This window comes from Mercurialis annua, linkage group LG5 (genome assembly GCF_937616625.2).
Source record: "Mercurialis annua linkage group LG5, ddMerAnnu1.2, whole genome shotgun sequence".
Classification (NCBI taxonomy): Eukaryota; Viridiplantae; Streptophyta; class Magnoliopsida; order Malpighiales; family Euphorbiaceae; genus Mercurialis; species Mercurialis annua.
Window position 1 is genome coordinate 53,949,280 of NC_065574.1, and position 71,488 is coordinate 54,020,767.

The 71,488-nt window shown below is 34.4% G+C and overlaps 5 protein-coding genes and 1 long non-coding RNA gene across 7 annotated transcripts; 3 read left to right on the forward strand and 3 right to left on the reverse strand.

Moving 5' to 3' along the window:
* Positions 1–10,004: 10,004 nt before the first annotated feature.
* LOC126680018 (SH3 domain-containing protein 3) lies at positions 10,005–15,111 on the forward strand. Its single transcript, XM_050375048.2, has 10 exons — positions 10,005–10,230; positions 10,384–10,506; positions 11,234–11,303; positions 11,428–11,573; positions 12,228–12,329; positions 12,473–12,670; positions 12,765–12,827; positions 12,915–13,022; positions 13,895–13,969; positions 14,677–15,111. The coding sequence occupies exons 1-10, from the start codon at positions 10,171–10,173 to the stop codon at positions 14,785–14,787; spliced, it is 1,056 nt and encodes a 351-aa protein (XP_050231005.1). The 5' UTR covers positions 10,005–10,170; the 3' UTR covers positions 14,788–15,111.
* Positions 15,112–15,163: 52 nt separating this feature from the next.
* LOC126680011 (ABC transporter B family member 9) lies at positions 15,164–22,496 on the reverse strand. Its single transcript, XM_050375039.2, has 12 exons — positions 22,146–22,496; positions 21,167–21,221; positions 20,901–21,076; positions 19,938–20,159; positions 19,502–19,740; positions 18,883–19,408; positions 18,536–18,809; positions 17,449–18,103; positions 17,137–17,365; positions 16,786–17,052; positions 16,065–16,328; positions 15,164–15,982 (listed from the first exon to the last, which is right to left on the reverse strand). The coding sequence occupies exons 1-12, from the start codon at positions 22,344–22,346 to the stop codon at positions 15,338–15,340; spliced, it is 3,753 nt and encodes a 1,250-aa protein (XP_050230996.1). The 5' UTR covers positions 22,347–22,496; the 3' UTR covers positions 15,164–15,337.
* Positions 17,292–18,339, forward strand: LOC126680020 (uncharacterized). The gene is made up of 2 exons (XR_007641026.2): positions 17,292–17,381; positions 17,462–18,339. It is a non-coding gene; the product is annotated as an uncharacterized LOC126680020 (long non-coding RNA).
* A 2,637-nt stretch (positions 22,497–25,133) lies between the features above and the next one.
* On the forward strand, positions 25,134–30,241 carry LOC126680012 (DNA-directed RNA polymerases IV and V subunit 2-like). Of its 2 annotated transcripts, none has more exons than XM_050375040.1 (8): positions 25,134–25,254; positions 25,379–25,796; positions 25,885–26,097; positions 26,191–27,071; positions 27,453–27,744; positions 27,921–28,871; positions 28,947–29,218; positions 29,412–30,241. In XM_050375040.1, exons 2-8 carry the CDS (start codon positions 25,383–25,385, stop codon positions 29,911–29,913), a joined length of 3,525 nt encoding a protein of 1,174 aa, XP_050230997.1. In that variant the 5' UTR covers positions 25,134–25,254; positions 25,379–25,382; the 3' UTR covers positions 29,914–30,241. The 2 variants fall into 2 exon arrangements, with proteins under 2 accessions (XP_050230997.1, XP_050230998.1); XM_050375041.1 differs by having other exon boundaries at positions 25,134–25,250.
* Positions 30,242–30,262: 21 nt separating this feature from the next.
* On the reverse strand, positions 30,263–40,962 carry LOC130014675 (ABC transporter B family member 9-like). Its single transcript, XM_050375038.2, has 12 exons — positions 40,507–40,962; positions 39,795–39,849; positions 39,514–39,689; positions 39,044–39,265; positions 38,323–38,561; positions 37,590–38,115; positions 36,770–37,043; positions 34,127–34,790; positions 33,112–33,340; positions 32,294–32,560; positions 31,525–31,788; positions 30,263–31,123 (listed from the first exon to the last, which is right to left on the reverse strand). The coding sequence occupies exons 1-12, from the start codon at positions 40,771–40,773 to the stop codon at positions 30,479–30,481; spliced, it is 3,828 nt and encodes a 1,275-aa protein (XP_050230995.2). The 5' UTR covers positions 40,774–40,962; the 3' UTR covers positions 30,263–30,478.
* Positions 40,963–44,373: 3,411 nt separating this feature from the next.
* On the reverse strand, positions 44,374–54,849 carry LOC126680016 (oxoglutarate-dependent flavonoid 7-O-demethylase 1-like). Its single transcript, XM_050375046.2, has 4 exons — positions 54,552–54,849; positions 53,603–53,850; positions 53,121–53,445; positions 44,374–44,756 (listed from the first exon to the last, which is right to left on the reverse strand). Exons 1-4 carry the CDS (start codon positions 54,798–54,800, stop codon positions 44,508–44,510), a joined length of 1,071 nt encoding a protein of 356 aa, XP_050231003.1. The 5' UTR covers positions 54,801–54,849; the 3' UTR covers positions 44,374–44,507.
* Positions 54,850–71,488: the final 16,639 nt, after the last annotated feature.

A 71,488-nucleotide genomic window follows, 5' to 3' on the forward strand; every position in this document is an offset into this window, starting at 1 on the left:
CTCAATAGCTTACAACCCAAATAACTAATTATTACCGGCAAATATCTCAAATAATTACATAGCAAAATAAAGCAAAAATATAACTTTATTTTCAAAGGCATCCTAAGCCAAAAATATCAAACTATCAATTAAATAATAGTTAATAAAAATTATTAATTTAATTTTCAAATAGCTCGAATATTATTATTTTTTTTAGGTCTTAAAAATAATATAATTAAAAATTGGCCAATACTTAATAAAGAATTTTATGACACAAGGTCTTAAAAATAATATAATTAAATTGACAAATTTTCAAATTAAATAAAATCTCCAATTCTTATTTAATATAGTCAATTTAATTATATTATTTTTAAGACCTAAAAAAAATAATAATATTCGAGCTATTTGAAAATTAAATTAATAATTTTTATTAACTATTATTTAATTGATAGTTTGATATTTTTGGCTTAGGATGCCTTTGAAAATAAAGTTATATTTTTGCTTTATTTTGCTATGTAATTATTTGAGATATTTGCCGGTAATAATTAGTTATTTGGGTTGTAAGCTATTGAGTTCTATTTTAATGTCGATTAATATTTTATTAAATATTAAATTATAAACTGTGGTTTATAACTCTGGTTTTATGGTTGGGTCGGGTTTGACTTGGGTCGCCCGACATGTGGGATTAGCTTGGTAGTTTTAAGAAACCCGGCTACCTCACTATTTCAGGAAAGGATTTTATTTATTAATTAAATATTATTTAATTAATATTTTCGAGTGATTTTTAAATATGAACTCAATAGGCTTGATTTATTTACGGCATTATAATTTAAGTGAGATTGTGCTTCTCTGTGTTTCTATCTGGATTATTATTTGTGCTAGTCCTACGTGGTGTCTAGTATTCTTAGAGTTAGGGGTTGGAGCGATTTTAACGTATGATTTATTTTTAGACTCTTCGACTACTCGCGCTCCGGAGTCGAACCAGGGTTAGCTGTTTGCCAAGATCACGTGGATAAGCAAGCAGTGAGTTTGTAGTGCTATTTACCGCTTTATTAAGTACCGCAATTTATTTTAGTATTATAAATGCTTTTGAACTGTTTTAAGCGATTATGGATCTGGATTGAAACGAGCTACTCGATAGGCTTGTATCGAGACTGTGTGCACCGGTATATACTCTGGGATCGGCAGACTATGGTCTTGCTTACGCTGGTAATTTGACGAGGATTTGTTCCCGTCCACTCTGGGTTTATTTTTCAGTATGCTATGTCATACTTACGCTGGGATCTTTTCAATACTGTTTTCCATAATCATATTATATTAGTATAAAAATGTTTTGATTTAAGGGTTTTAAACTTAATAAATGTAAATAGTATTGCGAACTCATCTCAGTATATCTGACCCCGTTGTTTTCCCAAATTTTCCAGGTTTATGATTTGAAAGTTGGTCCACTCCGATCCTTTTATTCTTCGGAGGGTTATTTTATTTTGTATAGATTGTCAAACTGATTTTTATTCTTAGACCGCAGTAGTAAAACTAGAAGTTCATATTACATTAAATGTTTGTCAGATTTGTCTGACTGGCTTTATTTTATGTTTTGACATACTTATTTGTTTACCTCTGGTTATTTATTAATCAATGTAAGTAATTACATTTAAGTTGTTATATTACTTTGTATGTTTGATTTTATCCGCAAGGCTTGCTACGGGTTTTGGTACAACCATACCCATACCCTAGCGCCGGTCGCGATCCATGAAATTGGGTCGTGACAAACTAACAGATTGAGCCTTATGTTTTTACGTATGACAATTGCCAGCAACATTAAAACTTCCCTACCTAAACCGGTAAATGCTAAGGATTATTTACAAGTAATAGAAGATCGGTTTAAGACTGCAGACAAATCCCTTGCGGGAAAACTTATGGCAGATCTTACAACCATGAAGTTTGATGGCACACTCTCAATGCATGATCATGTCATTGAGATGACGAACCTTGCGGCAAAGCTAAAGAATTTAGGAATGATGGTGGACGATTCTTTTCTCGTTCAGTTTATCCTAAATTCTTTGCCTTCTCAGTATGGACCTTTCCAAATTCATTACAACGCCATTAAGGATAAATGGACGGTGAATGAGTTGGCTAATAAATTGGTTCAAGAAGAGGGCAGGCTAAACCAACAAAGTATTAAGGTTGCACATCTTGTCCAAGGAGCTGGATCTAAAGTTGGGAAAAGGCATAACTCAAGCCATAAAAGAGCACCTCCCAAAATGAATGATTCTAATCAATCAAAAGAGAAGAAGGCAAAGAAAGAGGCCAGGTGCAATTTTTGCAATAAACCTGGATACTTTCAGAAAGATTGCCAAAAACGAAAGGAATGGTTAGAAAAGAAAGGTAACCCTATGGGTTTCGTAAGCTTTTTTGAATCAAACTTTTCTTATGTTACTTCTCATGCTTGGTGGATTGATTCTGGTGCTAATGTTCATGTTTCAAATTCTATGCAGGGATTTCTTACGACCCAAACCATAAGCCCAAGTGAAAACTTTTTATTTATGGGAAACCGAGACAAAGCGCCAGTTGAAGCTATTGGCACTTATCGTCTTATTTTGGATAGTGGATTTCAGTTAGATTTATTTCAAACTCTTTATGTTCCATCTATTTCTCGTAATTTAGTTTCAGTAAGTAAACTTGATAGTGCTGGTTTTAAAGTTAATCATGGAGATGGTTGTTTTAATTTATTTCTAAATTCTAGCCGTATTGGTTCTGGAATTTTAATTGATGGACTTTATAGATTTAATCTTACTAGTCAAATTTCTGAAACCCATCTCACCCTGCATACTAATGGTGAAACAAAACATAAGTCGTCTAAAAACGACTCTTTTTTCTTGTGGCATAAAAGGCTGGGACACATTTCCAGTGAAAGAATAAAGCGATTGGTAAAAGATGAAATTCTTCCAAGTCTTGATTTTACCAATCATAAAGCATGTGTAGATTGCATTAAAGGAAAGCAAACTAAACATACAAAGAAATGAGCCACAATAAGTACACAGCTTCTTGAAATCATACATACAGATATTTGTGGACCTTCGACGTTCCAACGTTTGGAGGTGAGAAGTATTTCATTACTTTTATCGACGATTTCTCACGTTATTGTTATCTCTATTTATTGCATGAAAAATCTCAGTCTGTGGACGCTGTACAAGTGTACATAACTGAAGTTGAAAGGCAATTAGATAGAAAAGTGAAAATCATAAGATCAGATAGAGGTGGTGAATTTTATGGAAGGTATGATGAAACAGGACAACATCCTGGACCTTTTGCAAAACTTCTCCAAAAACTTGGAATTGTTGCCCAATACACAACGCCTGGTTCTCCATGGCAGAATGGTGTAGCTGAAAGGCAAAATCGTACTTATATGGGAATGGTTAGATCCATGATGAGTCATGCCAATTTACCAATATCCTTGTGGATGGATGCTTTAAGAACCGCTGTTTACATTTTAAACCGGGTTCCTAGCAAAGCAGTTCCAAAGACCCCTTTTGAACTGTGGAAAGGCTGGAAACCTAGTTTAAAACATCTCCAAATTTGGGGATGCCCAGCTGAGGCTCGAATTTACAACCCACATGAAAAGAAATTGGACTTCAGAACGATCAGTGGTTACTTTATTTATTACCCTGAGAAGTCCAAAGGATATAGGTTTTATTGTCCTAACCATAGTACAAGAATTGTTGAAACCGGAAATGCTAGATTCTATGAAAATGGCAAAATCAGTGGGAGTGATAAAGTACAAGATGTGATCATTCAGGAAATAAGGGTACCTATCCCTTTACCCTCAATTCCGAAAGGTGTTGGAAATCTCCGAGTTGTCGAACAAATTGACAATGGGGAATACCCAAACAATGATCCACAACTCCATAATGAGATTATTGCCAATAATGATCATATGGCTGAAGCACCAGAGGAACCAGCATTAAGAAGATCTACTCGTGAGAGAAGATCATCTATTTCCGATGATTATTTGCTTTACCAAGTAGAATCTGATATTGGGATTATTAAAGATCCGATTTCATACAAACAAGCCCTTAAAGATGTTAATTCTAATAAATGGATTGATGTCATGAAAGATGAATTAAAATCTATGGCTGAAAATGAAGTCTGGGACGTTGTTCAATTGCCTACAGGACATAAGCCAGTCGGGTGTAAATGGGTCTTCAAGACCAAATGCGATTGCAATGGCAATATTGAACGACATAAAGCTAGACTTGTAGCCAAAGGTTTTAATCAGAAAGAAGGCATTGATTATACTGAGACTTTTTCCCCAGTGTCCAGGAAAGACTCTCTTAGAATTATCTTGGCATTAGTAGCTCATTATGATCTAGAGTTACATCAAATGGATGTAAAAACTGCCTTTCTTAATGGAGACTTGCAAGAAGAAGTCTACATGCGTCAACCTGAAGACTTCATTATCGAAGGTCAGGAAGACATGGTCTGCAAACTTAAGAAATCACTTTATGGACTGAAACAAGCTTCGAGGCAATAGTATCTAAAGTTTGACGAAACCATTACTGTTTTTGGTTTTAAGGAAAACATTGTTGATCCATGTATATACCTCAAGATCAGTGGGAGTAAGTTCATATTTTTGGTACTGTATGTTGATGACATCTTATTGGCCAGTAGTGATCTTGGTCTTTTACATGAGACTAAGCATTACTTGTTTGAGAACTTTGAAATGAAAGATATGGGCGAGGCATCCTATGTGATTGGAATAGAGATATTCCGTGATAGATCACTTGGAATTTTGGGGCTGTCTCAGAAAGTCTATATTGATAAAGTTCTTGAAAGATTTGGCATGATGACATGTTCTTCTAGTGTTGTTCCATTGCATAAAGGAGACAAACTTGATCTTGATCAATGTCCGCAGAATGAATTGGAACGTAAAGACATGGAAAATTATCCTTATGCTTCACTTGTTGGGAGTTTGATGTATGCACAAGTTTGCACGAGACCTGACATTAGCCATGCATTTGGCATGTTAGGCAGATTTCAAAGTAACCCAGGACTCGCTCATTGGAAAGCTGCAAAGAAAGTGTTGAGATATTTAAAAGGAACAAGAAATTACATGCTCACATATAGAAAATCAACACATCTACAGATGGTTGGATTTTCTGATTCAGATTTTGGTGGATGTTTAGATTCTAGACACTGCACTCTTGGCTATGTGTACCTCTTATCTGGAGGTGCAATATCATGGAAAAGCCAGAAATCTGAGTTGCTCTATACATCTACTATAGAAGCTGAATATGTGGCATGTTTTGAGGCTGCAAATCAAGGAGCATGGTTGCGAAATTTTGTCTCTCAGTTCGGGGCTTTGAGCTTCATCTCTAAGCCTTTGATTATTTACTGTGACAATAATGCTGCAATCCAATTCTCCAAGCATGATCGGATATCTAAGGGAGCCAAACACATGGATCTTAAATATCTATCACTGAAACAAGATGTTAGAAGAGGAAAGTTTGTCATTGATCACTTAGGCACGAATGATATGGTTGCAGACATATTTACGAAACGACTACCTCCAAAGCCTTTTCAGAAACACACTGAAAGTATGGGCCTTGAAGATAGCTCCTAGTTATTACTTTTCTGACCATTTATTATGCCTGTATTTGACATTTATTATTGAGCTCTTAATAGAATTCTACATCTTTTCCATTCTGTTTTCTATTGTGTACACATATTATTTTTTGGACTAACGATAATAGAATTCGTCTTTTTAAGACATTATGGGACCATTATGAAAACTCCTGATAATGGCCTAATTATGATAGTTGTTAATGGCGTGGTACATGGAAGGAAGCATGTTGCAAAATGATGTAACCGCCATGACTCACATTAACTACTAGATTAATCAAGGCACTTATGACAACCGACTAAAGACAGGTTTATCTTTTTATGCGCGCCTTATGATTTCTAATGAAAATATTAATGAATATTCCTAAAGATCAAGTGGGAGACTGTAAGAAAATACCTTAAGGGTCCTTACTTGACCCTCAATCCTATTTCCTTTCCCGTAATGTGGTCTAATTAGGAATCTTATTTTCTATAGGAAGTAAGATATACCTAATTGATTTGGTTATTAAATAGGAGATCTTTTCCAATTATGACTCTACCTTGATGGACGGTTGAGATTAAGTTTTAGGGGAAACCCTAATTGGAATTTCGGTCCTCTCTTCTCCTATATATAGTGCTTTTGGACCATCACAAAATCACACCAACAAACACATAACTAAAAGATTTATAGGCAAGAGGAGAGAAACCGAAACTCTTCATTATAGTGTTTATTCTATTATTCCGCATTCGTAATCGCTATGGAAGGAGGTATTTTTCTATCTCTCCTTTATATTAGTCTATTTGTGATTATCATGTTTGTTCAAAAATCTTAGGGTTCATGTAAATTAACTTACAATATCATCTGACCAAAAAAGACGGCGTTAGGAGTATTTTCGTATTCAGAAAGTTTAACGAGTGCCGCCATAAAAATTATAGAATTTAGTGATCGTTTTTAAAGATCAAGTAGTTTAGCAATCGGAGATCTAAAAAAAAACCTCTTCCTTCTCTCTATACTACAACCCAACTTTCATAGCTTTGAGGAGGTGGTTTTTGGCCTTTTGGTCGGAAAACCACCTCCTCCACCATCTTTATATGTTATTTTCAGTTTTAATTAGCTTTTATTTTCAATAATTACTCCATAGATGGAGTTTCTTGTGTTTTTGTTGGTTCTATTTTGAAAGCATTTTGAAAAATCTTGTTTTTTCAAGATTGTTTGTTTTGCATGTTAAAGATCTATCATCTAAACAAGATTTTTTCAAGCCTTTTTAGCTTGCATGTCAAAATTTCTTGTTTAGATGATGATTCATTATTTATAAAACTTTAAATATTGAAGTTTTTCTTTAATATTATATATATATATTTTTATTATTTTATATTAGTTGGTGATTTTCTAACTTTTTGATTCAACTTGAAGGATATGTGTTAAAAGTTTGGAGTTTTAAAGAATTCAAGCGGTTTATCGGCATAATCGATCGAGATTCAAATTAAGACCCCCGTACCAACGAGACCTTGGTCATCGTTGTGCACCATGATGACATCTTAGCGGGAATTTGACTTAGTTTTTTCTTTTTCGATTATTATCTTTTACTTGTATTTTTTATTGTTTCTTATTTAGTTGTTGAATTAGAGTTTTTGAAAGACCATATAGTTACTTATTGTTATATGGCTTTTACTCTTATACTTTGATTTTTTCTTCAATGAATCTATCTACGGTTAAAAAAAAAGAATATAGTAGTTTACAATTTGAAATAATAATTTTTTTATATAAAATATTTAAAAAGAAATAGGACATCAACCATTTCCCATTTCGGTGCACTTATGTTTCCCAATTCCCCCCCATGCCCACTTTTAATGAGGCAGAACTGGAGACCCATATATGTTATCATTACAATGAATTTCTATTTATATTACTTAAATTTTAGGCCACAATATTCCACGTTAATATTAATTAAAATCAACAAGTAGATAATCAAAATATAACTACACCTTCTAAATAGACAACATTTATGAAACATTTGACAAAAAAGTGAATTCTCAGAAATAGGACATCACAGTTTGAATTGATAATTTTTAAAGTTTATAGATTTTCAATTAATAAAATGTAACATTTATGAATTTAATAACACATTTAAAATAGTTAAATATTAACATATAATTTATTATTCATAGAAATGATGAATTGCAATTTTGTCATTTAGGAAATGGATTTTAGATGAAAGATTTTGGAATGTGGGAGATTTTGAAATCATGAAACTCTCATACTATTTTTTTTGTATCGATTCGATAAAATTTAATCTATGAATTTTATTCCCCAAACTCCCTCATCCAAACTGTACCATATAAATTCGATTATGAACATTCAATTTTGTTTACTCATTTCATCTAATAAGTTTATAAATGTAGTTTAGTGCAATATATGCATGTTTTATATACAAGATATGAAGAGATCAAAATATAAAATTAATAATGAAATTTGCATTATGGTGCTATTCTTGTTTATTTAAATAATTTTATTTTTTAACTTTGGACTGAAACATTATTTTTATTAAAAAGCCTAATGCCTTAAAAACATCTGATCTTTTAGCCTCTTTTCAATTCTACCTTAACATTAAAAACTGATCAATTTTACACTATTTCACAATTTCTCGTTCCAATTGTAAGTTTAACCATTAAATTGATGTTTTTTTATTTAAAAAAAATTCATTTTTTTTCAAAAAAGATCAATTTAATACAAAAACATATCAATTTAATGCAAAACGGATAAATTTGAAGAATTATTTTGAACTTTTTTCAAATAAAAAAGATCACTTTGATGTTTAAAGGTACAATTGAAACGAGAAAATGCGAAAAAGGATAAAATTGACCAGTTTTCAACGTTAGGGTAGGGTTGAAAAGGGGATAAAAGATAAGGTTTTTTAATACATCAGGCCTTATTAAAAACATTAAAATAACATGCAATTTGTATTTAAAAATATGAAACTAGTAACATATATTTTACATATAGTAATAATTTTTTATAGAAGTTGTTTGGATCTTGGGCTTCCCTAAATTAATGGGCGCAATTGATCAAAACATAATGGTGGCTTCATTTGGGCCACAAAGTTCAACAAACCAAAAAATATAAATAATTAAGTAAATAAAATAAGAGTAAATTACTCTGAAATCCCGTATATATTATAATTTACACTTTCGTCCGTCATATTTAAAAATTAAAAGATATGATCTTTCATTTTTGTTCTGTAACAATTTAGTCCCCCAATTTATTTTTGGCATTAATTAACTAAACTGAAGAATTAAACTATTGATAAAAATAAAAATAAAAAAATATATCATTTGAATTTTTTAGGAATAGGAGCAAAAATATGAATTATTATATATATGGAGGCCTCATATTAATTTGCACTTAATAGAATAAATTATTATCAGATCCCCATATATGTCGTAATATTTCAATTAAGTCCTTTAACTTAATTATTAACAATAAAAATATATAGAAGAACTAAATTATTGACGGAACAAAGTAGAAGATCAAATTGTTTTGATTTTTTCATAAATAGAATGGAAATATGAATTATGACATATGTGGCCTCACGGTAATTTTTTCATAAAACACCCCATCTTTAATTTTAAGTCTTAATGATTCGAAAATATTCACTTATTCGGCATCTTTTATTTATATAAAGAATTTCAATATTGTCAATTTTAATTTTTTTTTAGTTAATGTTTCAATTATAATTACTCGTTTCAAATTACACTGAAAAAAATTAAATATATACGAATGAGTTATAGCTCAAATAGTATACCATTGGACAACAAACTTTTAGATCGTGGATACGATTTCTTCCACAAGCACTCCTCCTTTTTAATTATAGATAAATAAATAAATTAAAGAGTTAATTACATATAAAATCACCATCTTTACACGATTTTTAAAAAATAACTCAACTTTTAAAACGTGTCAATTCAGGGCATTCATTTATTTTTAAAAACAACATGAGCATATTTTTAGGTAAAATTTCGCTGATTTGGACACCCGGGGCCTACTACGTGTCCTCCCACGTCAGCAAAAATACCACTAAAAATTGTCAATATTGCTTTTGAAAAGAAACTAAAGGTGGTGTCATGAACTGACACGCTTTAAAAGTTGGGTTATTTTTAAAAATTCGTGTAAAGATGGTGAATTTATATGTAATTAACCTTAAATTAAATATATCATTAATATTACTTCATATATAGTAAATTATGCCAATTTGTATTTTTATTATTAAACATATCCGAATGGTATATTTTTTTTATATTTAAATAAAAAGCTATAATTAAAATTAAAAGTTAGAGAATTAGTAAAAATTTGAGTTATAAATAAAAAATAAAAAATAAAATATATTTCAATGTTAAGGAAAATTGTAATGACAAAATCCATAGTTTGATGATAATTTAACAAGACTAAGCAAAAGACAGCAACTTTAGCTAAAATGAGACCCTCTTTACCCGTTTCAGATCTAACTCATTTCCAATCCAAATCAAATTTAAACTAAAACCCACTTTAATCACACTCTCTTCTCCCAAAGGGTACACTTCATTTGATTTCTAAAAATGGATGCATTAAGAAAACAAGCCTTCAAGCTAAGAGAACAAGTTGCCAAGCAACAGCAAGTAAAAATTCTCACTATCTTATGTAATTCTGTTTGGTTCTTGAGAAAATGGGAGAGAAAATTTATGGGCATGATTTAGTTGTAGCTGTGTTGGAATTTAGTGTTACTTGAATTGTGTTAAATTTTTATAAATTTGGGAATTTTGTTGTTTCAGGCTGTTATAAAGCAGTTCAGTGGAACTGGTTATGAAAGCTCAGATGTTGTAGTGATTGATGAGGTTGAGATGCAAAGACATCAGCAACTGGAGAAATTGTATAGGTCAACTCGTGCTGGCAAGGTATGGATTGTTCTTTTGACTCTTGAGATTAAGGATTTATGACAAAGTTTTTGCCTTTTTTTTATGTAAGAGATTCACTTTAATAATGTTTGGTGGTGATGTTTTTGGGTTGTTGAGATTAATTAGTTCTTTAGGTTGCACGGACACGGATACGGCAAAACGGTGTTATTTTAAAGTTTCCTATGTAAAAAATGAATTTTCGTGTCCAAAATGTCAAATGTCCGAATGTTTCCAAAATGGGACACGTTTGATTGAATGAAGTGTCCGTGCTACCTAACTTCTTTCGTATTTCATTATCACTTGTGCTGCATTGCATTCTTGTTGTTGTGTATTTATATTAAGAAACAAGGGCAACAAGAGAATCAAATGTTGTGTTTGCATTTACAAGAATGAGTACATATTTCTAGAATGTATTTTCCAATTGGCCTTAGTTAACTACCCTTATTAGGTTCTTCTCTTGGCTATATAGAATTATAGACAATGTAGCACCCGACACGAATATGGGGAAACGGGGACCTTCGAAATGGATATGGCGAAACAGTGTTAATTTAAGGTTTTCTATGCTTAAAATGAAGTTTCGTGTTAGAAACATTAAGTTTCCGACATGTTTCCGAAACAGAGACATTGAATGAAGTGTTCGTGATGCTTTAATAGTTTCTTGTATTTCCTTTTCTTGCAAAGTTGTTCTTAATCATTTTTTTAATGGCTACGATACTCTTATTTTCAGGATTTTCAAAAAGATATTGTCAAAGCAGCAGAAACATTTACAGCTATTGGGTACAAACATATTGAAACAGGTTGAAATCAGTTAATATGCTATTGCTATCTGAATATTTCTGATTACATATTATTGTTGAATATTCAAATGACAGTGCCTTGAGCTGTATATCTATTCTCATCTTATATAAATTTTTGTGATAGGAACCAAATTGGCTGAGGATTGCTGCAGATATGGGACTGAGAATGCCAATGATAACATATTGTCCAAGGGTGCAGCCATATATGGTGAGGCTTGTAAACATGCGGAGAAAGAGCAAGAAGAGTTGATTCGATTAGTATCTACACAGGTTAACATAGCAATTAACACCCTCATAATTGGAATAAAATTTGTGTTCTTTAGTTTACAACTTCTTATTCACATTAACTATTGTTTTTCTCATTGTCTGTCTGCAAATTAATTATTCAAGGCAACCAGCTGATTTTCAGTCTCAAATCGATTTACCGAAGCATGTTAGCTATTTCCATTTGTCATCTTGATCTGGTGCCCTTTTAAGTCTACCTCATATATTATTTTCTTTTCTATTTGAAACCTCTCACTTCTGTATACTGTTATCTCTATCCGACTTTCTCTACGAGTAGGTCTTTATGGAATATGGTCAATTTTTCCTTAAGTAATTTTGGAAGACTTGAAATTATTTAACAGAATACTGAGTACTAGCTTAAAAGCATGAGAAAGAAACGAGGGAACTAAATTGTTACCCTTGGACTTCAAAGCATTAAATTGACCATTCAGCCTGTCACTGAATCTAGATGACAATTTTGAGAGTCCTTTTGATTTTTAATTTTACTTTTTCTTCAACTATTGTTATCTGTTTATATGCCATGTATAAATTGCTTTAATATTTAATGTTATCAAAATTGAAAAAAAAAACTGCCTGTCATAATATCAGTTGCTGAATTCTGATAGACGAGTGACGTGGTTTTGCAATTTTTTTGTCCAGGTCTTAGATCCCCTCCGATCAATGATTATGGGTACACCTCTGGAAGATGCTCGCCATCTTGCTCAACGTTATAGTCGGATGAGACAGGAAGCAGAGACACAGGTAATTGGAAATCCAGGGTCCAGTTTATCAGCATTGAGCTATTTAATTTTGTGGTTCTACTTTCACCATTACTTCATGTCAGTTTGGTCTTAATGTTTGCCTAAAAAAATTAATAACTTGTATGAACTATTAAAAGCAAACAGGCAGCAGAGGTTTCCAGGAGACGAGCACGAGTTAGAGAAGCTCCAATTCCTGAAAATGTTGCAAAGCTGCAAGCTGCAGAAGCAAAGATACAAGAATTAAAAGCAAACATGGCCGTTCTTGGAAAAGAAGCTGCAGCTGCTTTGGCTGCTGTTGAAGCACAGCAGCAAAGGTTGAGTTTCCAGAGGCTTGTTGCTATGGTATGCTTGCTGCTAATTTTGTCGATTTTATTTTCTTGTTTGAAGCTTTCAAACTATTTTGAAGAATGATCCTCATTAAGCTTACAATTCGAAGGTCGAAGGAGAAAAGAATTACCATTTGAGAGTTGCTGCTATTCTCAGTGAGGTTGAAGCTGAGGTTAGTTTAAAACTGTTGTTTTCACTTTGAAAACTTTCATCCATCTGAGGAATGTGTTAACTTATGCCCTGGTCTGAAATTTGTCAGATGGTCTCAGAGAAACAGAAGAAAGAGTCTGCTCCTCTTGTGATTCCATCTCCTATAATTCCATCAGAAAATGGCTCTGCCTCGGAGAAGATATACTTCTTGGCTGAAGTAAGTTCCCTAATTGCTGTATCTAAGATTCAACTTTGAGGGGTAATTTGAACTTTTCCCACTGCATGTAAACTCTTTTACGACCCCTGTTTCAAAACTAGATATGGTCCATATGGATTAAATAGGGTTCTAGATGGCACCTTTGCTAAATAACATTAGCTGTTCATCTAATAAAAAAGTTCACGAGAATAAAAACGAATGGCAATTTTTGTGTTGTTAGTGATTTTAAGTTTTAACCATTAATCCCTCTTCAAGCTACTTCCATGATACATTTGCTTACTGGATAGGTTGAATCTTCTCTAAATTCGTCTTTTTAAATTGGACAAATGGATATAAGCTATTCTCATTCCCTTATATTTTTAGTTAGGTCCTAAAGTATTGTTTTATGCATTCACGGGTAGCAAAAGAGATTCTGGATTTTTTTTAGTGCATTCCTAAAGACCCGCTCTTTTAAGTGCAGAGACTTTTAACATTTTTGACCATACATGGAAGATGTAGCATTTGTTTCTCATAGTTTTGGTCAAAACCACAAAAACAGCCTTTTTTTTGTGTGGAAGGGTGGTATAATCATTTGTAAAGAATGGAAAGGAAGCTAACTCAAATGGTATTTCTCTTGGTAACCTGGAAAAATACAACAATAGTTAGACTTCTTTGTCTGAAAGACCACACGTCCTTATCCTATGGAGTTTCCTTTAGTTAGCAACATAAAGTTAGCAAACATTTTCGAGATGAACACAAAAAGGACTAGCAATTAGTTTATAGTGGGAGTTTGTACCGACTGATGAGTCCACTTGTTAATTTTGTTCTTGATATTGGATTAAGATTCTGAACTTAATTTATAGCTGATGTATACCATTCTTTACATCCTGCAGGCAACACATGCTTTTGTTGCAGAAACCGAGAAGGAGCTGAGCTTGGCTGTAGGAGACTATGTTGTTGTACGGAAGGTATCTTTCCTTTATTTGAAAAGTATTACAATCTATTTAGACGGCATCTCTGAATGAACAAGTAAATTTAGGTGACACATTTAATAAGTGCTATATGCTCGTGTTTACTTTGGAGAAACTCTCAATAAGATAGTGCTATATACGACTTTCCAAGAGCTAAACCTCCCTTCTCTGGCTTACAATTAATTCGTGAAACATCCCCACCATGCTTTCTTCAATCGGTATGCTTTTTATCAGGCATGTTTATTTTATCATACAACACTAGCATCTGGAATCAATGCGAGTATTGCTAGATGTAACCGGGCACCATGAGATCCATTCAATTTGTCATGAAATTGTTCGGAGTAGATGTGTAGGAAATGTTCATATTAATCTTTAATCTCTTGAATTTTGCTATCTTTTTTCCCCTTCAAACCTTAAATCCAATAGTATGTTTTGTCCCCACTTTTCTTTTGCATTGCATCACCTATGTTCTGCTCTCTTGTATATTTTGTCGCAAACTGTGCGGTTTATTCTAAGGAATGTAATGGCTTCAGATTGTCTCTGATCTCAAGACATGACTGTTCACGCAAGAACCGTTGTAGTGAAATTCAAATCATAGTTATAGGCTTATAGCCTTATAGGGGCATATATTTTCTGTAAATGTTTTTTTTTACAGACATAGTAGTTGCTTGTTTAGTGTTCCTAAAATTCATGTGTTATTCCAGGTAAACCCAACTGGATGGTCAGAAGGAGAATGTAAAGGAAAAGCAGGGTGGTTCCCCTCTGCATTTGTAGAGAAGCGCCAGAGGATTCCTACAAATGATGTTACTGCATAAAATATACCAGTCTTACTGGAACTACTTAGCTACTATGCTTCACCGAGAAAAAAAGGGCTTCAGCTGCGGAAAAACATTGATACTTGAAATCGACATGCTGTTATAGCTGCATATCACTGTGGGGTTAAACAAGAAGAAAAGGAATGTGGCTCGGCTTGTTATCAATTTTTAAAAAGCGAACATCTATTTTGTGGAATCGCAGGAGAAAGCAAGTTTTTATGTGCAATATATTATTTTTATTGTTCAGACTAAAGAATCAGAAAGAATGTGCTCATAAAGTAAAATCCTTGTTGTTTTAAAATCAAAAGAAAAATTTACCATCAATTCCTTCAAAAGAAAATTGAGAATGAATAATCTTTTCTTTGCTTTTAGATATTGTCTCTGAGTGAATTATTAACTTATTCTATTAGTTCATGTTAAGATTTCTGAAACAACAATTTCTATGTCTGCAAAAATCTCTGCAACACGTTAGGTGTTCATACAGTACTGCTCTTAATTCAAAACTCTTCTCCCAGTTCAACTTAAGAATTCAGAAACTATTTGCTTCTCCTTAGGTTGCACTTTTATGAAGTGCAACTAAGGAAGCATAAGCTCCACTTTTAATCCTTATCAGTGTCTCGTGTGTTCCTTCCTCAGCAATAACACCGTTCTTCACTACCGCAATGATGTCAGCGTCCTTAATGGTAGTGAGGCGATGAGCAACAATTATAGTTGTTCTGTTCACCATAACTTTATCTAATGCTTCCTGTACTACACGCTCCGACTCTGCATCCAATGCGCTTGTTGCCTCATCGAGCAAGAGAATTTTCGGATTCTTTAATATCGCTCTAGCGATGGCTATTCGCTGCTTTTGCCCACCAGATAGTTGCACTCCTCGTTCACCCACGGAGGTTTCGTAGCCCTGTGGTAATGAACTAATGAAGTTATGCGCATTTGCTGCTTTTGTCGCTGCAATTATCTCTTCCTCTGTAACTGTCCCCTGCTTTCCGTAAGCGATATTGTCACGTATCGTTTCATTGAAGAGGATTGGTTCTTGGCCTACTAATCCCATTTGTTGTCTCAACCAGCTTAGTCTAAAACTCTTGACATCTACGCTGTCTAAATATACATGGCCAGAATCAGGATCATAAAATCTTTCTATCAGACTAATAACTGTTGATTTCCCGCTTCCGCTCTCCCCGACCAAAGCTGCTGTCTGCAGGTAATAATTCAAGTTCAGTTCGTAACTTGTTAGATAATAACATCATTGGTTGAACTTTTAAAATTACAATTCTAACCTTTCCGGAGGGAATAGTAATGGTTAAGTCTCGGAAAATTTGGACATTTGGTCTCATTGGGTATTTGAAACTGACATGTTTTAGCTCAATGTCACCCTTTACATCTGCCAGTGTAGTGCCTTGATCACTGCTTGAGTCAATTTGGGGTTTTCTGTCAAGAATGGAAAATATTGAAGCTGCTGAATCCTTGGCTTTGCTCTTGTCTGGAGCCAGGCCACTGGACTGTGAAACCCCAATTGCTGCAATTGTTAATGCAAAGAAGACCTGCATAAAACTTTAGGGTTAGAACAGAAATTGTTTAATTTCGCACTGATAGTCTCTCAAGTTCCCTCTCACTAAAAGTTCTTGATGTTAGTTTGGTTCAATTTTCGTCAAGTTTAGATGACGCGGTGATGAAATGGACGACTAAATGAATAATAGCATTATTTTTTGATCCACATTATATATTAAGATCATGTGGCACCGCATCAGCTGACAATGATGTCGCTGATTTCACAGCCAACGTGACACTAATGTTGCCCCACATGGTCTTACATTATTTGGATTAAACAAAGAGTTTTGTTATTTACGTAGGCGTGCGGCTCATCTCTACGTCATCTAAAATCGATGGAAATTGAGCCACATTAATGATAGGGATTTTCGGTGCAATAAAATTAGATTGTTATGAATCAATTAATTCGATTTCAGTGAGATGGATTAAGGAAGTGATTTCATATCTTACTTTGAAAACTTCTGGAAATGTTGCTTTCCCATGTCTCACCAGAATTGATCCAATGTAAAAACAGAATGCATTTGTGCAGTAGAGAATTAAGAATGAGAAGCCAAAACCACCACCGCTAACAAGTCCAAGCCGAACACCTTGTTTAACAGGACCGTCACATTTCTGTTGATACAAATCCATCACTTTCTTCTCTGCACAAAATGATGCAACAGTTCTGATGCTTCCGACTGCATCATTCGCCACCTGACTCGCTTCTTCATACATTACCTGAAATATTTTATGATACCATGAGCAAACTTGAAACCAATTTTCTTTCTGATTGCGAAATAGTACCCTTTGAGAAGTACTAACCTTTGAATCTGCACTGAACCCTTTTGAAAACTTTGCCTGAAAAAAACCTTGGAACAGAAGTAATGGCGATATTGCGACAATTATAAGTGCTAGAATCCAGTTGGCTGTGAATGCTATAATTAGCGCTGCTATGATCGTTGCTGCATTTTGGACAACTAAGGCCAAAGAATCACCAACGATACTCCTGACAGTTGAAGCATCCGTAGACAATCTTGCTCCGACTGCACCACTGGAAAAATCGAAAGGTATTTAATTTTTTTCTTTCTTGGCTGTGGAAAAAAGGGTTTTTTAGCAGTTAGTTACGATTTTTACCTCGAATTAGCAGGATCATCAAACCAGCTGATATCTTGGTGTACAACCTTTGCAAATGTCATAGAACGGATTCTTTCGATCAGTCTACCTCCTGCAATTCCAAATAAGTAGTTCTGAAGTGGAAGAACTAGGAAATTAACCAAACCGATGACTACATATATCAGTGCCCAGAACTCGGAATCTTTTTTCAGCTTAGCTGGCGGCTCGTAGAATATTTTGATGGCTGTTGATAATAGGAGGCCAAATATTGGGAAAACAGCTCCATGTATAGCTGCAGCAATAGTTCCAAGTAACAGAATTGGCAATTCAGGCTTGTTCATATATGCAAGTCTTCTCATTGGAACATCTTTATGCTTCTCCTTTCCTCTACTGCTACGATCATCTTCTTCCGTCTCGATAATATTGATACCGACAGGCATTCCTAAGCCCATGTCATGAACTGTGAAAGACTGGCGGTGCTGTGACGGTGCTCGTTCCATGGAGGATGTGTTTTCCACGGAATGTTTGCTTCCTGACTTGGAAAAATGCCTATCAACTTCTGAATGACCATTGTCACCGATGTGATGAGAATGCTCGGGTTTATTATTTCCTTGTTGGAGGCGAATTAACTGGGAGTATCCTCCTTCTGGATTTTGTATCAGTTCCTCATGAGTTCCTGAAAGGCCCTCATGTATTAGGTTGAAAATATATGGTTCGGTATGCGAGCTGTAAGTTTACTAGTGCTAACGGTGTAATCAAGTCCAGTAAAGTCGAAACACTATCAAACTCGAGCTCGACTCACCCTATTCAAAATTCAGAATTCAACTTGAGCCTGGTTAAGATTTTTTTTAAAAGGTCGAGCTCGAACTCGATAGAATAATAAAAAATCGAGCTCCACTCGTCTCGACTCAATTTGATATTTTTAAAATTAATTTTAGTATAAAAGTAAAGGTATAATGTAGATGTTTATAATTATAAGTAAATTAATCAAAGTTTGATCAGACTCTCGAACACGACTGGAGCACTTTGAGTTGATTTTGAGTATTTTTCGTCTCAATCCCGAGTAGGTCACAAGTTAACTTGACTAAGTTACACTTCTAACAATTACCTTCCTCCAAAATTTTGCCTGATTGCAATACGGCGATAATGTCTGCATTCCTGATAGTAGTTAAACGGTGTGCAACAATAACAGTTGTCCTGTTGCTCATAACATTATCTAATGCATTTTGAACGATTCGTTCAGACTCAGCATCCAGTGCACTTGTTGCTTCATCAAGGAGAAGAATTTTCGGGTTCTTTAATATAGCCCTTGCAATGGCAATTCTTTGCTTTTGTCCGCCTGATAACTGCGTACCATGCTCGCCTACCATTGTGTCGAGCCCCTGGAAATACGAACGCGGTTATCAGAACAAAGAATATACAGAAATTGAACATTCTTTGATTAGGTGAGGGTACCTCGGGCATTTTGTCAATGAATTTCGCAGCGTTAGCGAGTTCAATTGCTGTTCTGATTTCCTGATCAGTTGGATTATGTTTTCCATATGCAATGTTCTGCTTTATGCTTGTAGCAAATAATACAGGTTCTTGACTAACCAGTCCGATTTGCTGTCTTATCCAACTCAGCTTTATCTTCTTCAAATTAACACCATTTATAAGCACCTCACCTGAGTCAGGATCGTAAAATCTTTCAATAAGGCTGACGATTGTCGATTTTCCGCTCCCGCTCTGCCCGACTAAAGCAGCAGTTTTTCCGCTCGGAATCCGCAGAGAAAATCCTGAAAAGATCTGTACATCAGGCCTGGCAGGGTATCTGAAGTGCACATCTTTGAGTTCAATTTCACCAGTTATATTTTCCAATTCAACCCCGCTCATGTCGTATGCATCAATTTTTGGTACTCGATTGATCGTCTCAAACATCTTATACGCTGCAGCTTGTGCGGCTGCAAATGCATTAAGCGATGGAGATGTCTGACCTAACGAACTGTCCAAGCCAACACGAAGAAATATATCCTATTAGAACATAACATGAAAAAGCTACGGAACTGATTATGATACGAGGAGTACGACTACTTACAGTCCGCCAGTCATAATAGACATTATAACGGTGATAACCTGCCCACCGTTATAACCTTTGTTTATAATCAATTTAGATCCGAACCATATGGCAAGTCCGTAAGTGGAGAAAATGATAAGCAACATCAATCCCATTCCTAAACCCGACGCCAATCCTTGCTGCACTGTAGATTGGTATGCTATCTTTAACTTGTCATCATACTTCAGAATTGCGTGCTTCTCGCCCGTGAACGACGCAACCTGGCAGAGATACAACATTAAGATTTCAGTAAACAAGCATATGTCGAAGATGGGTGGACGGATCGTGTTTGTATCGTATCGACACAACATGACATGTTTTAAGTTGTGTCATAAACGGATTAGATTGCTTCGAGTGTCATTCCGAACACAATATGTTTTAAGTTGTGTCATAAACGGATTAGATTGCTTCGACTTACTGTTCTGATGGCTCCAATGGTTTGTTCTACTACAATGCCTGCTTTTGAATAAGCAACTTGACCACGGCTCGACAGTTTAGACATGACCAGAGCCATGAAACCACCAACGATTGCTAGAGGAGGAAGACAACTTAGTAGGACTGCTGCAAGTAAAGGTCCTCTTATAAAAGCAATTGCAAATCCACCCAAAAATGTTGATACTAATTGTATGAACTTTCCTGCCTGTCAAATTACATTCAAGTCCAAGTCAATTATTTGTTTATTCATTTAATTTAATTCAACCGTACACTGAACCGATCTTTTTGAATAAAAAATGATCGGGTTGGTTCATTCATTATCATTTTCTTTTGGTTCGTTTCAGTTTTCTGTTTTCGAAATTGTAAAAATCAAATTATAAATATGTAATACAATTTTCTATAAAAAAAATTAGATTTTTATTTTTTAAATAGTTAATGTATAAATATAGTTCTAAATTTGATTCCTAATTCTATTTTTTTTAAGATTATGTAAAGTTTTAGAAAAAAGAGAATTGTTTTTGTATCTGTAAAATTAAAAACCGAATAAGATCAAATCGTAATTTTCTTGAAAAATACCGATCGTTTTTTGAAAAACCGACATCCGAACCGGACACCCCTATTTAAATATGAACAGAAAACGAAACAAAAATTTCATTCGATTTGAAATTATAAAAAACTTTTTGATTTTTTCAGTTTGGTTCGGTTTTATAAGTAAAAAAAGCTCCAGTTTGGTACAAACTAAACCGAGAACAGAAAAATAAATAAACCGAATCAAAAACTAAACTGAATCCAGAAAAGCAACCGAACCAAATGATTTGGTTTAATTTTTTTTAATCTTTATAAATTTGGTTGGTTCGGTTAAAAAAATTGCAGTTAATTTTTTTCCGAGGCAAGTAAAGTTGAGAATGACTATAGAATTAATAGTTTATAGATGAAAAAATTATACCTTCTCACCCATGGCATCTTGAATGAGAAATGTGTCACCTGACATTCTTCCGATGACCTCTCCGGTTGTCGTTTCGGTGTCAAAGAAGCCGATTTCTTGTCTTAATATTGTTTTTAAATATAAACTTCTGATACGAGCTGATTGTCTTTCTCCGGTCACCATCCAGCATGCCACCTCTGCAACAATTAATACAAAAATGTTATTTTTCAATTTATTATATTTAATTACTCGTCGCCAAATGTGAAAAATAAATAAATTTGTCTTACCTAATAGGGCAGCAATGCCTGAACCAATGGCCAAGTACACCAACTTTAGAGATAGCTGCAGATTAACAAATGCGAACATAAATTTTCTTATCTTCTTACACTACTCCGAAATAATCAATGGAATTTTCGATAAACGAAAACAATGGTCACTAAATGTTAATTTTGCGACGGAATATTGTCGGAGAAGGGTTATATTTTACTGATGGTTTTAGCGGCGAATTCGAGCAATTAAACTAAAAAGAAAACAGCTGATTCTCAAATTTAATTTGGTCTATCAGTCAGCATGAACCGGTATTAAAATCTTGAGGGCACTATTTTTTTGTTTTATTTTAATTTAGTACCTAAACTTTAATTTTATTGACATAGTTTCTATTTCCTTTACAACGGGCACATTTCTCCCTCATTTCAGAATTAGTGCCCTCGAGACATGGATATTCTAGAGGACTTTAATGAATGTGTCAATCCCAACCCAAAAACCTAAATATAGTGTAACAAAAGCAAAATGAAAAATCACATTGTTGATTATACTTTTATTTTTTCTCATTATTTTGACGTAAAACCCAAAATAATTTCTGAGTTTACTTTAAAACACAGAAAGGAATACTCCAACAAAATAAACTTGAAAATGCATGAAATCTAACTTAACCAAAATTCTAAAATAAAAATAGAAATGCAAGATCTATGCATAGATAAATAATAGAGTTAAATGCAAATTAAATCACCAATATCAGCGTGATTTGCAAATAAAATATAAACTTTAAAACTTAACAAAAATCAGTTATCGACTAATTTCATGTTTTGACAAATCGGAACACCAGAACGTTGATGTAGATACTAGAATATACATTATTCCGGCAACCACTTTAGTGTTTTTCAACGGAAACATATTTGTGTTCCAATTTGGCTAAAAATAAAAGTCGGCGACTAATTTTTCCAAATTTTAAAATTTGTGTTGTAATTTCAAAACACGCTAAAATACCTGAGACACTTGATGAACAACACCTGAAGGATCAGAAGTCCCAAATGAATTAATAAGCTGACCAAAAATTAGAGTCATAAGAGGCTGAGCAAGGCCATTAGCCAACGCCGCGACGCTTCCGACGATCATCAGAATCTTATCGAGCTTGTCTGCAAATGCAAACAGCTTATAGATTGCCACTTTCTGATTCCCTTCGTCCATTTTTTTTAATCTTTAAAATGTTTTTACGTTTTCATAAACTTCAACTTAAAAAGACTTTTATTTTTGTTCCTTTTCTTCTGAATTTGAAAAAGTAAAAGAGAAATCAAAGAAACGAAATATAAGGGAATTACAAGGATGGAAATTGCAGAATAAGTGAAATAATGTTTGTTTAAATTTATAAATGCAAGAGAGATTCATTAAATTATATGGTTTTTCTTTGCTGTTTTTGTAAATCTATTTTTAGAGATTTAATATTTTTTCTTTGTAAGTAATTTTTCTAGAATTTCTTACAACTAGCTATACAGGGTGGCCAAGTATGACCCTTGTTATTTGGAGATTCTAATAACAACTGTCGGAACAACTTTTGATGCTTACATTAGTATAGAAAAACTCTGTGATTATTGCTAATTAGGTTTGTTTTCTAGAACTAAATTCACTTTATTTCTGTACGTTTTTTAGTTGTCTATTTAGTAAAATATATTAAAACGGCAGAAGATAGCTTAAAATATTTATAGTGAAGCCAATAAGCAACATATCATATCAATCATATTGTATCCTATCATATCTTACTGTATTATAAAGTTGAGTTATAGGAGAAAATGGACAATATATTGTCAACTGGTTCTTACTTCTTTCATATTAACTCTTACTTTTTAAAATATTTTTCTAATCAACTTTCTGTTTTTTAAAACCATTTTATAATTTATGGATATTCAAATTTTTTATAATTTATGAGAATAAATAAAAACAATTCAAATTTTTTAACTTATAAACAATAATAATAAAAAAACACTTGAAGTTCATTAATAAAAAAATTAAAAATTTTATTTTTAATTAATTGAATTTATAAGACTTTTCATGTTTTATAGTTGTAAATTTGAAGAGATATTTATAAGTGATGAAATTTGGATGATTTTAATATTTATATAATTTATTTTTATAAAATTATAAAGTTAAAGTTAATCAAAATTAATTAAAATTGTTACGAGTATTATGATTATAAAGTTTAAAGAGTTTAAATATATATTAATATTTTGATAAGTTATTGAATATGAAGAAATATACTAGATTCATTTGATAAATTTAAGGCTTAATCACCAAAAAATGCCAAACCTATTCGTTTTGTGTCAATTATAGCCAAACCTTTAAAAATCACCAAATTTAGCCAAATCTTATATGTTATGTTTCTTTTTTAGCCATTTTTGAATCGAACCGGTTTTTTGACACCGTGTCATCCACGTCACCGCCAACTAAGCAATTGGCTGACATGACACCTGAAATATTTAAATAAGGTTTGGCTATAATTGACACAAAAAATATAGGTTTGGTATTTTTTGGGTGAATAAACCTAATTTTAAATTCAAGCCAATTTTTAAATTTAATAATTAGTAAATTGATTATATCATTTATGAAATTTATATATATTTAAAAATAATTAATATTTCCTATTTAATACTAATTAAAATTAATTTTAATTTTTTATTAAACCTAATTAAATCTAATAAATTTATATTAAAATATATTTTAATGAATATGTAATTAAAAAAATGAATCAACGTATTACGTAGGAATTAATATTGAATTAAATTTGGTGAAAGGATTTAATGTTTATAATAATTTTGAACTTGATTTAGTATTTTTAATGTTGTTGAGATCTTGTTATGACTGGGTTTAGGTAATAAATAAAATAGTTATGTATAAATTAAGGTAAGTTTTTTGGCTATGCCGAGTAAAATAACATATGAGTTTATGCTTATAAACATCATGATATATATTGATTACACCGCAATCAGCTTCACTTTATAAAGAAAAAAAAAAGAGAAAATAATTAAACTCGTCCTTTAAATAAACAGTCTATTCAGTAATTATTTTTATGAATTATGTGTGTATAGTTGACTTATGAACACTGTCGTATGTTTGTTGTGTATATTACTCTCAGATTGTTCGTCGGAAGACGAACAATTGGGTCTCAAACGGCGGCGGTGTCAAAGAACCGACGCCTGAAATTTAAAAAAAAAAAAATTAAGATGAATATAACATTTTTTGTTTTTATTAGAATTTAAATTAATTATATATCCCTCAAATATGTAAAAAAATTATTATAATTATTTAAATTTAGTAAAAATAAATTAATTTTAATTAGCGTTAAATAAAAATATTATTTTTTAAATATATATGAATTTTATTATAATATAATTAATCATTTAATTATTTAATTTTAAAATTTGTTTTATTCATCAAAAAATACCAAACCTATGCATTTTGTGTCAGTTATAGCCAAACCTTATTTAAATATTTCAGCTGACATGCCAGCCAATTGCTTAGTTGGCGGTGACGTGGACGCCACGGTGTCAGAAAAACCGGTTCGATTCAAAAATGGCTAAAAAAGAAACAGAACATATAAGGTTTGGCTAAATCTGGTGATTTTTAAAGGTTTGGCTATAATTGACACAAAACGTATAGGTTTGGCATTTTTTGGTGATTAAGCCTAAATTTAATTCAATAATATCATATCAATAAATTACAAAATTTTATTTATATTAGTAATATATTAAACAAGTCAATTTAATACTATAAATTACAGAAATGAAAGAATTTAGAAAATCCATCAATAAATTTTATTTCAAATTTAATTTAATTATATAGTTAATAAATTTAATTTTGAAATATATCTTATGAGTATTAATTATTAATTATATTAAATAAGCAGGTGCAAAGCACCGAGAAGTGGGACACTTGTCTATACAGTTGCAAAGTAAGAAGCTCACATTTTCTTGGTCTGTTCAAGAGTCAGAATTCTAAAAAAAAATTATCTACACAAAACCTTGTTGCTTTCATTATCTAGAGAAAAGTTTGTAATTATAATCACCTGTTAATTCTAGACTCTTAATTCTGCAAGTTACTGTAAGTAAGTTATGTTTCAATATTTTTTTGCATGCAATGCAGTTTTTTAACTGGACTGTGTTTTATTTATAAACTTGTTTAATTTTCATTAACAGATTTTTTTTTTTTTTTTTTTGCATGCAATCAAGGGACATGGATTTTGAAGATGACAGCAACTCTGATTCTATGGAAACAGAAATTAGTTTAAGGAAAATTAACGACGTGGTGGGGTTGAAAGATTTTTGTAAAAAGGCAGCTACTATGTTTTTTAATGAGTATGGTCTAATTAGTCATCAAATTAACTCATACAATAATTTTATACACAACGGCTTACAAAAGACTTTAAATTCATTTGGTGATTTGGTTGTTGAGCCTGGTTATGATCCCTCAAAGAAAACTGATAATGAATGGAGACATGCATCAGTTAAATTTGGAGAACTTAGTTTGGAAAAACCAAGTTTTTGGGGCGGTAATGATGGTTCTGATGAACATAATATGCTTCCTAGACATGCAAGACTTCAAAATATGACTTATTCCTCTCGGATTAAGGTTAATGTTAGTGTTGAGGTGAGTTTAAAAAGATTTCTATGCAAATTTTTGATTAAGTTTGTTTTATATTGTTTGATTGATTATGTATGTTCTGCAAATTAATCAGGTCTATGTACAAAAGATTGTTAGAAGTGATAAGTTTAAGACAGGGAAAGATCAGTATGTTGATAAAGAAGTTCTTAGTACCGACGATCGGACTATCATAATCGGGAGGTTGCCTGTGATGGTTAAATCTGATCTTTGTTGGATGAGAACTGCTGAGAAAGGTGATTGTGATTTTGATCTTGGAGGATATTTTATCATCAAGGGTGCTGAGAAGGTAAGTCTAATGTCTTTTTAGGTTCTGCTTTCGTGTTCCGGTTCCTGATTACGAGGTTAGTTTCACAAGGAAAATTATGAGGTTTTGTTGCAGGTTTTTATAGCACAAGAGCAAATGTGTTTAAAAAGACTTTGGGTTTCAAATAAACAAGGGTGGACAGTTTCATATAGGTCTGAGGTTAAGAGGAATAGATTGATTGTTAGGTTGGCGGGGCTTTCGGAAAATGAAGATAGTAATGTAGAAAAGAATGGTCTGAATGTGTTTTTTATGTCAGCAAACATTCCTCTTTGGATACTGTTTTTTGCTCTTGGTGTATCGTCGGATAAAGAAATTATAGATTTGATTGGTCATAATTCTAATGACTCTAGGATTGTGAATATCTATTTTGCCTCAATTCGGTATGCGGATGAGACATGTGAAAGGTTTCGTAAGGGAAAGGAAGCTCTTGATTATGTTAATAAACAAATACGCGGAACTTTATTTCCACCTGGAGAATCTGAAGACTGCTTCGAGTTGTATTTATTTCCAAGTCTTCGTGGTCTTAGGCAAAAAGCTCGATTTCTTGGCTATATGGTAAAATGTCTTTTACAATCTTATATTGGCCAAAGAAAGTTTGATAACAGGGATAGTTTTAAAAACAAGAGATTTGAGCTAGCTAGTGAATTACTTGAGCGAGAGCTCAGAGTTCATATTGCACATTTAAGAAGGCGCATGACCAAGGCTCTGCAAAAAGACCTCTATGGAGATCGTGATGTGCGTCCAATTGAACATTATCTGGATGCCTCCATAGTCACCAACGGTTTGTCTAGAGCGTTCTCCACTGGAGGATGGTCACATCCATACAAGAAAATGGAAAGGATTTCTGGCGTTGTTGCAAATCTTGGGCGTGCAAATCCATTGCAAACAATGGTTGATCTGCGGAAAACAAGATGTCAGGTTCAATACACAGGAAAGGTTGGAGATGCTAGATTTCCGTAAGTTGTTTATCTCTCTCTTATGTTAACTTTGTAGCTAATACAAAACTGCAGCTGCTTGATTGGTTAGTTACATGCATATATGTGTAATGATTAAGATGTCCATGTTATTATGATCACCTATTTTTAAACATTTTGATTAATATGCATAGGTTTGAATATGTTATAAACTATCAAAGTCGTGTTATACAGTTGTTGGTAAAAGATTCTTATTTCTTGTTTTGACAAAATTTATTTGAATTCTTGGTTTTGCTTACTTTGTCGAGATGTTAGATTATACATGCTATGATAAAAGCATATTTGATTGATTTACACTTAGTTTGGTCAGATTATATGTTTGGCAATTGCCTTCTCTTTTTCTTGATATAAATTTCTTCGCAGGCATCCATCTCATTGGGGTAGAGTGTGCTTCCTTTCTACTCCGGATGGTGAAAACTGTGGACTTGTAAAGAATTTGGCTGCTACTGGAATTGTTAGCACAAACATATCAGAACCTTTAATTGACGAATTAGTTTCTCGTGGATTGGAGAAGGTTCCCGACGATTGCCATTCTAAGCTGGACGACAAATATAAAGTATTTCTTAATGGGGAATGGGTTGGAGTTTGTGAAGAATCCAGCTTGTTTGTTTCTGAGCTTAGACGCCTGCGGCGGAGGAACAAGTTGCATCAACTGGTTCGCTTCTAAATCTATAAATAAATTTTAACTAATTTCTTGTAGTTTGGTCGTTGCCTGATGGATATATTCATAAGCTATGATTGACATTGTACATGTTTTGGTTGTGCAACATATATTGGCCTTCTCTGATGTCTTTCACGGCTGCTTTTGACGTCATCTCTGTTTGCTTGAAGGTGGAAATCAAAAGAGATGAAGAACAAAAAGAAGTACGTATATTTTCTGATGCTGGAAGGATTTTACGACCCCTTTTGGTTGTTCAGAATTTGCATAAGATAGAATCATTTAAAGGGGGGAATTACACCTTTCAATCACTTCTAGAAAATGGAATTATCGAGTTTGTTGGAACTGAAGAGGAAGAGGATTGCAATACTGCATGGGGTATCGAACGTCTTTTGTCGGGATTTGATGAGAATCAATCTCTGAAGTATACTCACTGTGAGCTTGATATGTCCTTATTATTAGGCTTAAGTTGTGGAATCATTCCCTTTGCCAATCATGACCATGCGAGAAGAGTTCTCTATCAGTCCCAGAAACATTCTCAACAAGCTATTGGTTTTACGACAACAAATTCAAATATTCGAGTGGACACTCTATCTCATCAATTGTATTATCCTCAAAGGCCACTTTTTCGGACAATGACTTCTGATTGTCTTGGAAAACCTGGAAACTCACGAGGTCAGAGTGTAATGGTACCAAAACCTGAGTTGTATAATGGTCAAAATGCTATTGTTGCAGTCAATGTCCATCTAGGATACAACCAAGAGGATTCTTTGGTAATGAATCGTGCTTCTTTAGAGCGTGGCATGTTTCGATCTGAACATATAAGAAGTTATAAGGCAGACGTTGATAATAAAGAATTATTAGACAAGATGCCAAAGCTTGATGATAATGTAAATTTTGGAAAGATGCAAAGTAAATTTGGACGCGTTGATAGCCTTGACGATGATGGTTTTCCTTGCATTGGTGCCGATCTTCAAAGTGGTGATATTATTATTGGAAAGTGTGCTGATTCTGGGGCTGATCACAGTATGAAACTGAAGCATACTGAAAGGGGCATGGTACATAAAATTGTTTTGTCATCTAATGATGAAGGGAAGAATTTTGCTGTCGTGTCTCTGAGACAGGTATATGTGTGAAAGAGTTGCAATTTTGGCATATGTACAAGTCACTAATTGACTGCTTCTGATTCGGTGGTGCAGGTTCGTTCTCCATGTCTTGGAGACAAGTTTTCAAGCATGCATGGACAAAAGGGTGTTCTGGGATTTCTGGAGTCCCAAGAGAACTTCCCTTTTACAAGACAGGGAATAGTTCCTGATATCGTTATAAATCCGCATGCTTTTCCTTCACGACAAACTCCTGGACAACTTTTAGAGGCAGCTTTGGGAAAGGGAATTGCTTGCGGCGGATCAATGAAATATGCCACCCCTTTCTGCACTCCGTCTGTTGAAGCTATCACAGACCAGCTTCACAGGTGACTATGTTCGTCGATCATTTACTAATTTGCACTGCTATCACAACTTGTTAATGAATGACTATTAAAATTGTGTTTTATCTGCAATGCATATTTGACCTCTTTTGGTGTTTATTTTGTTTTGTGTTTATTATCATGCTCTTGTTTTCTATAGACTGCCAGAATGATTTGCTCTATTCAATGTGCATCACAGGGCTGGATTTTCAAGATGGGGCAATGAGAGAGTCTATAGTGGTCGAACTGGGGAAATGGTCCGTTCTCTCATCTTCATAGGTCCAACGTTCTACCAGCGATTGATCCACATGGCTGAAGACAAAGTAAAATTCCGCAACACCGGGCCTGTCCACCCACTCACGAGACAACCAGTTGCAGATCGCAAGCGATTCGGTGGCATCAAGTTTGGTGAGATGGAGCGCGACTGCCTCATAGCTCACGGTGCATCTTCCAATCTGCATGAGCGCCTTTTTACTCTCAGCGATTCTTCACAGATGCACATCTGCCAGAAATGCAAGAATATAGCAAATGTAATTCAGCGTGCAGTGCCTGGGGGTCGCAAGATTCGGGGTCCCTATTGCCGAGCTTGCGAGTCAGTTGATGGAATTGTGAAGGTTGATGTACCTTATGGGGCAAAGTTATTGAGCCAGGAGCTTTTCAGCATGGGCATCGGTTTGAAGTTTGAAACTCGGGTTTGCTGAGCTTGTATTTTGCTGGTTTTGAAAATCCACTTTTGGTTTACGGAGTACGTTGCATGGAATGGTCATTTTCCGAATGTAAATATTCCGCTGCTAGTGAAGATCATCCATCAATGTCTATGGTGGAAGCTAGTCTAGAATTCTGCAAGTTGATTTTGCACTGTATCTAGTGTTTTACTATTTTATTTCAGTACTACTTTTAGGCACAATATATGATTATATAATTAGTAGTATTAAATCTAGGTTCGCTTGCGTTTTCAGGTGGTACTATGTACAATTAGTTCTTAGTAACATTAGATTAACTAAATAAAATATATTTATAGGGTCTAAATATATAGTAACATTATGAAAGGAAAACAAAATTAAATTCCAAATATAAAAGAAAAATTACAAATTAAAGAAATAAATCTTGAACACCCCAAGATTGTGATTTAAATATAGACATGAACTTTGAAGCCGAAAATTGTATAGTTTTATAAATCATCTTTAAATTGAGGTTTAATTTATAATTCCAATTCAATTACTATAGCCCATTAAAAATTAATGTACCCTATAAATTCATAATTTCTTATGTTCCACTCAATTGAAGTGCAACCAAAGAAGCATAAGCACCATTTTTAATCTTCATAAGACCATCATGCCTCCCCTTCTCAGCAATCACACCATTCTTCACCACAGCAATAATATCAGCTCCTTTAATGGTGTTAAGCCGGTGAGCAACAACGATCGTAGTTCTGTTCTCCATTACGCTATCTAAAGCATCCTGCACCACTCGCTCGGACTCTGCGTCCAACGCGCTTGTCGCTTCATCGAGCAACAAAATTTTAGGGATCTTGAGTATTGCCCTAGCAATGGCAATTCTTTGCTTTTGTCCACCGGACATTTGAACTCCCCGTTCGCCAACGCGAGTGTCGTAACCTTGCGGTAGTGAAGAAATGAAGTTGTGTGCATTTGCTGATTTTGTTGCTTTAATTATTTGTTCTTCGGTTACGTTTTCTTGCTTGCCGTAAGCTATGTTGGCTCGGATTGTTTCGTTGAAGAGGATTGGTTCTTGGCTAACGAGTCCCATTTGTTGTCGGAGCCATGTTAGGTTCAGTTTGTTTATTTCTACGTTGTCTAAGAATATATGACCGGAATCGGGATCGTAAAATCTTTCGATTAGACTGATAATTGTTGACTTTCCGCTGCCGCTTTCACCAACCAATGCAGCAGTCTGCAGATAGAATAATCACATTTTTGCATTTAGTGATCAAATTTTGAGTCGTTTCAATTTGCTTACCAAATTTTATTTTATTTTTAAAATTTGGTTATTAAACTTTAATTTTGTTTCAATGGGAGATTTTTTAACAAAAAATTCATATGTGGCTGTCGGATTTTATTTGTTTTCCCAAAAAATTTGACATGTATACATAGTTTGACCAGAAAACTCCATTATGAGTTGAAATTATGCATAAGTGACACGTTTTCAAAACAATACAAGCAAAAAATATTGCCACATTATCATTTTGGCCAAAAAAACCTATGTTGAAGCTAAATTAAAATTTAGTAACTAAAATGATCAAATCAAAACTCATTCGAGTTTAAGGTTTGAGGGTGAAGAGTAAGAATTAGTACCTTTCCTGAAGGGATAATTAGAGACAAGTCCTTGAAAATGAGAACATTAGGCCTCATTGGGTACTTGAAGCTCACATGTTCCAACTCAATATCACCATTTACATATGGAAGAACAATACCTTCATCACTGCTTGAATCAATTTTTGATTTTCTATCAAGAATTGCAAAAATTGAAGCTGCCGAATTCTTCGCTTTCACAGAGTCGGGACTCCAGCCGCTAGATTGAGAAACCGCTATCGACGAAATAGTCAACGCGAAATATACCTGAAAAATAAAGACTCAAATAATTAGGTCTCTTTGTCATGAAAATGGAGCATATGTACTTCACGTGCTGCTAATGCGATTAAAGGAATCCCTGATCCGTTATTTTAATTTAAATTGACACCTTTAACATCTTTCGTAACGAAAAGACTTAATGGGTGTAAAATTTAGACGTACAAGAACTCAATGTTGAAAGATAGAAGTGGAGAGATTCGATAACAATAACAGAACAAGTACACGGACCCAAAAATATGTTAAACTTTTCATTTATTATATTCCGGTAAGTGAATTTTTATTTACATCAACAACAGGTTACTATAGCAATAACGCCACAATGTTATTGCTATATAAGTAATTTTTGACTCGACTTGCTATAATAAACTTTCGTTGAAGTAAAAAATGAAAATTCAGCTACTAAAATACAACAAACAAAACGATAATAACCGTTATATAAAAAAATTATAATTCAATAACCGCAAAAATAATTTGATCCAATAAAACCTGGTACCTTGAAAAGTTCTCCAAATGTTGCTTTTCCATGTTGAACAAGAATAGAACCAATGTAGAAACAGAAGGCATATGAGCAGAAGATTAGAAAGAAAGAAAATCCAAAACCAGCACCACTAACAACTCCAAGCCTAACACCTTGTTTTGTAGGATTTTCACATTTTGTCTGATATAAATCCATAATTTTTTTCTCTGCACAAAAGGATGCAACAGTTCTAATACCTCCAACTGCATCATTTGCTACTTGACTTGCTTCTTCATACATCACCTGCATAAATTTGTAAAACTACGTAACTAAGCGAACACCTTTTTTTTATCGTCTATATATTGCACGAAAACTTATCGAGTTCTGTATTTCCGTTGTTCTAGGCAATTAATTTTCAAAGTTACTAAACTATCACCTTTGATGACAAAATTTTAATTTGTTTTATTTGGATTATTAAATTTTAATTTTATTTTAGACACCTAAACAAAATAAGGCAATAGTTTAATAACTCCACAAATCAGTTACACGTCTATTTCTTTCCGATTCCAAAAATAACTTCTAAAAACTCTGAAACTTTATATTTAGATAAAATGATTTTACATATCTACATGTTTGACTGTTTTAATAGATATATCTTTAAATTTTTTTGGACAATTTGATATATCAATTTGACGAGTTGGAAAAATTATATTCAAACTTCAATCAAAACCAAAGTTATCGAGTTTTGCTTTTGTAACTGGACTAATCAAATAAATCGACGTAATCACCCTACGTCAGACCGACCAAATTTTGAATATAATTATTTCAATTTAATTACAAATTAAGGGACTAACCTTGGCATCGGCACTGAACCCTTTGAGAAACCTAACCTGGATGAGACCTTGGAATAGAATTAAGGGTGTCACACAAAGAACTACAAATGTCAAAATCCGGTTAGCTTTGAATGCTATAAATAAGGCTGCTATGATCGTTGCTATGTTCTGGACCAATAAAGCTAGAGTATCACCAACGAGACAGCTGACCACTGAAGCATCAGTAGATAACCTTGCACCAACTGCACCACTGAAAATTATGCAAAAACAACCTCCTTAAAGTCTTTTTATGCAAAATCAGTGTTTTTTTAAACTTAACCGGTGATCGAACCGGTAAGGCTATTTATTTCTGGTTCAGGTGGTACATTGATCGACTAAAATATACTACATAAAAAACAAATTATAGACATGGATTATAGTAGTTTTAGTTTTTAAACGTTATATTTTATCTTTTTCAATTTTATTCGTTATTTGTGAAAAGATTTCTCATCATTTTTTATGAAGAGTTTGTCATGAGTTGAATCAGATGTCATGCCTGTAATTTTTGTATATCAAAGATCATTTTGAAATTGATGACGAGGTTTGATCAAGGAGTGGACTTTATTATCAAAATATTTTGATAATATATTTTTTATTTTTGTAAATAAATTTACAAATCAAGTAGTGCATATTAGGTTATTAGCACACAATTTTGTTTCATGTCAGGTCGTCGATTTGGTTTTCAATTTTTTTTGAATCTTTTACAAATATAACTGTTTTAGATTTGATTTGATGATTTTTCTTTAGAAATTTGATATACAATCACTTATTTTTATTTGAATTTCTTCCAATCAGGAACTAATTTGTCATTAAAAAACTAAACTAAAATATATTTTACTTTTATCAATTAGATCCTTCAATTTTTCCAGTTTACATATAGTTAACCCAAATCATAAATTTATCAGATATTTAAATATATTTATCAATTTTGTAAATTTTTTGGATTTATTTTCATTCTCTATAATTAAATAAAAAAAATTAGTTTGAGAATTCACACCTTGAATTTGCAGGATCATCAAACCAGCTAATTTCTTGGTGCACAACTTTTTCAAATGTCATAGAACGAATTCTTTCTACCAATTTACCCCCAGCAATTCCAAAGAAGAAATTCTGAATGGGAATAAAAACGAAATTCAGTAAGCCTATTCCCGCATAGATCATTGCATAAGTTTTAGAATCTTCTCTCAGCTCATTCCGAGGTTCGTAAAACACATGAATCGATGTCGAGAGTAAAAGGCCGAACACGGGTAGTGTAACCCCAACTACGGCTGCAGAAATAGTTCCGACCAATAAAGCAGGGAACTCGGGTTTATTAAGGTTGGCTAGCTTTCTGATAGAAACTTGTTTATGTGTGTGTAGCTGGTCCGTGGTCCGCTCGTGTTCATCGATTTCGCGGAAGCTGATCGGTCCAGGAAGGCCAAAGGCTAAGGTACTAATTGCGAATGAATGGCTACTTCCGGATGAACCTCTGCTTAGGGATCTTAAGGAAGATCGTTTCAGGCTGATAGACCTGGAGATATGCATATGGTCTGTGTCGGAACTGATTTCGGAAGTGTCTGCATTTCGAAGCGGAGAGTGTTTAGAGTCCTGAGTTTGTTCTTGGAGACGAACTAGCTGCGAGTATGCTCCCTCCGTATCTTTTATTAATTCCTCATGAGAACCTGGAACAAAAATTACGACTAGGTTACGTTTGATGCAGAGCAGAGTGTGACATTTGATTGAGTTGAAATTGCACGCTAATAATCAGTGGCGGACCCAGAAATTTTTTATAAGATGGACACTCTGGCTTTAGGAACTTTGTAAAATTAAAGTTAACTTACCAGAGAAACAGTAAAATTTAATAATTTAATTATTAATTTAAATTGAATACAGTTAGAAAAAACCATGCGGAGGCCCCTGTACTTTACTTGTTTTGTTCGAGATGTCCCTCCTTTAAAGTTTGTCACGTTTAAATCCCTATACTTGTCGATAATCAAATTTCAAGACCCTTCTGTGGATGGAAAATGGCAAGTGTAACTCAATTGCGTTAAGTGAGAGTGTGAAAATAAAAATTAGTTTAATTTTATAAGTTTTAGTCCCTATAAAAATGTATATAATAATATAAATTATAGGGAGCAAATATGCTACTTTACCATCTTCTCCAAATATAACCACTGCATATTTACTCTGATCACATGCCAATTCATAATTCAAAATTCTCTTCTGGGCAATCAAGAAATCAACCCTCAATAATTTTTAATGAAGCAAGAACAAACTGAGCACAATTAATCAATTCTTTATTAAATTGATTTCATTACGAAAATTAAACATGACGACTGCAAATTAGGGCGTTAGTTGAGATTACATTAAATTAATCAAAGACGGCAAACCAGAGGAGGAAGAGCGAACGACGTAGGAGTGAAGAAGATTAGAAAGGACGGCGCGAAATCTGTTTCCTAAAACATCGTCGTCGTCGAAGGTGGCGTTTGACGGCCAAGCTATCTTTTTCTTCTCCACTTCATTAATCACCAGCCGGCTAAGCTAACACAGTTTTTATCGAATTAATGACAGAAACCAGAGTAACGTCGATTGGAGATGGAGGTGAAGAGACACGACGTCGATCAGATGGAGGCGAAGAGACACGACGACGTCGATTAGGTCTTTGTTTGAGAGGCTGAAGAGAAGAAGTGAAAGAAAAAAAATTGAAATCCTGATTCGTGATGGCAAAATAACAATTTTGCTATCAAATTTATTTTGTATTACATTTTTTAATTAAGTTGTGAGTTAGTGTGATATAAGTCCTAAAAATTAATGACACGTGGACCTCAATTCATGGGAAGGAATGCCACATGACTTTTTTCTGTTAACTAACGTAGAGTGAGTTACACTTGTTATTTTTCCTCCATAAAAGGGTTTTGAAATTGGATTATTGATAAGTACAGAGATTTAGACGTGACAAATTTTGAAGGAGGGACCTCTCGAACAAAACAGATAAAGTACAGGGGCTTTCGCATGGATTTTGCTGTATAGTTAATGTGAAAGTTTAGTGACTTCAAAAATTTAATACCTCCGACATGGTGACCAAGTGAGGATAGAAATTGCAAATTTGGCTTTGATGTGTGTATAATTATCAATTTATCAGGACACGTAAAATTGACGGCTAGACAGTTAAAATCAACAGTATTTCATCTTTCAAATTATATTTTAATGGCAGAAGGTACAAAAATACCCTCGATTTTTTCTCAAAATTACAGATTAGCCCTTTTATTATTTTTGGCACAATTAAACCCTCGTGTTTTTAAAAATTAAACAATTAAACACTTGTTGTTTTAAAATCGAACAAATAAACTCTTTTAGTTTACTTTTGGCACACTTACCCCTCAGATATTTGGTAAATATTTTAAACATTAAAATTATTTTTGAACTTTTTTCCTGTATGATTATGAGAGACATATCAGCCAGTGTTTCTAATGATACCGGATGAAAAGGGTTATTTGTTCTATTTGAAAACAAAAATGACTTAATTATACTCCAAAAAATAAAAGGGTTGATTTGTACTTTTGTAAAAACGAAGAGGGTTTTGTTTTGTACTTTTTACCTATTTTAATTTACGATTTCACTATGAAATGATAATGAGCAGAAATTGCAGGATTTGCCTTACCTTTCTCCACAATTTTGCCCATTTGCACAACAGCAATGATGTGAGCATTCCTGATGGTTGTCAAACGATGTGCAACAACAAGAGTAGTTCTGTTGCACATAATTTTGAGTAGAGCATCCTGAACAATACTTTCAGATTCCGCGTCCAACGCGCTTGTTGCTTCGTCCAGAAGCAGGATTTTCGGATTCTTCAGAATCGCTCTTGCTATGGCGATTCGTTGCTTCTGCCCACCTGATAACTGTGTACCGTGTTCTCCTACCTTTGTATCAAGTCCCTGTTATATATGCAAATACAGAATCTTACCATTTTTTTTAGTAAAATTATAGACAAGAAATCAGAATTTGTTGCTACCAGAAGATAAATAAAAAGAAAAAACCAATACAATATCCGAAACAAACATCAGAGGGAATATAAACTCCTTAAATAAATATATAAAAAAAAGTCCAAAATATGTGCGAGCAAAACCAAAATCAGCTAGCTCGAAGCCGAAGGATGCCCGTACAATCTTCATAAAATTTAACTTTACCGGGTTTTTGAAAATTCTTTTTAAAAGATTTACCTTAATTTTTTTTCTAATATGTTGAGTTTTTTTTTTTGAACTGTAATCCAGTATTCTTCTTCTTGCATATTCGACCAACTTTGATAAATATATTGAACAAAAGATTAATACCGATTTGGTCCGATTATTTTCATTGTCAATTATATCCAAGAAGCAAATAAAAACATGTAAGGTCCACTTAATAAAAATTAAATAAGATTTAGTATGTTGATTATTTGCTTAACAAATTAGTTCATATTGGCAAATTTTGCATTAAATTACCTTAGGCAGTCTGTCGATGAATTTGGCAGCATTTGCCATCTCAATTGCACTTCTAATCTCTTGATCACTTGCATTTTCTTTTCCATAAGCTATATTTTCCTTAATAGTAGTTGCAAATAATATAGGTTCTTGACTAACTAATCCAATCTGTTCCCTTAACCAACTCAGCTTCAATTTCTTCAAATCAACTCCATCTATAAGAATTTCGCCACTTTCCGGATCGTAAAATCTCTCAATTAGGCTTATAACGGTTGATTTTCCACTCCCACTTTGGCCTACTAAAGCTGTAGTTGTTCCACATGGAACTTGTAGTGAAAATCCTGAGAATATTTGAACCTCGGGCCTCGCGGGATATCTGAAATTCACATTTTTTAGCTCTATATCGCCGTTGATATCTTCTAATACTATTCCGTTGGTGTCATAGACGTCGATTTTTGGTTTTCGGTTGATGGTTTCGAACATCTTGTAAGCTGCAGCTTGCCCTGCTGCAAATGCATGTAGGCACGGGGAAGTTTGTCCTAATGACCTATAAAAACAAAGTAGTACTAAAAAATAAATACACCAAGAATAGGAAAGAGCATCGGTCAGTTCAGTCATCGACCGACCATTCATCTCAAAACTAATCTTTTGTAAAAATCTGAAGCCGAACCGAACTAGATTAAAAAAATCCTAACAAAAACATTTTCTCTCTATGTATAACCGTAAAAATATTTAACCCGTCGTAAAGACTTACATTCCTCCAGTCATGATAGCAAACATAACATTGATGACTTGTCCACCATTATAACCTTTCTCTATCACCAATTTGGCTCCATACCATAATGCAAGTCCATAAGCTCCAAATAGCACAAACATCATTAAACCATTTCCTAAGCCTGAGGCCAATCCTTGTTGCACACTGGCCTTGTAAGCTATCTTTAACTTCTCATTGTATTTCTCAATTGAATCCTTCTCTCCTGTGAATGATGCAACCTAATTGCAGTAATTCAACATAATAAGAAGAATATCAAAAATAAATTGAAATATATAGAACTTTTTCGGAATCACTAGAGTTTCGTGTTATTTTATGTTATCATTAAACTTTAATTTGTTTGAATTTGGATACAAAATTTCAGAATTATAAATAGTTTAAAGTGTTTTTATTGATTTTAAGTTGAATTGAGTCTATGTAGTAACCGGATCTTGTCACGCCATAATTTCTTTTGCATTGATAATGAATTGCATTTTGGTGCAAAAAATCGTTTTATTACTCTACGACGTGACAAAATTTAGTTAATATTTACCATATGGACTATAGTTTGGCTTGAAATTACTAAAAAAATTCGTGTTGCTTTTAATTTTGAAATTCAGTGCTTAAGTTGAAACAAATTAAACTTGTCTAACCAAAAAGAAGTAACACGAAATTTTTTTAATATCCGGAATATGCATGAACTAAAATCATTAAATAATCTTACTGTTCTAATGGAACCGACTGTTTGTTCTACAACATTTCCGGCTTGTGAATAGGCAATTTGGCCGCGGCTCGACATTTTAGCAGTGAGCAAGGCCATGATTCCAAAACTAATGACCAGAGCAGGAAGACAAGATAGAAGAACTAATGCAAGAAGCCATCCTTTAGTGAAAGCAACAATAAATCCCCCTAAAAAAGTTGATACTAGTTGTATAAATTTCCCAACCTGCACGAGCACTTAACGGTCTAAGATAACGATATTAATATTCATCAACGCTTTTATTTTAGCGGAGATGAATATATTCTATATTAGTTGTTAGCGAGAACTAACGGAAATTACGAAGTACTATTATGTATTTTTTAAACAGACAAACTACAGCCTGGGGGAGTCGGGGGTTGAACCCCCTACCTCATGCACTGGCATAATTATAACTGTTAAATGAACTATGTAAGTTATTTTAGTATAGAAACAACCTTTTCACCTAAGGCATCTTGGATGAGAATTGTGTCACCGGACATTCTTCCGATGATCTCACCGGTTGTCGTTTCAGTGTCAAAGAAGGCAATATCCTGTCTCAATATGGTTTTCAAGTACATTCGTCGGATGCGAGCGGATTGTCTTTCTCCGGCCACCATCCAACACGACACCTCTTTAACCCAACAAAAATAATACTTCATTAATTAGTTAGCTCTATATATAAACTTACTCTAAAAGAAAATAAATTAAAGAGAATAAAATTGCAATGTAGCCTTACGTAAAAGTGCAGCAATGCCTATACCAATTGCCATGTATACAAACTTCAGTACTAACTGGAACCAACACAGAAAAAAAAAACATTATATTAGTATAACTTATATGTTCCAAAAAAAACTTTTGATTTTGATAAATTTAAATTCAGCTTTAAAAGTTGACACTAATTCTTATAATTTTAAAATTGCTTAATTGGTATGTTATATGAAGTATTAAAATTTTAATTTTTTTTAATCAAAAAAAAAAAAAATTTAATTTTTAGAAGCTATTTGTGTAAAAATATAAAAATACAATGGAATCTAAAACAGGTTTGTTTAAACATTTTCAATCATTACTAAAAATACATGTTAAATTCAACAATTACTAAGATTATTTGTTCATCTTTTCAATTGGATAAAAATACGCGAAATGCTATTTTTGTTTAAATTCTATTAAAAATTACTGAAATTAAAAATCTATATTAATCTTTGTACAATTAAATTGTGGTGCGATATTATGTATAATGAATAAGATTATTTTGTATACGTGAACGCAGAATATTATACCATTTGAGCGCATCTAAACAAGTTATGGATATATTTATAAAAATAAAAAAAATATAATAAATCAAACCGATAAAAATTTAAAATTATAATATATTTGACAAACGAGATTAGAATTATGAAATTATAAATTCATTTTGTATATTAAAAATCATGAATTGCAAGAAAACTAACCTTTGAAACATTGGGAACAAGATCATCAGAAGTTTGATTAGTGCCAAAAGTATTGACAAGCTGACCAAAAATGAGAGTCATAAGAGGCTGAGAGAGGCCACATGCAATAGCAGATACACTCCCAATTATCATCAAACTCATGTCAAGCCTATCTGCAAAAACAAACATCTTGTAGAATGAAACTTTGTGATCATCATCTCTTTTAGACTCTCTTTGGCCTTCACCTAATTGGCTGCTTGATGCTAATTCTTCTCTATTTTCTCTCATTTTTATCTTAATGTCATACTAAATTGTCTCAAAAATTAATTGGAGTTTAAATTTAGATAATGAAATAAAGAAAAGTTGTAATAAAAGTTTTATTTTGCAGTAGTTGTAGTGGAAGTTTAATATGTGCATCATAGATTTGTGGAAAGCATAAGCAATGAGTTGCTTATATAGATGTAGTTTTGTAATAATAGCATGCCAAAGAGGGCTTACGGGAGAAAAAAAATAATTGAGCAAAAGTTCAAAAAAATTGAAAATTCACATAAATTTGCAGAATTTAAAACATTATGTTAAACATCAAAAACACACGAAAGTTGGTGATTTTTGGTGCATTTAAACCTTATATAATTTAAAACGTCAAAATAATAAAATAATTTATTAATTCATGGCAGAAGGAGTAATAATTAAGAAATCATATATTATTTTTGTATAATTGATTAATTTTTCCCACCGGGTTATGTTTAATTTGCATCCTTAGTCTCTTATAACGGATTGACGGTCAAATATATGAAGTTTTTGGGCCTAATTATTTTTTAAATCCAAATTTTTATATTATTTTTATCACTTACGATCAATTGTTTTTAAGTTTTATGATTATGTCCATTTTGAAACCTTTTTTTTGCAATTGTAACCAAAATTTGTGAGTTTCATTTTTTAAAATTCAAACTTTTGCATTTTTATAATTTACGACCAAATTTTAAAAAATTGTCTAACTTTTAAAAAGAGTTAAACGTGTAGTCACAATTCATAAAAAATTGAAAAGTTTGGATTTAAAAAATAAATTTAAAATTTTGGTCATAATTGCAATTCTTTTTAAATTGAATATAATTATAAAAATTAAAAGCTTTTATCATAATTAATAAAAAAATGCAAAATTTAAAAAATATTTGGGCCAAATTTTTAATTTAAAAGGTTTTACAAAATTAGGTTGGATATAAATTTGATTAATACTTTTAAATAGTGGTTGGCAACCCTATGATTCAACCCTATGAAAATTAAATGCAATTGAGAGTTATATGTATAGGCATTGTTCTGAGCTGGTCTGGCCGAGTCTAACTATAGATCTGACTTTTACAAACGCAATTGAAAGTTATATGTATAGGTATTGTGTAACGAAAATTTAAAAAATTACAAAAAAAACTAAAAACAATGTCGAAAAATCTATCGAAAGAAACGCGGCGATAAAAAAGTCAGCGGAAGCAACAAGACGGCAAAAAATTCACTGAAAAAACGCGACAGCGAAAAAATCACGACGAAATATTCACCAAAAGACACGCAACAACTAGATAGACGATGAGATGAAAAAAACGCGATCACAAAGAAGAAGAAGAAGAAGAAGAGAGAGAGAAAATTTGAGAAGGGAAGAAGCAAAGAGGAAAATAGAAATTGAGACGGAAATAGAGATAAGTAGAGAGAAAGAGAGAAATTTTAAGAAGAAAGTGTGTTTGTGACGGCTATGATGATAAAATGACCTAAAATAAGTTGAATTCCTAATATATAGTAGGTATTTTTAAAAAAGTATGTCTGGGTGCATATATTTAAATTTTAAATTTCACATTTTAAATTTTATAGTTCAAATTTCTGAATTCTAATCACTTCTCAATATGAGAGCATCCACTATATAGTACTAAAATGAAATTTTAATATTATAATTTAGCATTGAGTCTTAAAATCTGACTCAAATACAGTGTTATAATCAGTATTAAATTTAACATATGCGTTAAATTTACCGCCACTAACAATAGCATATGAAAAATTTAACATCTAATTAAATTTTCTAATGTTCCTTCCTTTTTACATTATTTACTTGCATTTTGTTTTCATTTCAAAATTTATGCTCTTTTTTATAATTTTGATTAACTATTTTTTTAATAATTGACCACACACTAATATATTAAAATCATTATCATATCGACTTTTGACAATTTTTTTAAAAGAGCTCATTAATATATCAAATAAAAAATAATAATTTTATTAAAAAAAATTTAAAAGCATATAGTTGAATATGGCTAGCTACAAGTGTACTTTTGATAACTTTACCTTTGTGAATATAGAAGCGAGAATGTTTCTATGTAATTTAGGACAAAATTTTGTAGCGTTCACTCAATTTGGATAGACGTGCAGTGCCATTAATATACAAACTTTTGAATATAATTTTTGAAAAAGGTGTGCATGATTTGTTGTACTATGTGATAGAGTTCAAGTCTACAAGTCGCTCTTATTGAATCAGAATTTTACTTACATGCAACGGCCAAACCGAAAAATAACTATGTTTATGTGCAATCTTATTTATACATGAATTGCTTGAGAAATATATTTTTAAAAATTTCAAGTGGAGAATTATTGAGTTTTAAGGTAATTTTTTTTAGTTATAAAAATGCATGTGGATTCCCACATTATTTGGGAGTAGACAAACTAATGGGTTTATAACCAGGGGCAGAACCGGGTTTTGTAAAATAGGAACGTAATTATATAAATTTTTTTGGGCAAAAAGTATAAAAATAAATATATTTTTTAGAAAAAGTTATTTATAAGAAAAATAATTTCAGCGGCAAAAAAAGTAACTAAGACACTATCTACCCTTTATAGATATAATATATAATTCAAAATAAAAGTTGTTATCATCCAAGTTATAAAATTAGTAATCAAAGAATCAACGAGTTACAAGAAACATCCTTCATACGTTGTGCCTTGGGTTAATTAGAAGATGGTGAAACATACCTATACCACTTCGCTATTGAATTATTCCCAACTTGCCTCTTAAAAGATTTCAAGAAACTCGAGTTTTTTTTCTTTCTTCTTCTTTTAGTGAAGCCTCCTCTCTAAATTCTTCTTGCAGCCTTATCTCTTTAATTAAAAAAAAATGGATTTCCGCATCGGAACAACACCTACGAACTATACTACATTTAGCCAATTCGAATGTGGATGGATATTCTCCAATTGATTCTACAAATTCGAATCTGGTGCCCCTGCGCTAAAGATATGGATAAGAATGCCGATTCATATGCCCCTTAAGGCTATATGCATGGTCCACCCCTATTTATAATGGTATTGAGTCTTCCTTAAGGATTTGAGCCGCAAGAGATATCCAATTTTATGAGTGGAAAATGGATAAATCCTTTCTGATTTGTGACACGTGCATTCGCTGTCCGCCCATCCGGTCGGTTGGCTAGTCTTATTTTCCCCACTATTTGAATTTGAAAACATTTTGAAAACATTTAATTTTGTAAACAAATATCGATTTACTTCCTTTATTTCATTATTAATGTTTTAATTTGTATTTTCTATATAATAATGTCTTCCTCATTTGACACGTACGCTTTCAAATCCTACGAACATTAGCTTGTATTATTTCTTATAAAACAATAACATGAGTTCTTAAAGAATAAGAAAGAGCGTAATAGGCCGATTAGCACAGTGCATAATTTGTTAAAAAGTGATTATTTTTATTTTGGAAACGACGTGGCTGTTACACTGCTTGCACTAGAGAGGCATGCATACCCGCGAAGCATCTTATAGACCATATTAAGAGTATTCAAATTTGGTTTACGTGAGTTATGAATGTTGGATGAGATGATTTTTTTTTAAAAATAGTATCTATAATTTAAAAAAAAATGCATATTTCTTAAATATTGGGCTTCTAAAAGTTCATAACCCAACCAAATTAAATTTGAACAACCCTAAACCACACCATACAATAACATTTCCATCTTGTTAAATAGTACTTGTAAAATCATTTATTTATGAACTCTCAAAAAATCAAGGTACTTTGTTCCATTAAGTTCTTTTGATAAATATGATCTCCAAAAATCTGCAACTCCAATTTTCCTGAATTCTGCCGGTCTTTCTGAAGTAACGAGGCTCGGTGCCGGACCCATTTCGCCATCTAATTTCGGACTATAAAATGTGGCTATGGATATTCTCTCTTTATCTGAGTTCACAGTTGCCCTGTGCTCAATGGTTTTATATACTCCATTTGTCAACACCTACACATAAAATTCGGATAATTAATTATTAGGGTACTTAAACTATCGTTTTATTTTAATCCGATAACAAAATTTTTTGATTTATTTTATTTTAATTATTAAATTTTAATTTCATTTCAATTTGAGATTTTTCGGCTAAAAATGCACACTTGATAGTGACAAAGCTAGAACTATACGTTGGGGGGCCAAATTGTAATATAATTTATTTATGGGGAGATAATTTGAAAATTAGAGGGGGCAAATAATAATATAATCTAATTTTTTTATATTAATTTTAATAATTTTACAAGTTGGAGGGTGCCAAGTCTATGTCATGACCCCATTCCCTCTGTCATTTATGACAATCAATGTTTATTTATTCTCAACGTGACAATCATTTCTTTGGCGAAAAAAAAAAACGTGACAATCATTTCAACGAAATTTTGTTTATCCCAAGTTATACTTGTGTGACAATTTTTCAAATAAAAATAAGTAAAATTAAGGTGTGAAGTATGCATTTTTATCAAAAAAAATTCCATTAAAACAAAATTAAGTTTATTAGTTACTACTATGCAGCAAATAAAAATTTGGTCCTTAAAATAGAATAAGGCAATAATTTAGATACCAACTAAATCTTATGGGTCATCAATCTTTTCATTTATTACAAATGGATCCTATTTTTTAATTATATTTTTATAAATACTCAGTTCAAAAATTCACTAAAACGGTATGCTACCTAATAAAAAATTTACCCATTTTAAAATAAAATATATAGTTCTATATTTAATTTTGAATATATATTATAAAGGTTATCGATTTATATATTTTACTTTAAAATAATTATTAACACCCGCATTACAGATGATATTTGGTGTGACATTGGACAAATCAATAAGTTAGTGTCTTTATTCAAAAGAATAAAATAAAATAAGTGTCATTTTGAAAAAAAAATCTCGTTGCAATACATTTTTAATTTCAGTAATTAAAAAAAAATAACTATAGTTAATATTCATTTTATAATAACTTGAAAGCTGGGCGCCCCAAAGAGAACTCATTTACTCAAAAGATTTTTCGACATGGAGAATTCCAGTGGCGAGTCTTTGCTAAAAGATCAAAGGGAACCCACAGAGGACGACAGGTCTACTAAAAAGGCTAAGTTCAGAGAGGGTGAGGATGATGTTGCTCCTCCGGCGGCCATGTCTTTTCGGGATAAACTAGTTCAAACTGATAAGGAACGTGGAGAAACGCTAGCAGGTGTTACTGATGATTTTGAAGTTGATGAGGAAGATGTTTCTATCCTGAGGAGTGAGGGAATGCCGGCTATCGTTTTTTCCGACAGAGTCAGGGATGAATTGTCCAAACCTTGGAAATTAACAGTGGTGGTTAAACTCCTAGGAAGGCCGATTGGATACCGGAATTTGTGCAACAGATTAGAATCGATGTGGAATTTTGTTGAATCGTTTGATGTTATTGATTTAGATAATGACTACTTTCTTGTCAAATTCAGGAATATTAATGATTTAGAGTTAGTTATTACTGGAGGTCCTTGGGTGATGCTTGGCCATTATCTTTCTGTCCAGGAATGGTGTCCGAGTTTTGATTGTTCGAATGATGAAATCAGATTCATTAATGCTTGGATTAGACTACCTCGTATGCCTATTCATTACTACAACAAGAAAGTCCTTAGATATATCGGATCAGTAGTGGGAAAAGTTGTGAAGATAGACTACTGTACGGAGGCAGCTGAGAGGGGTAAGTTCGCTCGTATTGCAGTGGAACTTGATCTCAAAAAACCGTTAGTATCTCAGTTTAGACTGGATGGCAACGTCCAATTTGTTGAATACGAATGTCTTCCTCGGATTTGTTTTGAATGTGGTAGATTTGGTCATGTTAGGGATTCTTGTCCATCCAAGATTAATAATTCGAGGGTGGAGTCTACCGGAATTACAGAATCCGCCGAGAAGGAGAGGTTGGAAACGGGGAAGATGAACGAAGATGGTAACCCTAATTTTGGTCCTTGGATGATGGTAGGCCGAAAAGGAAAGCCTTGGGGTAATAATGGAAATATTCGTAAAAATCATGCGAATAATACTAATAAGGCAAATAATCCCCCTAGTAACAGATTCGAAGCGCTAATTGAGGAAGATATGGTGGAAATCACTAAGGAAGACTTGGGGCCTAGAATGGTGGAGGAAAATCCGATTTCCAACGGATCTAATATTCATGTGAAGGCCGCTACCAGGAAATCTGTATCGAGGAATATCTCCCATGCAGGAAAAGACAGTAATATCCCCAGCAACTCCAAAGACAATAACCCACGAAAAGCCCTTGCTGAAATGTCCAACATGGAGGCCCATAATGTCAAAAAGAAATTTATTGTTACGAAAGCCCATACTTCTCTTGATGCTAGTAATCATACAGCTGTTAACGTGATGTTTGATGCACAACATACTCAACCTTCAGGTACTAGAAATTCTGCCCTCAATGCTCAAATCCAGGATTCAAGTGTCTCTCCTATGAACCTTGACCCTGAACCTCCTGACCCTAATACTGGAAGTAGGCTTTATAAAGAAAACATTGTTCCACACCCTTGTTTGGAGATTATTGATCCTGATTCTCCGATAGAGGCGATGTTCGTGGACTGCTCGGAGACGAATGAAAGTGATGCCACTATGGATATGATCATGCATGGAGTGGAGTCTCCTAATGTCTAATGTTTTTTCCTGTTGGTCGGTTTCTCTTCATCATTTATTTTTTAATGATTGACAAAAATAAACTTGTTATTTGGAATGTTCAAGGAGCGGGTTCTAAGTCTTTTCTTAGAGTTTTTACTAATTACTGTAAGCAGTATAAGTTCGATATTGTGGGCATCTTGGAGCCCCGGATTAGCGGGGAGAAAGCAGACAGTTTCATCAAGAAGTGTGGTTTTGCGTTTTCTCATAGAATTGAAGCTACGGGATATTCTGGGGGGATATGGATTCTTTGGAAGGATAATGTTGATCTTAATATTATCGAGAATAATAAGCATTATATTCACCTTAAGGTGGATATGGGTACCAATTCTTTCCTGTTGACGGTGGTTTATGCCAACCCTAATGCTAGCTTGAGAAGACACTTTTGGGAGGACATTAACAAGTTAGCTACGGAGATTTCTGAGCCCTGGCTGATTGGGGGCGATTTTAATGCTGCTCTTCACGATAATGAGAGAAGAGGAGGGGTTCGAGGTAGAATAGGTCATTGTCCTATCTTTCAGAATTGGGTTAATACTTTTAACTTGATTGATTTGGGGTATCGTGGTTCCCCTTTTACATGGAGGAGAGGTAACTTATTGAAAAGACTTGACCGTTTTATTAGTAATGAGGCATGGAATAGTGTTTTCTCCAATCACTACGTTCTTCACCTTCCCAGAGTTCTATCCGATCACAATCCCATTTTTCTTCAGTATTGTACCCACCATCATACTGATACTGTTAGAAAACCGTTCCGGTTCATGGCAGCATGGGTAGGAGCAGCTGGTTTTAACAAACTCATTCAAGATAATTGGGACTCTACGGCGCCTGTTGTTGATGCTATCACGGGTATTACGGAAAAAATGAGAGTTTGGAATCAAGAGGAATTTGGTAACATTTTTCTTCGCAAGAAGAAACTTCTTGCTCGCATTGGAGGAATTCAACGTGCAAGAGACTTCTATAGTAATCAAAGGCTTGCTGATCTAGAGACTACCCTTCGTAAGGAATTGGATGAAACTCTCTATCAAGAGGAGCTTTTGTGGTTTCAAAAGTCACGTTGTGACTGGATAGTGAACGGTGACCGTAACACTTCGCTGTTCCACAGAAGAGTGGTGGTGCGTAGGCGTCAAAACAGAATATGGGCTCTTAAAGATGAGAATGGCAATATGATTGATGATCAAAACACGTTGAAAAACATGGCTGTCCAGTATTTCGCTTTGCTCTATTCTAGGAATTCTGATCAGAATGTTCCCCTTCCTAGTCGGGGTTTATTCCCAGTGTTTGACATCCCCTCCTCAGTTAAGTTAGCTGTGAATATTTCAGATGATGAGATAAGGGCAGCGCTGTTTGATATGAATCCGTTTCGAGCCCCAGGTATTGATGGATTACACGCTTATTTTTTCCAAAGTCAGTGGTCTATAGTGGGAAAGAACATATGTGAGTTTATCCATGGCATTTTTAGAGGTCAACATCTTCCGGCTGAGCTTAACCGAACCCTCATCACACTCATTCCTAAGTGTGAGTATCCAGATGTTCTAAAAGACTTCCGCCCTATTAGCCTTTGCAATGTCCTGTACAAGGTTATCACCAAACTTATAGCTAACCGTTTTAAGAAGATAATGCCTCATATCATTGGCCCAACGCAAACTAGTTTTGTAGAGGGAAGGCATATTACCGATAATATTGTGCTAGCTCAGGAAGCTCTCCATTCGATGAGGAAAAAACGAGGTAATAAGGGGTACATGATTGTTAAAATTGATCTTGAGAAGGCCTATGATCGTTTATCTTGGGATTTCATTCGGGAAACTTTGATTGATGTTGGCATACCCACCATGCTGACTGATGTTGTCATGTCCTGCATCTCTACTGCCTCTATGAATATTCTTTGGAATGGTAATATCCTCGATACTTTCCATCCCTCTTGTGGTATCAGGCAGGGCGACCCTCTCTCTCCTTATATTTTTGTGCTGTGCGTTGAAAGATTAGCGCAAATGATTAACACAGCATGTCTCAGTAAGCAGTGGAAACCTCTTCGTATGGGTCGTCACTGTCCGGGTCTTTCTCATCTGTTCTTTGCCGATGATCTACTCCTCTTTGCTGAAGCTTCCAATGATCAAGTAGACATAATAAACCGTATTATGGACACCTTCTGCCTTTCTTCGGGTCAGAAAATTAACAAGCAGAAAACTAAGGTTCATTTTTCGATAAATGTTCCTAGTGTCATCAAAAATTCGCTAGCTAACAGACTTGGGGTTCAAATTACGGAAGATCTTGGGGTTTATCTTGGAGTTCCTCTAATTCATGGGAGATACACTAAGAGACACTCAAGTGGGGTTATGGACAGAATTAGAAGCAGGTTCTCTAGCTGGAATGCGAAAACTTTGTCTCTGGCAGGTCGCTCGACTCTTATCAAGTCTGTGATTACAGCTATGCCTGTCTACTCTATGCAAACCACGGCCCTTCCGAAAAGCACCTGCAGCTTGATTGAGAAGAATTGTAGAGGGTTCCTTTGGGGATCAGCGGGAAGTGACAGGAAAATTAATCTTGTTAAATGGGAGGTGATAAATCAACCTAAAGGCAGCGGAGGTTTGGGGCACAAGAATATGGTCGCAATGAATGAAGCTCTGCTCATGAAAATTGGATGGAACATCATTGCGAATCGTGATCTTTTTTGGGTTAAAATTCTGAGAAGTAAGTATAAGATGATGGACATTGCTCCCCTAAGTCTGAATAACACCAAGGGAGCTTCTCATTTGTGGCAGCAGGTGGGAAAAATATGGAATATCATGCATGAAGGTGTTCGCTGGGCTCTTTGTGATGGATCCGTTATTCGCTTTTGGCTTGATCCGTGGCTAGGCGGTAATGTTACACTCCTCAGTGTTGCCACTACTCAAATTTCAGAGGAGGAGCTGCATAGGACGGTTAATTTTTTTGTGGATGAGAATGGAGGGTGGTGTTGGAGAAAGTTTGCAGCCTCTATTCCAGCGTCATGGATTATAGAAATTGCTAATTTTGTCCCTCCTAATCCTAACAATGGAACTGATTTCTTATACTGGGGTCTTTCGAGCTCAGGTAATTTTTCGACGAAGTCGGCCTATAGCTTAACAGCTCATGGAAATGATAATAATATGCAGGTTTGCTGGAAATCAGTGTGGGAGTGGCCTGGTCCAGAGAAAATCCGCTACTTTCTTTGGCTCGCAACTCACGGTAAACTTTTGACTAATGATGAGAGATGTCGTCGGCACCTTGCTTCTAATGGTACCTGCGCTAGATGTAACTCAGGCCAGGAAGATTGCTGTCATGCTTTGCGTAACTGTGACTTTTCTGTCCTTCTTTGGAATAGATACCTGCTGCAAGATAAGAGAGCAGCTTTTTATTCGTTGAATTATGATGATTGGTTGGTGAAAAATCTGAATGGAGCGTTCAATGGTAATGGAAATCGTAACTGGGTTAGTGTCTTTGGCGTGGTTCTTTGGTGTAGCTGGAAATGGAGAAATGGAATGATTTTTGATAATGACAGTATTTCTTTCACTTCTATTGTTAAGGAGATTGATAGCCTCCTTCACTACATTGATCTTACCAATGAGTACAACAGGTTAAACAATGGCAGGGGTTTGAACTATTCGACTGTTCCCATTTGTTGGAGTCCTCCGCAGCAGGGATGGATGAAGATCAATACGGATGGGGCTTTTGATCAGAGTTCTCAGATAGCTAAGGCTGGAGGGCTAGCTCGGGATGATTCTGGTAAATGGTTGGGCAGTTTTTCGATGTGCATTGGTATCGACTCAGTTATTGGGGCAGAATTCAGAGGAGTCTATCACGGACTCCTTCTCGGAAGACATTTGGGAGCTAAGAAAGTCATTATGGAGGTTGATAACAAGCTTGTGGTTGAGAAGATCAATTCCAATATGTGTGCAGCAGGTTATTCTAACCTTGTAGCTGCTATTCGTGGGCTTTTAGCTCAAGACTGGGAAGTGATTGTTACTCACGTCTACAGAGAGGCTAATTTTGCAGCGGATCATTTAGCTTCGTTGAAGCCCAATGTCGAGATTGGTGTTGATTGGCATAACGAACCCCCGGACAGCCTGGTTCCTTGGCTTATGCATGATGTTCAAGGAATTACGTATGATCGTAATATCCTTTGCTAAGTTTTCCTAGGCTTTTGTCTCCTCTTTTGTACCAAAAAAAAAAAGCTGGGCGCCCCCCCCCCCCTCCCCCACCAAAATATTTAATACCCATGACAATGTAGGGCAATAATGGAAAATAGAGGTCCTGACCCAGTAAGAGCCTAAATTCTATCCACAAAAATCTGAAAACCCCACCAGACTTTCCTCAATAGAGCTAACATTATCAGTCCTTTTTTTTTTTCGAGAGATGACTCTATCAGTCCTTAAAACATCAAATCGATCTAAAAGTTAAACTTTAAGTGATGGATACCGAATCCTACAGTAAATATAATGGAGCCGAGTCACAGGAGATCCACTCTCAGGTGATACCGGACTCCCCCTGAAGGTCCGAAGATATGAAGGAGACGCCGAATCCCTTAAGATTCGGTGATATGCCAATTGATACCGAATCCCTTGAGATTCGGTGATATGCCAATAAAGACCGAATCCCATATGATCCGCCCAAAGCGCGTTAGGTCCGGGATTCGGGTAATCGACCAAGAATGGAAGTATTGTCCTATTCGGACACAAACACTATATATGAAAGGATAAGCTCTACTTTAGGAAGATAAGACTATTTAGGAAGACGTTCCTAAATAGGACTCTTATCAGATTAAGGTAGATCTCGACAAATCAGGAGAATCCCTACGATATTGCCGAATCCCTACAAAGTAGGATTACGACTCTACAAGGTATATTCGACTACTATAAAAAGAGCACGATGCCTAGAATCAGAATTACATTCATATACACAAAACGCTGCTCAAAGCTCTAAACTGACTTTAGCATCAGAGAGTTAATCGGACAACCACCGTCCGGTTAGCTTCTACCTTGTTTTGCAGGTCTTACTCACCGGTTCAGAAGGCAGACTCCATCATTAAGTAACATTTTAATTTTATTGTTTTTTAATACATTTCAACACAAAATTTTAACTAATAAATAACATTCGTCAAAAATCAAATTCTAAAGTTTCTACGATGTATTAGAAATAAACTCTGTATGTTCCGAGGGAATTTTTTTTCTTTTCAGTTATCAATCTACATTGCATTGCGTTGCTTTTACATAACAATCATCAAATTTTATTTTCTTTACTAAAACGAGAAAACATTTAGCACAATTTAATAATCTATGGTCCATTTCTACTTATATGGACGACGTAAATATATATTCGTCATATCATAAATAATATCAAATAGATACTATTTTTTATTAATGTGGTAAAATTAGATATATATATATATATATATATATTTATATTTATCTATCGTCCATGTCAATAAAATATTGTCAAAATTTAATAAATTGTATCATTTCTGGAAAAATAGATTTTAGTTACTAAAATGATTTTTTTTTAAAATCCAATTACTTGTTATGTAAACATACTATATTTCAATGATTGTGAAAATTTTAATCTTATTTTTCGATCATACGAGCTCTGTTATTGTATAGATAGAAGAACTGATATTACTATAATACAAGGTAGGAATTACCTCCAGACTGCCTCCAATATTGACGATAAAAGCATTAGGAAGTGGTTTAACCGGAACCCATTTTCCATGATACTTGATTTGCAACCCTTCTACGTCGCTGACTTGAAGGAGGATGGTGAGGCCACCGCCATCGGAGTGGGAGTTGAGTCCCATGACCAACTCCGGCTGCGGACATGGAGGATAGTAATTCATTCTCATTTGTTGGCACCCATCTTCAAATGCTTCCGTCATTTCTTTAGGTTCCATTCCGAGAGCTTTTGCCATTAGGTTGAGGACTCTCAAGGCAAGATTTTTCATTTCTTCTGAGTAAGCTTCCAATGATTCTCTATAAAGTACAAACAACCATATACAATCTTTAGGTTAAACTAATTATAAATTTTTTATATTATTAAGTTTTTATATATTATACATTTAAATAATCTTTTAACTATCTCGTAAATTTAGCGTAATTATATTAAATTTTGAATAGGGAGAGACAATACCTAAATGAGAGGGGGAGGTTAGGAAACAAGTGGGGTTTTCTTAAATAATGTGGAAGAGTGATCATGTAAAACATGTCTCCCCAATCAAGCTTCTGCTCTTCAGACACCACAAAAGCTTGCCCTAATCCCTCAATTTCTCCTGCCTTTTGCCAATATTTCATTTTTTCTTCCATTGGTAACTTAAAAAATTCTTCAATTTCTACCTTCACCTTTTCCACTAGTGAAGTGCTCACTTCATGATTTATTAGCTGCAATGAGAAAATAATAAGTCTCTGTTGTAAATTCTTAGCTATATATTTGGGTATTAAATTTTCAGTTTACTAAATTTTTGTATTATTTTGTTCTAATAAGAAACTTAGTATTTTATTTCAATTTAGTCATTGAACTTCAAAATTACAAGCAACGTGAAATTTTATGTAAATTTCGGCTAAATTAGTAATTCTTACCTAGTACTGGTCCATGAATTTTTCATGCACCTACCCAATGAGGTATTAGAAAATCTAATACAATTTTTTTTCTCTTTTTATTATTTTCTCTTTCTTCTCATTTCTCTAACACCTCATTGGATAGGTTTATGAATTTTTCATAGACCGGTCTAGGTAAGAACTTCCCGTTAGTCTATATGAAAACCAGATCCTGCCACGTAAACTCGGTTTTGATCTAATGTCATTAATAAATTTCCAGTTGTTTATAATTTTAAAGTTCATGTCTAAATTAAAAAAATTTGTGACCAAAATAACATAAAAAATTAGAGTTTTAAAAATCTAATACATACCTATTTACATGGGCCAAATATATTATGGTAACTGAATATTTAAGTTATTTTTAAAAAAAAAATCGAATTTCAATTTATTTCTTAAAAATCATCAAATTTTAAATTTTGTTTGGAAAAGGTAGATCCCATGTAAATATGGTTTTATTTGCGTTAGAACTTTAAATAAAATATTACCTGAAAGAAACCCCATTCTTTGCATGCATGGTGGAGCTGATTCAGCTCCAAATCCATAAATTCTTGCGAAAATAACCTCTGCAAATCAATGACAGGAACTTGGGGTAGAGATGCAGAATCAAATATGATTGGAGAATCTTGATGAGGTCGCACATATCTTAGTGGAACTGTTGTAGACGATTCTTTTGCCAGCTCTTGTACACATGGCACTGGAATAGAGCTCCCAAGCTTTGTTATTTTTGCTTCCATGGCTTCTCTTAATATCTCTACCTATATCTATTTTTTTCTCATGTTCTGCTAAATCTACTAGCTGAGGTTATATAATATAGGAAAAAGGGTCATTTATGCCCTTAAAGTTTGGCTTTAGGATCAAGTAAGCCCTCAACGTACAAAAAGGTTCAAATATGCCCCTAACGTCTTAAAAATTGAACAATCAGACCCCCGATTTGGACAACCAGGCCCCTAAGGTTTCATTTATACGTCAAAATTAGGGGCCTGGTTGTCAACATTTTAAGACGCTAGGGGCAATATTTGAACATTTCCGGATATTGAGGGCTTAATTGATCCTGGAAATAAACCATAGGGGCATAAATGACCATTTTTCCTATAACATACGAGCAATTAGGATAATTGATCTTGAAAATTACTGAATTTGTAAATTTTTTTATTTCAGTCACTAAACTATTACTTTTTTCTTTTTGAACACTGAACGTTTTTTTTTCCATTTCGGTATTTTCCAGCCAAAAATACTTAAGTGGCAGCTGAAATTTATTTATTTTTTCCTAAAAACTTGTCATCATGTATGCATAATTTGACCTAAAAACTCATTTTTAATATAAAATTACGTATGTGTGATAAATTTTTAAAATAAGATTAGTAAAATCTGGCTGTCATATATCAATTTTCGGCTACCACTTAAGCATTTTTGATAGGAAAATATTAATGACTGAAATTAAAAAATTTAAAATTTAGGAATGATCAAAATTAATTACCCTAAGCAATTAATAGTACACAACCACTCATGTCGGTAAGAGGTTGTTTTCGTTATTTAATACTCTATTTAAACACTAGAATAAATAATGTTTTTAATACAGAGAGAGAATAATAATATTATTAATATTATGAGAGTGACAATAATATTTTTCTTTTTATGTCTGTTGTGGGATTTTTTTTTATGAATTTAAATAAATTACGGATCGCAATGGGGCGATATAGAGAGAAAATAATAATACTAATGCAATATTGTGAGAGTGATACAAATTATTTTAGTTTCTTTTTCAAGTTTGTGTGGTAATTAATCAGTCCAATTAGTGACATGTACAGAATGGGGTAGTTGGGGATGGGGAAGTCATCTCCGTTGCCATCACTACTTCTATGAGAAATCTTCATTTCAATTTTCATGGGTTTTCTGCATTAATGGAAATATTCATTTCTTTTTAACTTCTAAATATAACAGAATTTTTTTTTTATAAATAAATATTTGAAGTGCATGTTTTAATGATAACTAAATAGAGTTTTTTTAGAATTACTTTGTTTAAGTTTACTTTGCTAATTTCACAAATAAATGAAAGTGATAATAATTCATTCAATAGTTAAATAATAGACAAATAAAAAATCCTAGCCATTGAGAATTTTTTTTTTAATTTTTTTACTTCGCTGCCGTCAATGTCACCTTTGGCGGTAGCTATTCTTTTTCTATTATTTTATTTATATAGAATAAAATAAATAACCGACTCACTTTTCATCCTTTTTATTTTGTTGGTAACTTTATCAATGAGACACATCATATCAATATATATCGAATAAAAAATCAGAGATAAATCAAGATCTTCTTAAGATTGAAGATGAAATTGTTTAGAGGTTATATTAGTTGTTTTTGTTTTTGATACTTTTTGTTATGGTAATTGTCTTTCTTTTTTGAAAGTTTTTTTGTCTTTTTTATGACGAAAGTTTTTGTTGTCCTTTTTATATCGAAAGGTTTGTTTGCTGGCTTTTTATTAAGTTTTGGTGAGTCTTTATTTTGTTAGACAACGAAAAATGAGATTCTTATGATGGTAGAACAGTTATAAAATTTTGATTTTGATTTTGTAAGGCGATCTGCGAACAAAGCTTTATTTCTTGTTTTATGTCAGGTTATTAGATACGGTTATACCTTTTGTTGAATTCTTACACTGTAATTGGTTGATATTAACGAAAGATTATTTTGATTGTAAAAAAAAGTTAAAAATAGACAAAATAAATTTTACTTCTAAAAATTTACTGCAGACAACTCCTAATTAATATCATTAAAAGTTCCCTTAATTATTAAAAAGACCATATTTTAATAATATAAAATACATTTAATTTTTTTAAATTTAAAAAAACTACAACTGAACATTTAACTAACATGTATATTTGTGTTTTTTTAATATTTTGATTAATATATATTAATGCGATATTATATTTTTATTATAAATTTAGGATTAATTATATAAAAGTGATCATCTTACACTAAATTGTAATCTTATCGTACGACTTTTAAAACTTTTAAATTCACCATCTTTTAATTTTTTGAATTATATCACTGTTCAAAGATCACCATGTAATATCCCGGAATTTTTTTTAAAAATTTTCTAAATTATTTTCGGTATTAAATTAAATTTTCGGGGGCGGTTTGATTCGTAGTTAAATTTTGGTTCGGTTCAATTTCAATTTTGGGTTTGGTTCTTGGTCCCTTGGGTCTTGGTTCAACCAAATGGTTGAACCAAGAAGGAAAAACCCAGGTCTCGTAAGAGACCTGGGAATTTCACGCACAGTCCCGTACGGGACTGTGCCTGTCCCGTACGGGACTGTGAATTTTTGGCTCTGGTTGTTAAGGGCAGTTTTGCCCTTTCACCAACCCTACTTCCACCTCGTTTTTAACCTAATTCCTACGTTTAAATGCTTAATATTTTTGACCTAAAACGTTCACCACGCTGCAAACAATTCATAGCAACCTTTCCCTTTCAATTTCGCTGAGAATTCGCTAGCCGTAATCCCTTCCGAAGTTGACTGAAAATTTGGTAAGTTTCTTTCATAATTTCCAGATTTTGTTTTTAATCGACACCTCTGAGTTTTGATTCGTTCTCCTTCGTTTCTTGGTCGAATCCAGTTCCGTTTCGTCGATAAGATTATAGACACACGCCTCTTCAATTCCCATCTTTGTTTTCGCCAAAACGGTACGTAATTCTATGCGATATAGTCGCCGCCGTTTCATCGTAATTGTACGTGTATAATTCTGTTTTCCCAATATATGTTTCTGCCGTTTTATTCTATAGCATTGATCATGGAATTTTTGTATTCATGTGATATTTAACTTATGATCTTGATGGTTATTAGTATAATCTTGGTATAAGCTTGCGTTTGTTTTCCGTTTTGATTCGCCATGAATTGCCATAGCTTGTTCTTGATTTTCTGGCTCACTGCCAAGAACAAGGGGTTCATGTTGCTGCCGTGATTGCCTTGTTTGATGGCCTTAGATTCATACTTCTAGGTTGTGTATTTGATTAGGTTTAAAACCCAATAGCTTACAACTGATTTGGCTTGATAATGGTGTTGGTTTTATTTGAACACAAGGCTCTGTATTGCTTGTTCTTCTTGAATGTAGGAGATGGCTTAATGGCCACTTTAATCATCAAAGTATTTTGTTTAAATCAATTAGGTACTTCAAGTTAGTTTTATCCACTTAATTTGTTTTGATAATAATTTGAACCATTTGATTTTAAATAGACAATTTGAATACGTTAAATATTTTATAACTTAAATGAATATAATTACTCGGGTAATTATATGTAATTTTAATCGAAATGTTAAATTGGCTAAATTGCAATTTAGCCCCTAAAAGTTTCTAAAAACTTATTTTGGTTAAGTTATAACTTTTGGACTTCTAATTGATTTATTATTTAGTAAATTAAGAATGGGAAATTAATTTGATTTTATAATTGACTAAAGTACCATTTAGTCCTTAGTTGGCTAAAGTACAGTTTAGTCCCTATTTGGCTAAAGTAGAGTTTAGTCCCTAAACTTTTAAAGACTTAAAATAATTAAGTTTTGGATTGTAACTTGGGTTACTTGAACTATAAGATATTAAATTCTATTTTAATATAGAAATGGTTTTATCAAGTATTTTTAATTTATAAACTCGGGTTTATAAAATTTATAAATTTTGTTTGGGTTAGACTGTGGTCGCCCAATAAGTGGGAAGAAGCTTGGTAGTTTTTAATAACTCGGCTGACTCACTAATATGGATTTTAACTCGGATTTATTTAATTATTCTATGTACCATTTTAAATATGTTTATATGATCTGTATCTCATAACTTGGGTTATATTTGGAATGCATTTAATATAAGTGTTTATTAAATGTGACTTGGTTTTGCGTTGTGCTAGTCCTATGTGGTGTCTAGTACTCTTTAGAGTTAGGGTTTGATTTTAATTATATTTTTAATATTTTATTTAGACCCGTCGACTGTTCGTACTTCAGAGGCGAACCAGAGTTAGATTGCTTGTCAAGTTTCACGTGGAATAGCAAGCAGTGAGTTTATATCTCTATTTACCTCTTTATTAAGCAACTATTATATTTTGTATATATGTATATGTATAAACAGCTTTCGAACTGTTTTCGGCATTGTGGATTTGATTTGGAACGTGCTACTCGATGGGCATCATCGGGACTGCGTGCGCACCGGTAATGATTATGGTATTGAGGTAGGTTTGAGATACGTCTCACCTTAGTGAGGGCACCGGTGGAAGATACGTCTCCTGGGCTCACTATTTATTAAGTGATAGTCGGGGATCGATTTTGAGATACGTCTCACCGACACGACAATGGATTTAGAATTGTGGTTTAGGGTTTCATTGATAATCCATAATGAAAATGTTTTATTAAACGTTTTAAAGGTTTTTAACTTAATAAATGTAAATGGTTATATAAACTCTACTCAGTAAATCTGACCCCGTTGTTTTCCCAAATTTTCCAGGTTTATGATTTGAGCTTTGGTCAATCTCCGTATCTTCATTCTCGGAGGTTCTTTATTTATTTCAGAAATAAAGTGTCGAACTATTTTAAACTCTTAGACCGCAGTAGTAGTTTCATATTATTCATGTCTTAGTCTTACGTTGATATTTTAGACTATTGTTGTTGGATTGGTCCAACTATTACTTATCGCTTGTGGCATGATTACAGTGGTATGTCATTTATATTATATTGCCATGTTGGAGTTTATTTGAGATTAAGCGTACTTTAAATATATGCTGTTTATCTGTACTGCTAGATTAGGCTGAAGTCTCGGTTGCCCCCGAGCATGTGGTTTTCTGCAGGTACATTGTTTTAAATGATATAAGTTGGTTATCCGCAAGGCTAGCTACGGGTTTTGGTACAACCATACCCATACCCTAGCGCCGGTCACGATTCATGAAAATGGGTCGTGACACACCACAATTATTTTGTTAGATAATTATACTTTTTCGTCATTACATCAATTACTTGTGACATGTGACTTGGCATGCTACGTCATTATAAAAAATGTCCGCTACATATCACCGAACTTTCGAACGGCGATAAAATTTTTATCATTGTTGATTTCTCGGGAAATCTTAATTGGTGCTTGTTTTATTTCATGCTTGGGTATGAGATTTTATGTGTTATTTAAATTGTTCTTGTTTCATTCTTAGGAATGAATACTCGTACTCGTGCTGCGGCTCAGCAAAATGCTGAAGCTGATGACGCGATCTCTATGGAGGTGGATCAGAATGAACCAGAGGTTCATGCTGGTAGAGGACTAGCAGGCAGAGGCCCAGCTGGTCGGGGTCGAGCTGGTCGAGGTCGTGGTGGCCGAGGCCAAGCTGGCAGAGGTAGAGGCAGAGGCGTAGGACGCGGTGCTGCAGGAGGTGCTCAAGCGCCAGGTGTGGCACAACCTGAGTTGGGCGACTTCGACTTCAACACGTTTTTGGCTAGAGTCGCGGCGTTACAACTCAACCAGGTTCAGCTGCAAGCGGGTCAGGTCGCTTTGCAGGATCAGTATGCGGTTTTGGGTCAGATTGCCCAGCAACAGCAACCACAGGCTGGTGGTGCAGCAGTTGGTGGTGTCGGAACCACTGACAGAGATTTGGTTTTGGCTTACATGAGGCTGAAGCCAACTGAGTTTGACGGTTCTGGAGACGCGCTGGATTTTCTCGAGGAGGTTGAGCAGAATGCTCGGCGACTTCAGGCTACTGAGCGCCAGACCGTCGTTCTAGTCGAGATTTCCATGAAGGGTTCAGCTGGTGACTGGTTTCGTGGCTATGTTCATGCTGACATGGCTATCATCTCTTGGGCTCAGTTTGTGGCGAGATTCAGAGCTTTCTTCTTGCCGTTTTCAGTGACAGAGGGTCACAGAGACAGATTGCTTTCACTTACTAGGGATGATAGGTCAGTATCCGAGTATACGACAGAGTTCGTGAGGTTGGGTCGGTTCGCGCCGGACTTGCAGACAGATCAGGAAAGGGTGAACAACAGATACGTAAAAGGCTTAGGGCGCGATTTTGTGAGTCTGCTGACCGAGACACGCAGAGATTTTACAGACGTAGTAGACAGTGCTCGGCGTATGGAGAGCTCGTTGCTGCAGTTTGGGGATATTTCTGGTCCTTCTCAGACCAAGAAGTCTTCTGGCCCTGGACAGCAGAGTGGTGGCGGTAGCTACCAATCGGCACCTTCTCAGTACAAGAACAAGAAGAGGGGTGTCAAGAAGAGTTATCAGCCGTACACCTACAGTTCAGGCAACAGCGGTAGTAGCCGCAGTTTTGGGCGCGGTAACAGCGGAGGTGCTAGTTTTCCTTTCTGTCAGAACTGCAGACGTCGACATCCAGGCGAGTGTCGTTTAGCACCAGGGGGTTGTTTTACTTGTGGCCAGCCGGGTCACTTCGCCAGAGAGTGTCAGGCATCTGGACAGCAGATGTCGGCAGCTAGTGTCGCTCAGCCATCCTATCAGAGTCAGAGACCAGTGTTCTCTGCACCAGCAGGGTTTTCTCAACCTGCTGCTTCTTTTGGTGGCCAGCGGGGCCGAGGTTCTGGAGGGCGTGGTTTTGGAGGCCGTGGCAACGGCGGTAGAGGTTCTAGCAGCTATGGTACCGGGCAGAGCTCTCAGCAGCAGAGTCAGGGTCAGGCCAGAGTTTTCGCCTTGACTCCTCAGGATGCTCATGCATCTAACGCAGTGGTGCAAGGTACTCTTCAGATCTCTTTCGTAGATGCACTTGTTTTATTCGATGCGGGTGCAACCCATTCTTTTGTGTCTACGTGTTTTGCTGCTAAGTTGGGTGTAACACCAACAAGTCTGAGTGAACCTTTATCTGTTTCTACTCCTTTGTCTGACTGTGTGGTGGTGGATGTTGTGTATCCATCATGTTCCGTGGTTATCCATGGAAGGGATTTGCGTGCTGACTTAGTTGTTTTGGATGTTCTTTCATTTGACGTGATTTTGGGGATGGATTGGCTGGCGCGCCATTATGCTTCGATCGACTGTCGAGGGAAGTCGGTTGAGTTTCGGATTCCAGGTGATCTACCCTTTTCTTTTCAAGGGGAAAGGGCGGAGACACCGAAGAATCTGATTTCTGCGATCAAGGCAAAGCGGATGATGAGTAAGGGTTGTCAAGCTTTCTTAGCTGTGGTTAGAGACATGGATGCTGAGGTGGGCAGTATGAACACTGTCCCTATAGTGAACGAGTTCACTGACGTATTTCCAGAGGAGTTGCCTGGATTACCACCTGATCGGGATATCGAGTTCTGCATTGACGTTGTTCCTGGAACTGGTCCTATTTCGATACTGCCGTATCGGATGGCTCCTGCTGAGCTGAAGGAGTTAAAGGAGCAGTTACAAGAACTTCTGGACAGTGGCTTCATCAGACCGAGTACTTCTCCGTGGGGTGCTCCAGTTCTGTTTGTTAAGAAGAAGGATGGTTCCTTTCGGCTTTGTATCGACTACAGGCAGTTGAATAAGGCTACCATCAAGAACAGATATCCTCTCCCTCGCATCGACGACTTGTTTGATCAGTTGCAGGGTGCGAAGTGCTTTTCCAAGATTGACTTGAGATCCGGGTATCATCAACTTCGGATTCGAGATGTCGATGTGCCTAAGACTGCTTTCAGAACGCGTTATGGGCATTTCGAGTTTCTAGTCATGTCGTTTGGGTTGACTAACGCACCAGCAGCGTTTATGGACATGATGAATCGGGTTTTCAAGCCGTTTTTGGATCAGTTTGTTATCGTCTTCATTGATGACATCCTGATTTATTCTCGGAGTGAGGAGGAGCATGCTTATCACTTGAGGACTATACTACAGACCTTGCGAGAGCATCAGTTGTATGCTAAGTTCTCAAAGTGCGAGTTTTGGCTGGAACAGGTTACCTTCTTAGGACACGTAGTGTCGAAGGATGGGATCAAGGTAGATCTGAAGAAGATTGAGGCGGTTATGGATTGGCAGAGGCCGAGGTCAGTTACCGAGATCAGGAGTTTTCTTGGGTTAGCTGGCTACTACCGTCGGTTCGTGCAGGATTTTTCTCGAATATCTGCACCTTTGACTAAGCTGACACAGAAGGGTGTTAAGTTTGAGTGGACCGACAAGTGTGAGGCAAGTTTCGAGAAGCTGAAGGAGATTCTGACTACAGCTCCTGTTTTGGCGTTGCCTTCTGGCATAGAGGGTTTTACTGTGTACTGCGATGCTTCTCGGATTGGCTTAGGTTGCGTGTTGATGCAACATGGACAGGTGATCGCCTATGCTTCTCGTCAGCTGAAGAAGCATGAGGTGAATTACCCTACACATGACCTGGAGTTAGCTGCTGTAGTTTTTGCTCTGAAGATCTGGAGGCACTACTTGTACGGTGCGACTTGCGAGATCTTCACTGATCACAAGAGTCTGAAGTACATCTTTGATCAGCGAGAGTTGAATCTGAGACAGAGGAGGTGGCTAGAGTTGCTGAAAGACTACGACTGTACTATTCAGTATCATCCTGGTAAGGCTAATGTGGTGGCCGATGCATTGAGTCGCAAGTCTTCGGGCAGCTTAGCCCATATTTCTGAGGTTGGACGTAGACCCATGGTTCGAGAGTGGCATGGTTTGATAGCTTCGGGCTACGGTTTTCAGGTTTCTCAGAACGGGAGTTTGTTGGCACATCTGCAAGTGCAGCCGGTTTTGATTGATAGGATTAAAGCTTTACAAGCTGAGGATCCACAATTGAAACGAATTATGGACGAGATCCATCTGGATGGGAATTCCGAGTTTGTTTTTGTTGACGGAGTTCTCAGGTTTGGTTCTAGACTGTGCGTTCCGGATTCAGATGGTTTGAGAGACCAGATTCTGGAGGAAGCGCATAGATCAGCTTACAGTGTTCATCCGGGATCTACCATGATGTACCATGACCTCAAGGGTACGTATTGGTGGAGCGGAATGAAGAAGGATGTTGCAGAGTACGTTTCCAAGTGTCTGACTTGCCAGCAGGTGAAGCTGGAACATCAGAGACCTTTTGGCTATCTACAACCACTACCTATTCCAGAGTGGAAGTGGGAGCGGATTGCCATGGACTTTGTTGTTGGTTTACCACGTACTCGACAGGGGTACGATTCCATCTGGGTGATAGTTGACCGTATGACCAAGTCAGCTCATTTCCTTCCGATCAAGGTTTCGTATCCTGCTTCGAAGTTGGCTCAGTTGTACATCGACAGGATTGTCAGTTTGCATGGTGTACCGGTTTCAATTGTTTCTGACAGAGGTTCTGTTTTCACTTCGAGGTTCTGGAAAGCGTTACAGGAGTCCTTGGGTTCTCGATTGGACTTCAGTACAGCTTTTCATCCTCAGACTGACGGTCAGTCTGAGAGGACTATTCAGACGTTGGAGGATATGCTCAGGATGTGTATTCTTGATTTTCAGGGTAGCTGGGATACTCATTTGCCGTTGATTGAGTTTTCCTACAACAATAGTTACCATGCGAGCATTGAGATGGCACCTTATGAGGCTTTGTACGGACGCAAGTGTCGATCTCCTATCTGCTGGGAAGAGGTCGGCGAGCGGAAGTTGTCTGGTGCTGAGATTATTCAGATTACCTCAGAGAAGGTACCGTTGATAAAACGGAGATTGGAGACAGCTTTTAGTCGGCATAAGAGCTATGCTGATCCGAAGAGAAAAGACATCGAGTTTCAGGTGGGAGACTTTGTGTTTCTTCGGGTTTCGCCTATGAAAGGCGTGGTTCGTTTTGGTGTCAAGGGAAAGTTGGCACCGAGGTACGTTGGTCCTTATGAGATTTCAGAGAGGATTGGAGCTGTGGCTTATCGTCTGGTTCTGCCGCCAGACATGTCTTTAGTGCACCCTGTATTCCACGTTTCTATGTTGAGGAAGTGTATTTCCGATCCTTCGCTTGTGATTGTGCCTCAGAGTGTTGAGATTGACCAGGAGCTGTCCTATGAGGAACAGCCAGTTGAGATTGTTGATACGCAAGTGCGTAAATTGCGGAACAAGGAGATTCCGATGGTCAAGGTTCTTTGGCGCAATCATTCTGTAGAGGAGTGTACTTGGGAGACAGAGTTGGATATGCGGAATCGCTATCCTTTTCTTTTTCCGTGAGGTACGATATCTTGATTTCTGTGATTATTTATGATCCTTAATTGTGTTACGTGTTGTTTTGGTGTGAATTACTTATCGTGTTAAATTCGAGGACGAATTTATAATTAGTTGGGGAGAATGTAATATCCCAGAATTTTTTTTTAAAATTTTCTAAATTATTTTCGGTATTAAATTAAATTTTCGGGGGCGGTTTGATTCGTAGTTAAATTTTGGTTCGGTTCAATTTCAATTTTGGGTTTGGTTCTTGGTCCCTTGGGTCTTGGTTCAACCAAATGGTTGAACCAAGAAGGAAAAACCCAGGTCTCGTAAGAGACCTGGGAATTTCACGCACAGTCCCGTACGGGACTGTGCCTGTCCCGTACGGGACTGTGAATTTTTGGCTCTGGTTGTTAAGGGCAGTTTTGCCCTTTCACCAACCCTACTTCCACCTCGTTTTTAACCTAATTCCTACGTTTAAATGCTTAATATTTTTGACCTAAAACGTTCACCACGCTGCAAACAATTCATAGCAACCTTTCCCTTTCAATTTCGCTGAGAATTCGCTAGCCGTAATCCCTTCCGAAGTTGACTGAAAATTTGGTAAGTTTCTTTCATAATTTCCAGATTTTGTTTTTAATCGACACCTCTGAGTTTTGATTCGTTCTCCTTCGTTTCTTGGTCGAATCCAGTTCCGTTTCGTCGATAAGATTATAGACACACGCCTCTTCAATTCCCATCTTTGTTTTCGCCAAAACGGTACGTAATTCTATGCGATATAGTCGCCGCCGTTTCATCGTAATTGTACGTGTATAATTCTGTTTTCCCAATATATGTTTCTGCCGTTTTATTCTATAGCATTGATCATGGAATTTTTGTATTCATGTGATATTTAACTTATGATCTTGATGGTTATTAGTATAATCTTGGTATAAGCTTGCGTTTGTTTTCCGTTTTGATTCGCCATGAATTGCCATAGCTTGTTCTTGATTTTCTGGCTCACTGCCAAGAACAAGGGGTTCATGTTGCTGCCGTGATTGCCTTGTTTGATGGCCTTAGATTCATACTTCTAGGTTGTGTATTTGATTAGGTTTAAAACCCAATAGCTTACAACTGATTTGGCTTGATAATGGTGTTGGTTTTATTTGAACACAAGGCTCTGTATTGCTTGTTCTTCTTGAATATAGGAGATGGCTTAATGGCCACTTTAATCATCAAAGTATTTTGTTTAAATCAATTAGGTACTTCAAGTTAGTTTTATCCACTTAATTTGTTTTGATAATAATTTGAACCATTTGATTTTAAATAGACAATTTGAATACGTTAAATATTTTATAACTTAAATGAATATAATTACTCGGGTAATTATATGTAATTTTAATCGAAATGTTAAATTGGCTAAATTGCAATTTAGCCCCTAAAAGTTTCTAAAAACTTATTTTGGTTAAGTTATAACTTTTGGACTTCTAATTGATTTATTATTTAGTAAATTAAGAATGGGAAATTAATTTGATTTTATAATTGACTAAAGTACCATTTAGTCCTTAGTTGGCTAAAGTACAGTTTAGTCCCTATTTGGCTAAAGTACAGTTTAGTCCCTAAACTTTTAAAGACTTAAAATAATTAAGTTTTGGATTGTAACTTGGGTTACTTGAACTATAAGATATTAAATTCTATTTTAATATAGAAATGGTTTTATCAAGTATTTTTAATTTATAAACTCGGGTTTATAAAATTTATAAATTTTGTTTGGGTTAGACTGTGGTCGCCCAATAAGTGGGAAGAAGCTTGGTAGTTTTTAATAACTCGGCTGACTCACTAATATGGATTTTAACTCGGATTTATTTAATTATTCTATGTACCATTTTAAATATGTTTATATGATCTGTATCTCATAACTTGGGTTATATTTGGAATGCATTTAATATAAGTGTTTATTAAATGTGACTTGGTTTTGCGTTGTGCTAGTCCTATGTGGTGTCTAGTACTCTTTAGAGTTAGGGTTTGATTTTAATTATATTTTTAATATTTTATTTAGACCCGTCGACTGTTCGTACTTCAGAGGCGAACCAGAGTTAGATTGCTTGTCAAGTTTCACGTGGAATAGCAAGCAGTGAGTTTATATCTCTATTTACCTCTTTATTAAGCAACTATTATATTTTGTATATATGTATATGTATAAACAGCTTTCGAACTGTTTTCGGCATTGTGGATTTGATTTGGAACGTGCTACTCGATGGGCATCATCGGGACTGCGTGCGCACCGGTAATGATTATGGTATTGAGGTAGGTTTGAGATACGTCTCACCTTAGTGAGGGCACCGGTGGAAGATACGTCTCCTGGGCTCACTATTTATTAAGTGATAGTCGGGGATCGATTTTGAGATACGTCTCACCGACACGACAATGGATTTAGAATTGTGGTTTAGGGTTTCATTGATAATCCATAATGAAAATGTTTTATTAAACGTTTTAAAGGTTTTTAACTTAATAAATGTAAATGGTTATATAAACTCTACTCAGTAAATCTGACCCCGTTGTTTTCCCAAATTTTCCAGGTTTATGATTTGAGCTTTGGTCAATCTCCGTATCTTCATTCTCGGAGGTTCTTTATTTATTTCAGAAATAAAGTGTCGAACTATTTTAAACTCTTAGACCGCAGTAGTAGTTTCATATTATTCATGTCTTAGTCTTACGTTGATATTTTAGACTATTGTTGTTGGATTGGTCCAACTATTACTTATCGCTTGTGGCATGATTACAGTGGTATGTCATTTATATTATATTGCCATGTTGGAGTTTATTTGAGATTAAGCGTACTTTAAATATATGCTGTTTATCTGTACTGCTAGATTAGGCTGAAGTCTCGGTTGCCCCCGAGCATGTGGTTTTCTGCAGGTACATTGTTTTAAATGATATAAGTTGGTTATCCGCAAGGCTAGCTACGGGTTTTGGTACAACCATACCCATACCCTAGCGCCGGTCACGATTCATGAAAATGGGTCGTGACACACCACAATTATTTTGTTAGATAATTATACTTTTTCGTCATTACATCAATTACTTGTGACATGTGACTTGGCATGCTACGTCATTATAAAAAATGTCCGCTACATATCACCGAACTTTCGAACGGCGATAAAATTGCAACAAAATTAAAAGGTGATGAATTAAATAGATAACTTTAAAGGTGGCGTGTAAATGTAATTTTATGTAGAAATGGTGATTTTATATATAATTAGTCTTTAAATTTATAATAATAAAAATTAAATTAAGTTAAAGTATAAATTACAACCACAAAATTAATAATATATAGCAATCTCCATGGGATGAGGACTATAGAGCTCCCTGTCCCCTTTCATTCCTGTGATGGGAAACAAATTTCTTTCGATCTCGTATCTTTAAACCAATAGATGCACATTTTTATTGAAAACTATTTAGAGCATTCACAATGCACTGCCGTTTTTTATACTAAATTTAATATGAAAAAAAAATAAAGTGCTACATTTAGCATAATATTTTAATTTTATTTATAATATAAAATATTAAAAGAAAGTGTTATAATTTTTTATTATGAGAATATAATATCTCGTATTTTTTTAGGTTTTTTCTGTCAAACTCTCGGTAATTATTTGAGTCGTTTTTTAGTGAGATTATGGTTCAATTCGTGTTCGGTTGGCCAATTATTAATTATTTTTGGCCATGCATGACCCATTCTTATTCTTGTACAGCCCATGCATTGTACATGGGCCATACTCAATTGGTTAACAGGTCTCTTAAGAGACCTTTTCTTGTTAAAATTGCTGCAAGCACGTAAATTGCTGCAACTGTTTCTAAGCCTTAATCAATTCCCTACATATTCACAAATTTCTAGCTGTCATATTCTTCTTCAACACTCATTGAATTCATTGGCAAAATCTCTAATTATTGGCTCTGAAAATCGGTAAGTAAGTCACCTCTTTTTCTGTTTTGATTTCAATATCGATACTTCCGTTCATAACTTAGTTCTCTTTCGTTTTTGCACCGAATCAAGTTCCATTCGTTTGTCGTTGTAGGTAACTCAGTTCTCTTCGATTCTATGCTTGGAAATCATATTTTGGTACGTTAAACTATCTGTTATACGCGCCGTCGTTTCACCGTTTTTAAGTTTAGGTTTAACTGTTTTGTTATTTTTTTGGTACTGGGTCTATGAGGTTTCCTGAACGGGCCTCAACTATAAGACGACACCTTTAAGCCTTCCACATTCAGTCTAATCCCCACTCAAGCCGTGTAGGTCCCTTGCGGGAGGCAAACTCTGACCCCAAGTTTTAAACGGCTGAATACATGAGTACGGTTCGAACCCGCGACCTCACTTAAGATAAAAGAGAGCCTTATCAACTCATCTACGCCTTGGATTTACTGTTTTGTTCTTATTGTTGGCTGCCGAATCCTAAAATTGTTTAGGCATGTTTGTTCTTGTGTTTAGGCCTTAATCTTATGTCCAAATCTTAGGCATAACATCTCTTAATCATCTAGCTTCGCTACCTTCAAACGGTACGTCGAATCTCTCGAATTCTTACGATGAATCGTTTTGCTTTCTCATTTTTGTCCGTTTTTGGGTTTTGTTGCTCTGCCGATTCCTATGCTAAATTTCTAAAGTGAGTTCACTTGTTTGAGATCACAATCTCATATGTGTTTAGTTGCTAATCAAGTTGCTTAGGTTGTGATTCTTGCAATGGTTTTGATTCGGTCTTACTATTCGATTTCGGCATTGTCTCGTTGTTTACTCACTTGTGTTTGAAGTGTTCATAAAACTGAAATTGCTTATTACTTGGTGTTAAGAAATTTAATGGGTACTTTTGGCTTGAATTTGAATATTGGAAATGTTGATCTTTTGGTTTATGTAAAGTTTATTTATTTGGCTTATGAATTTGTTCTTTGGTTTGGTTCATTAATTGGGTTACTGTTATCATGAGTTTCACCAATTGCTTTTGGTTCTTTAGTAGTAAGTGGGCGGCAATTTTGTTTATTCAAATTAGGCAAAAATACTTAAAAACCCTCCACCTTTGACTTTGTTTTTAATTGCACCACCATGTAGGAGAAGTTTCAATTACACCCTATTTAGAGTTTTCAATTTTCGTCTGTACCCCAATTGACTAAAATGACCTCTTTTTATTTAGAAAAAAGTCTAAATTAATCCTTCATATATTAATTTATTTGTTTTTTCAAATGGAAAAAATAATGATACAATCCCTCTATTTAGTTGATTTTAATAATTTTATTATTAAATTTATTAAATTATCAATTTTTTTATTTTGGGTACATATGAAAACTGAAAACCCTGAATAGGGTGCAATTGAGAATTCTCCTAGGTGGTGGTGGAATTGAAAAAAAGTTTAAAAGTGGGGGAGTTTTCAATATTTTTGCCTTCAAATTATAAGGGAATTGCCATGGAAATTGTTTGGTTCATGTATGATTAATTAAGGGATTGATTTGATGTTATATTTCGATTTGAAACTGAACTCTCAATTGTCATTTCAATGTTTAAATTGCTAATTATTCTCATGATTTTAAGAATAAAAATAAAATTAGTTGCAATTATAATTTAAATTATTTTTGATAATTACTATTGAAAAGCAATATTTATATTATTTTCTTATAATTAAATAATTACTCTAGTAAATATAATTATTTTGAGAATATTGGCTTAATGTGCCAATTTGACTAAATTTCAATTTAGCTTTTAGATTATTTTCTCCATTTACTTTATTTAAGTAATTAATTTTGATTATTTATTTTATTTAAACTATTGAGTTCCGTTTTAATTTTAATTATTATTCATCAAAGCTATTTTTATAAACTATAGTTTATATTTTGATAAAATATTTGGGTCGGGTTAGACCTGTGTCGCCCGACATGTGAGGTTAGCTTGGTAGTTATCGATAATTCGGCTAACCCACTATTTGGAAATTTATACGATTTTAATTATTATTTAAATAGTATTTTCCGAAACAGATTTTAAAGCGGGAACTCGATAGACTTGTATTTTTTTAGCATTATAATTTATTTGAGTATTGTGTTACTCTGTGTGGGTATATTTTGAATTACAAATTGTGTTGGTCATACGTGGTGTCTAGCTAGTACCCTCTAGAGTTGGGTCCATTTTAATCATTATTTATACTCCCTCCGTCTTAATAGAGTTGTCCACTTTACTTTTATCACACAGTTTAAGAAAACAATTATTGTTTATGGATTTTATAAAAATTTCCTTATTTTTCTTGTCCTAACCCTATTTAATATAGGGTCCACTTGTAATTTACTTTCAATTTATACATTAATGGATTTTAAATAGGGATAATATAGTAAAATTAAATGT

Bases quoted from the DNA above. Each gene is read 5' to 3' on its own strand.
- LOC126680018 (XM_050375048.2), top strand. From the start codon at position 10,171: ATGGATGCATTAAGAAAACAAGCCTTCAAGCTAAGAGAACAAGTTGCC. The intron at 10,231-10,383 runs GTAAAAATTCTC...TTGTTGTTTCAG, and splicing joins AAGTTGCCAAGCAACAGCAA to GCTGTTATAAAGCAGTTCAG. The intron at 10,507-11,233 runs GTATGGATTGTT...TCTTATTTTCAG, and splicing joins GGTCAACTCGTGCTGGCAAG to GATTTTCAAAAAGATATTGT.
- LOC126680012 (XM_050375040.1), top strand. From the start codon at position 25,383: ATGGATTTTGAAGATGACAGCAACTCTGATTCTATGGAAACAGAAATT. The intron at 27,072-27,452 runs GTAAGTTGTTTA...ATTTCTTCGCAG, and splicing joins GTTGGAGATGCTAGATTTCC to GCATCCATCTCATTGGGGTA. The intron at 27,745-27,920 runs GTTCGCTTCTAA...GTTTGCTTGAAG, and splicing joins GGAACAAGTTGCATCAACTG to GTGGAAATCAAAAGAGATGA.
- LOC126680011 (XM_050375039.2), bottom strand. From the start codon at position 22,346: ATGGACGAAGGGAATCAGAAAGTGGCAATCTATAAGCTGTTTGCATTT. The intron at 16,329-16,785 runs GTAAGATATGAA...AGTTTTATGCAG, and splicing joins CATTTCCAGAAGTTTTCAAA to GTCTTCTTTGCATTAACAAT. The intron at 15,983-16,064 runs GTTAGAATTGTA...TATTACCTGCAG, and splicing joins TTACTATTCCCTCCGGAAAG to ACAGCAGCTTTGGTCGGGGA.
- LOC126680016 (XM_050375046.2), bottom strand. From the start codon at position 54,800: ATGGAAGCAAAAATAACAAAGCTTGGGAGCTCTATTCCAGTGCCATGT. The intron at 53,851-54,551 runs GTAATATTTTAT...TTCTCATTGCAG, and splicing joins AAGAATGGGGTTTCTTTCAG to CTAATAAATCATGAAGTGAG. The intron at 53,446-53,602 runs GTATTGTCTCTC...TGTACTTTATAG, and splicing joins AACCTCCCCCTCTCATTTAG to AGAATCATTGGAAGCTTACT.
- LOC130014675 (XM_050375038.2), bottom strand. From the start codon at position 40,773: ATGAGAGAAAATAGAGAAGAATTAGCATCAAGCAGCCAATTAGGTGAA. The intron at 39,266-39,513 runs GTTGTTTCTATA...GTGCTCGTGCAG, and splicing joins AAGATGCCTTAGGTGAAAAG to GTTGGGAAATTTATACAACT. The intron at 32,561-33,111 runs GTTAGTCCCTTA...AAATTTATGCAG, and splicing joins GGTTCAGTGCCGATGCCAAG to GTGATGTATGAAGAAGCAAG.